The sequence below is a fragment of the Schistocerca serialis genome, chromosome 6, assembly GCF_023864345.2.
Source record: "Schistocerca serialis cubense isolate TAMUIC-IGC-003099 chromosome 6, iqSchSeri2.2, whole genome shotgun sequence".
NCBI classification, from domain to species: domain Eukaryota; kingdom Metazoa; phylum Arthropoda; class Insecta; order Orthoptera; family Acrididae; genus Schistocerca; species Schistocerca serialis.
The window spans coordinates 186,912,910-186,984,998 of NC_064643.1; the positions used below are offsets into that span (position 1 = coordinate 186,912,910).

At 43.5% G+C, this 72,089-nt stretch overlaps 1 protein-coding gene across 1 annotated transcript; it reads left to right on the plus strand.

Moving 5' to 3' along the window:
- Window positions 1-22,898: 22,898 nt before the first annotated feature.
- Window positions 22,899-58,564, plus strand: LOC126484733 (probable cytochrome P450 6a14). Its single transcript, XM_050108328.1, has 7 exons — window positions 22,899-23,118; window positions 28,921-29,159; window positions 35,711-35,973; window positions 46,745-46,932; window positions 52,933-53,154; window positions 56,041-56,292; window positions 58,392-58,564. The coding sequence occupies exons 1-7, from the start codon at window positions 22,899-22,901 to the stop codon at window positions 58,562-58,564; spliced, it is 1,557 nt and encodes a 518-aa protein (XP_049964285.1).
- Window positions 58,565-72,089: the final 13,525 nt, after the last annotated feature.

A 72,089-nucleotide genomic window follows, 5' to 3' on the forward strand; every position in this document is an offset into this window, starting at 1 on the left:
AAAGTGGGTTTATGGATAGTACGAATCCTCAGATTGCGACTGTAACACTATAAATAAGGACAAGGGGAAATGAATTAGGCGTCCTTCCTCTTCCGTAACATCAAATATATTTTAGTTATTCGGTCTTAAATGAAATGCGCAGAAAATCATTCACCAGAAGTGAATAACTTTTTAGCAACACTAGATGATATTAACAGCTTGCCGGCGCCGACGCGGGTTAGCCGTGCGTTCAACGGCGTCATATCGCGGACCACGCGGCTGCTTGGGTCGTAAGTTCGAATCCTTCCCTGGGCATGGATGTGAGCTAGGTTAGGTAGGTTTAAGTAGTTCTAGGTCTAGGGGACTGATGACCTAAGCAGTTTGGTCGCATAGTTATTAGAGCCATTTTTTGACCATTCGCGTAAATTTTCTTTACATAAACGGCTGTATCTTTAGATTGCGTTGACGTAGAAACACACTTTTCTACATCACCAAGGGACCGTATACCGCATGAAGTGCGATATATTTCCGCTTATTATGTCTACCCGCACTCCAGGTTAACGGGGTTTAAGAGTTGGGTAGACAGATAGACGGTCAAGAAAGTGAGACTAGTAGCGTTCCATTTTTACCGATTTGGGTGACGAAATCCTAACACCGAATATAGCTATCACAGTTAATGAAGATGAGGGCCACATAAATAATTCCCCCTACTCTTTATTCGAAATGTTTTAGTTGCAGTCGATACATCAGCATATTACTAGTAGCTACGCTTTAGATCCAAATCGCCGTCCTGTGTGGCCGTGCGGTTCTAGGCGCTACAGTCTGGAACCGCGTGACCGCCACGGTCGCAGGTTCGAATCCTGCCTCGGGCATGGATGTGCGTGATGTCCTTAGGTATAAGTAGTTCTAAGTTCTAGGGGACTGATGACCACAGATGTTAAGTCCCATAGTGCTCAGAACCAACCAGATACAAATCACGTTTACAGGAGAGCAAATAAAATCGATTTGCCTGTACACGTGGTAATTGAGATCCCAGCAACAATGCCACCGCGTTTTAGAAGTGCGAGCATTCCCACTGCTAGCTAGCTTAAGGAACACATCGGCTAATGAACGTTTTCTGGCTGTGGCGAGTCAAATGGAGAATCCGAAACATTGTAGAATACTTTTGGCAGTTATGTAACCGTTTATTTCCTGGGGTGGTGCAGAATTATCCTACTAATGTTACTCGCTAATAACAGTCTTTTGTTCTTTCAATAAACATATCGAATGATAGCCACATGAGCGGTGACATAAAGGTAGAAAATTCATGTTTTTTAGTTATTCCGTCTCCCTTACTCCACCTCTCACTTTTTTTACCACTGGAGTTAATTTTATTCGGCTTGTGGTTATGGGGTGGGAGAGGGAATAAACACATTTATCATAAATGTGGCACATCTGCTCTGGATAATCATGTAGGAAACATTCACTTGCTACTGTAACGTAATCAAGAAAGAAATAAAACTGTATCTGAACTCACTACCTTGCATCGTATTCAGAAAAGTCAGTAATGAAATTCAAATGATCGTCACAGCACTGAATGTAGGTTACGTTATGCAGTGGATTTTTGAATACTGTTAATTAGAATAGGCGCGTGGCTAGCCCGCGTTCTCTTAATCTCAGGGAAAAAATGTAAAACATTGCTTTAGTTTCACAGAGCAGACCTTGCCACAAAATGTGAAAATGATAAAGTCATAACACATTTATTCGTTATATTTTTTGCGGCCGCATGGAACATGTCGCACACCACCTTCCAAATCAAACTGAGAAATGCACTGAATAATATGATATAGTGTGCCGGCACTGCTGTAAGCTGTAAGAAAATGTTAAATATTATTATGTTACCTCGCTTTACCGGCGAGGTGACTGCGATGCCTGAAATAAATATTTTTTAAATGTGCCGCGTCTGCGGCCGTTGCCCGCGCAGATTGGTACAGCGGCTTCCGCTAAATTAAATGCTGAAAATGTCTAAATTAATTACGGGACGAATGGGTGGCAACTTTACAAATTATTTTAAATACATATCTGCTCAAACTCTATATATTCAAACAAAAATGCATTAATTTTACACACCTTTTTACAACAACTCGCCTAATGGCGGATCTCAAGCTTCGTGACCAAAAGACTCACGGCTAGCATATACACTTCTGGAAATGGAAAAAAGAACACATTGACACCGGTGTGTCAGACCCACTATACTTGCTCCGGACACTGCGAGAGGGCTGTACAAGCAATGATCACACGCACGGCACAGCGGACACACCAGGAACCGCGGTGTTGGCCGTCGAATGGCGCTAGCTGCGCAGCATTTGTGCACCGCCGCCGTCAGTGTCAGCCAGTTTGCCGTGGCACACGGAGCTCCATCGCACTCTTTAACACTGGTAGCATGCCGCGACAGCGTGGACGTGAACCGTATGTGCAGTTGACGGACTTTGAGCGAGGGCGTATAGTGGGCATGCGGGAGGCCGGGTGGACGTACCGCCGAATTGCTCAACACGTGGGGCGTGAGGTCTCCACAGTACATCGATGTTGTCGCCAGTGGTCGGCGGAAGGTGCACGTGCCCGTCGACCTGGGACCGGACCGCAGCGACGCACGGATGCACGCCAAGACCGTAGGATCCTACGCAGTGCCGTAGGGGACCGCACCGCCACTTCCCAGCAAATTAGGGACACTGTTGCTCCTGGGGTATCGGCGAGGACCATTCGCAACCGTCTCCATGAAGCTGGGCTACGGTCCCGCACACCGTTAGGCCGTCTTCTGCTCACGCCCCAACATCGTGCAGCCCGCTTCCAGTGGTGTCGCGACAGGCGTGAATGGAGGGACGAATGGAGACGTGTCGTCTTCAGCGATGAGAGTCGCTTCTGCCTTGGTGCCAATGATGGTCGTATGCGTGTTTGGCGCCGTGCAGGTGAGCGCCACAATCAGGACTGCATACGACCGAGGCACACAGGGCCAACACCCGGCATCATGGTGTGGCCGTACACCACTGGTGATCGTCGAGGGGACACTGAATAGTGCACGGTACATTCAAACCGTCATCGAACCCATCGTTCTACCATTCCTAGACCGGCAAGGGAACTTGCTGTTCCAACAGGACAATGCACGTCCGCATGTATCCCGTGCCACCCAACGTGCTCTAGAAGGTGTAAGTCAACTACCCTGGCCAGCAAGATCTCCGGATCTGTCCCCCATTGAGCATGTTTGGGACTGGATGAAGCGTCGTCTCACGCGGTCTGCACGTCCAGCACGAACGTTGGTCCAACTGAGGCGCCAGGTGGAAATGGCATGGCAAGCCGTTCCACAGGACTACATCCAGCATCTCTACGATCGTCTCCATGGGAGAATAGCAGCCTGCATTGCTGCGAAAGGTGGATATACACTGTACTAGTGCCGACATTGTGCATGCTCTGTTGCCTGTGTCTATGTGCCTGTGGTTCTGTCAGTGTGATCATGTGATGTATCTGACCCCAGGAATGTGTCAATAAAGTTTCCCCTTCCTGGGACAATGAATTCACGGTGTTCTTATTTCAATTTCCAGGAGTGTACATTTGCTTAACACGGGAGTGTTACTCGTAACGAACCCCAAAGAGAATAAAGAGATTGTTACAATGCTTTTTACTATTTATACATATACTGAATTGTTCTTTTTATCTGAGGCACAGATCATAATCACTAAATCATTTAACAAGATTTTCAAAGATAATAATATGTCATGGACTCAAAGTTAAAAAATGCATAAAACGTCAAATAATTATGAATGTTCTACATACATACATCGTACATTCGTGAAATGTTGACACAGTCTTGCTTTATTGCTTCACTTGGTCGTGTTTATTCATGTTTAAATTATTTCTCTTTCGCCGTGTGCGTGGCACTATATCGATACGTGTTAACTGGTCTTACACACACGGAAAAAATTCTATCACACGCTTTTTATGAGGACTGGCCAGGAGACGTTACATAGTCCAGAAAGCTGTATGCAACAGAAGCTGCAGATCATTTTGCCACTTTCATTGCGAAATTGCCGGCTTATTCATGTCTGGGGTAATAATAGAGGGCTGTTTGCCTGGGTTGTCTCCTAGCGCAGTGAAAGGTGTTAGCTACTGCAAGGGAGGTCTGGTTTGTTTTGGGTTCTAATCTCGATGCAGACTGATAGACTAGTAGTAAAGCAATTTTAAGAAATTCTCGCGCCCCCAATACGTTTTATTGCTACCTTTATTCTGTACCGGCGCCCTGTGGATGTAAATATGAAAATATTGTAGAATTTCATACTTGTTACTGCCTACTTTTTCCGCTTCTGTGAATAACTGAATTGACTTACGTGTGACTGCACAAGTACAACAAACAAATGATAACAATCCCTGCAATTTGGATGAGTTATTCAAGAGAAAGAGCTTCACAATTTGAGGAAGTCAATAACGCATTGGTCCACGTCCACCCTTATGCAAGCAGATATTCGGCTTGGCATTGATAGAGTTGTTGGATGTCCTGCTGGGGGATATCGTGCCAAATTCCGTGCAACTGGCGCGTTAGATCGTCAAAATCCTGAGATGGTAGGGGGCCCTGCCCAAGATGCTACGAACGTCTTCAGTTGGGGAGAGATTCGCCAACGTTGCTGGCCAAGGTAGGGCTTGGCATGCACGAAGACAAGCAGTAGAAACTCTCACCGTCTGCGAGGGGCGTTATGCTGCTGAAGTGTAACCGCAGGATGACTTACTACGAATGGCAACAAAACGGGGGGCAGAATATCGTCGACGTACTGCTGTAGTGTAAGCTTGCCACGGATGACAACCAAAGGAGTCAGCATGGAAAGTCATTGGCTGGTGTACAGCTGCCTTCAGTGATGAGTCCGCTTTGAGTTGCGGCTCAATGAAGGGTGAAACGGTGTCTGGAGACGCCTCGGGTAGCGTTGGGATACCATCCTGACTTGCCCGCCACATGGCTCGACAGGTAGGAGGTGCCATTTCATTTCACAGAAGGACCCCTGTGGTTGTCATCCGCCGCAACCTTACAGCACAGCGGTACATCGCCGATACTCTACATTTCAGCAACATAATGCCCACTCACACATGGCGAGAGTTTCCGCTGCTTGTCTTTGTGCCAGCCAAACCCTAACACGGCCAGCAAGGTAGCAGGATCGTACCCTACTGAGAAGGGTTGGAGCATTATAAGCAGTTTACATCGCCCATCTCGGTGTTTTTACGATCTAACGGGCCAATTGGACAGAATTTGCCGTGATATTTCTCAGGAGGTTATAAAACAACCCTATCCGTCAATGTCAAGCTAAATAACGGCTTACATAAGGGACAGGGTGGACTAACATGTTACTGACTTGCTCAATTTGTGAAGCTCTTTCTCTTGAATAAATCACCAATTTTTTCTGAAACTGTAATCATTGTTTGTCTGTGCACGTACACCACATCTACCGATTTCTGTCCCATTCAGATAATTCCTTCGTTGGGCATCCCTTTTGTAGTTTTAGAGTGTATTATGCATGGTCTACTCACAGTAATGTGCCTGTCACCTATGTTCGACGTCAACATGCAATAACCACTCACAGACGACAGGTGCAGCATTAGCAGTTGAGGGTATATGGAGCATGTCGGGAGGACGCGAAAAACAGCACAGTCATTGTCATAATGCGGAAACGGAACGATTTATTTGTCGTCCAAGAGAGCCTTCTAATTGGCTTTCAAGAAAAGGATGGAAGTATTTCCGAAAAAGCTAGGTTTGTAGACCGTTCGGGTGCCACCGTTGTTAATGCATACCTCTCATGCCAAAACAGCGCTATCCAAAACTGGCGCCAAGGCAACTGCGGTTCACAATGGGCCATAGTTAACAGCAGTGGATGACTGCTGTAGAGATGTATACGAGAGAATGGACGGGCAACTGTCGAGCAGCTGATCGCCCAGATGAACCATGGCGGATACCAATAGTATATCTTCAACGAACATCCAGTGAAAGTTGCTACGTATGGGCCTCTCCAGAAGGTCGCCTGGTTCATGCAGTCAATGCTGACTGCTGTCCACCGGTAACGAAGGCTGTAATTTGCTCGCCAATACCGCAGCTAGACGTTCACCGTGTCGCGGCAGGTAGTAGCTTCAGAGGACTCACGTTTTATACTCCATTGGACAGATGGCCGTTGGCGTGTACGGTGTGAAACGTCTGAAAGCAAACACCCTGAAACAATCGTCGGAAGGGTGCTGGCCAGGAGGGAGCGTTATGGTCTACGGAATGTTTTCGTCATTCTGCAAGTCACAATGGATAACATCAAGAATGCATCTATCATTTGGGACCATACGTCCCCTATATGCAGTTTGTTTTTCCTTGGGATGATGATCTCCACCAGCAGGAAAACGCAAGGTGTCACTCAGTTGCACTGTAAGTGCGTGGTTTGAAGAGCACGAGGATGAGTTTACAATACCTCCCCGGCCACCTTTGTCCCCAAATTTAAACCCAATCGAGAATCTATGGGAAAACCTCAATCAAGCTGTTTGCACCATGGATTCTCAACCGAGAAACCCAGCGTAGATGGCCATGGCACTGGAGCTGCCATGTGTCCACATCCCTCTCACTACGTTCCAGAACCTTACTGACTCTCGTCCTGCACATCTCGAAGCGTTCTGCCCTACAAAAGAGGGTATTCAGCCTTTTGACAGGTTGTCAGATTAATGTGACTGTACAGTGTAGGTGCCAACGGCCTTGTCGCAGTGGATAGAACGGTTCCCGTCAGATCACCGAAGTTAAGTGCTGTCGGGCGTGGCTGGAACTTGGATGGGTGATCATCCGGGCCGCCATGCGCTGTTGCCATTTTTCGGAGCAAACTCAGCCTAGTGATGCCAATTGCGGAGCTACTCGACCGAATAGTAGCGGCTCCGATCAAAGAAAACCATCGAAAAGACCGGGAGAGCGGTCTGCTGACCACACGCCCATCCTATCCGCATCCTCATCTGAGGATGACGCGGCGGTCAGATGGTCCTGATGGGCCGCTTGTGGCCTGAAGACGGAGTTAGACTAGACAGTGGGTAAAGTAACTCTGTTACGTTTTCACGACTAAATCACTGAACCCATCTCGATGAAATGTGGCGTGGAAGTAGCTTCAACGATTAAGAAGAACAAAGGCTACTTTAGGCAGTTACAGAAATGAACTCTTTCTTGTCTTCCCCCTGAGTCTCAGATATCAACTCTTGTGCCACACTCACAAGATATGTTTTTCACTTCATATCTTGTAGTGCACGATGACACTGTGTACGAGATCCACTAATCCCGGTTCTAGGCGTTTCAGTCCGGAACCGCGCTGCTGCTACCGTCGCGGGTTCGAATTCTGCCTCGGGCACGGATGTGTGTGATGTCCTTAGATTAGTTAGGTTTAAGTAGTTCTAATTCTAGGGGACTGATGACCTCAGATGTTCAGTCCCATAGTGCTTAGAGCCATTTGAACCATTTTTGAATCCACTAATCCTCTGTGATAAACTCCTTACCGTCTTGCAGGGACTTCACATAATGTCCATGCGAACTCTTTCTTTGGTTTCACAGATCCTCACTGTCGGTCGCCAGTTCCTTTACACATGTTGAACAGATCCTACACCCCTCCGTTTGTACAGATCTTGAATATTGCTAGTCGTGAGAAGTTGCCTACCAGGATACTTCACTTGAAAAATTTCTTTACATTCCTTGATGAATCCTTTCTTTAATACTCCACAATATCAATTTGCTATTCTAATGCAGGCTGCCCCGTTTCTGTAACAACTCAGCAAAAACGAGCTTCTCACAACTGATGCACGAACACAAAGCTGCTCTCAGCTTTCCGACAAAATGCATCCAACTTTCGAGGCAGTGTTGCTACACAATCAGCTAGAAATGATTAACTGGTATGTACACTATGTGATCAAAAGTATCCGGACACCTGGCTGAAAATGATTTACAAATTCGTGGTGCCCTCCATCGGTAATGCTGGAATACAATATGGTGTTGGCCCACCCTTAGCCTTGATGACAGCTTCCATTCTCGCAGGCGTATATTCAAACAGGTGCTGGAAGGTTTCTTGGGGAATGGCAGCCCATTTTCTACGGAGTGCTGCACTTCGGAGAGGTATCGATGTCGGTCGGTGAGGCCTCACACGAAGTCGGCGATCCAAAACATCCCTAAAGTGTTATATAGGATTCAGGTCAGGACTCTGTGGAGGCCACTTCATTATAGGGACGCTATTGTCTTGTAACCACTCCACCATAGGCTGTGCATTATGAACAGGTGCTCGATCCTGTTAAAAGATGCAATCGCCATCCCTGAATCGCTCTTCAACAGTGGGAAGCAAGAAGGTGCTTAAAACATCAATGTAGGCATGTGCCGTGATGGTGCCACACAAAACAACAAGGGGTGCAAGTCCCCTTCGTGGAAAACACGACCACACCATAACATCACCGTCTTCGAATTTTACTGTAGGCACTACACACGCTGGCAGATGACGTTCACCAAGTACACTCCTGGAAATGGAAAAAAGAACACATTTACACCGGTGTGTCAGACCCACCATACTTGCTCGGGACACTGCGAGAGGGCTGTACAAGCAATGATCACACGCACGGCACAGCGGACACACCAGGAACCGCGGTGTTGGCCGTCGAATGGCGCTAGCTGCGCAGCATTTGTGCACCGCCGCCGTCAGTGTCAGCCAGTTTGCCGTGGCATACGGAGCTCCATCGCAGTCTTTAACACTGGTAGCATGCCGCGACAGCGTGGACGTGAACCGTATGTGCAGTTGACGGACTTTGAGCGAGGGCGTATAGTGGGCATGCGGGAGGCCGGGTGGACGTACCGCCGAATTGCTCAACACGTGGGGCGTGAGGTCTCCACAGTACATCGATGTTGTCGCCAGTGGTCGGCGGAAGGTGCACGTGCCCGTCGACCTGGGACCGGACCGCAGCGACGCACGGATGCACGCCAAGACCGTAGGATCCTACGCAGTGCCGTAGGGGACCGCACCGCCACTTCCCAGCGAATTAGGGACACTGTTGCTCCTGGGGTATCGGCGAGGACCATTCGCAACCGTCTCCATGAAGCTGGGCTACGGTCCCGCACACCGTTAGGCCGTCTTCCGCTCACGCCCCAACATCGTGCAGCCCGCCTCCAGTGGTGTCGCGACAGGCGTGAATGGAGGGACGAATGGAGACGTGTCGTCTTCAGCGATGAGAGTCGCTTCTGCCTTGGTGCCAATGATGGTCGTATGCGTGTTTGGCGCCGTGCAGGTGAGCGCCACAATCAGGACTGCATACGACCGAGGCACACAGGGCCAACACCCGGCATCATGGTGTGGGGAGCGATCTCCTACACTGGCCGTACACCACTGGTGATCGTCGAGGGGACACTGAATAGTGCACGGTACATCCAAACCGTCATCGAACCCATCGTTCTACCATTCCTAGACCGGCAAGGGAACTTGCTGTTCCAACAGGACAATGCACGTCCGCATGTATCCCGTGCCACCCAACGTGCTCTAGAAGGTGTAAGTCAACTACCCTGGCCAGCAAGATCTCCTGATCTGTCCCCCATTGAGCATGTTTGGGACTGGATGAAGCGTCGTCTCACGCGGTCCGCACGTCCAGCACGAACGCTGGTCCAACTGAGGCGCCAGGTGGAAATGGCATGGCAAGCCGTTCCACAGGACTACATCCAGCATCTCTACGATCGTCTCCATGGGAGAATAGCAGCCTGCATTGCTGCGAAAGGTGGATATACACTGTACTAGTGCCGACATTGTGCATGCTCTGTTGCCTGTGTCTATGTGCCTGTGGTTCTGTCAGTGTGATCATGTGATGTATCTGACCCCAGGAATGTGTCAATAAAGTTTCCCCTTCCTGGGACAATGAATTCACGGTGTTATTATTTCAATTTCCAGGAGTGTATTTGCCATACCCATATCCTGCCATGGGATCGTCACATTGTGTTGCGTGATTCGTCACACCACACAACTTTTTCCACTATTCAGTCGTCCAATGTTTACGCTTCTGACACCAAGCGAGGCATCGTTTGGTATTTACCGGCGTGATGTGTGGCCGCTCGACCATGAAATCCAAGTTTTCTCACCTCCCGCCTAACTCTCATAGTACTTGCAGTATATCTTGATGCAGTTTGGAATTCCTGTGTGATGGTCTGGATAGATGTCTGCCTATTACACGTTACGACCCTCTTCAACTGTCGGCGGTCTCTGTCAGTCAATAGACGAGGTCGGCCTGTGCACTTTTTCATGCTGTACGTGTCCCTTTACGTTTCCACTTCACTATCACTTCGGAAACAGTGGACCTAGGGATGTTTAGGAGTGTGGAAATCTCTCGTATAGACATATGACACAAGTGACACCCAATGGCTTGACCACGTTGTAAGTCCGTGAGTTCCCCAGAGCGCCCCATTCTGCTGTCTCACGATGTCTAATGACTACTCTGGTCGCTGATACGGAGTACCTAGCAGTAGGTGGCAGCACAATGCACCTAATATGAAAAACGTATGTTTTTCGGGGTTTCCGGATACTTTTGATCACATAGTGGAAGGTGTTCTGGCTTTGCGTGGGACACTGTGTCCTTTTTCGTCTATTCGTTATTCTTTTCCCCTTGTAGGATGGGCTCTGCAGTACTCAAGATTTTGTAAATTGAATTTATTTAATTTTGTGGCTTGATGCCTCTTGTGTTAGCTCAGTAGTTAGCTGCCTAAGGCAGGGAAGACGTATGTGCCATCTATCTGAATTGTGTAAACTTTGTTCTGTGTATGATAACTTTTTAAATGTTTGTGAGACGGGAAGTTGGAACGAGCCCAGCATTTGCCTAAACGAGTGTGGGCAACATCCTAGGAACTACATTTGGGTTGGCCGGTGTATCAGCCAGAGTATTAATCAGGCTAACGTCCCTGTGTGACAAACTAGTGCGCTGCCCTTTGCGCTATACGAACAGGCACCTGCAATCTGATATGAAACAAGCACAGTTAGTGCTTTATAGGTGATGCAAGTGTTTTATCAATCCAAATGTACATACAACAACAGAAGAAACGCTAAACAGTGTTTTTGAAAGTATTATTGAGCGGTTTTCTGCAAATGGTTTCATTCCCAATGGCAAAGAGACGCGGCATATTCAGTTGTGTACGTTTAGAAGTACTCCACCACTAATAAAGGTAACACACGTTGAAGAAATAGTTACTAAGACGGATACTTCAAAACTATTATATGTCCGTAATAATGAGAATTTATTTTAAAAAACCTTTGTTGAAGCGAGTATTTCGTTCATAAAGTGTGGCATCAAGGGTGCTGAGATCTGTTGCTAACAAGGGAAACTCATCATCGCCCCCCCCCCCCCCTCCCCAAATTTAGTGGTAAGGCGGCCCAATACATAGTGCGTCAAAATCCCAACACAGATCAAGCATGAAAACAAGAAGAAGATGTATTGAATTGAAAAAAGAAGCAAGACAGGAACTGTGAGTAATCCAAGTTGAAGATGTACAATACCTAATACATTTGAATAGCAACGCCATCATGGTTTATGTGGACGCGGTGTTGGATTGCGAAGGAGGATGTCTGGGTTCAAATCTCTTTCGTGCCCCTTTTTCCACAAAATTACGAACTGTCTGTTCGCTGTATTCAAATATGTGTATGTGTCGCGGTGTAACGTACGTCTACAACATCGAGGTGTAAGGAAGGCACCTCCAGACGTACGTACACCCTGTACGTTCTACATATGTGTCACATATTTTGCCTCTTTTGTTTCGTTTTGGAAGTTTTGACTCTTGAATTTCTTTGTTGTAACATAATTCAGTCCCATTTGTTTGTTGTTTTCATTTCTGTAAGAGGTCCATGAGGCGTCACGCGTGCTCTGACTTTACATCACATCTACTTAGGACAGTAATATGTTCTTACCACGTGACTCATATTCTGTAAGACCGACACCTCGACCATACAAACACGACGCTGTGGCTCTAGCGATTCGCTCGATGTTGCATGTCTTGAACTTGGACCGTTCACTATTTCTATCCTTCTTCTTTTTCTTTTACCACAAAATCTGAGGGGCGTGCGATGGGGACTATCCGTAGTAAGTAAGAAAACTGTTTTATTTGTATTATTGAACTCCTAGAACAACTCAGTTGAGTGACATTTGCACTTCGAATCAAAGGAAGACTTAGAGAAAAACGAATCGGCAAGGTAACATTTTTGTTCATTACTGTCTTATAGAACAGTGTTCTGGGGAATTAATGTCAGAAAGAAAGTTTTCATTGGTCAGAAATGTACAGTGTGTGGTGCTCACCCACAATCATTTTGGAGACGTCTGTTAAGGAGTAACGCATTTCGACTTCTTCTTCACAGTACATGCATACCTCGACGAAAAATGTTGGAAATTAACCCACTGTAATTCTGAATGAACAATTATGTATGTAATTACAGCACTAGAAGGAAAAATGACGTTAATTATTTCACGTTAAGTCCAAAAAGGCATGCACAATTCTGCCACCAAAATTTTTGACCACCTACCCAATGATATATGTACAATATCTGACCTACAGAAAAGCTAAATTTGAGTACAGACTGGAGAAAATTCTCCTAGACAACCCTTTCTATTCCGTAGCACAATTTCTACTTATGTAATATGTAAAAGGTGTTGGACAGGGATCAATAATGTACATGTGATAAAAAGTATTAGGTAGGATCACTAATTTACATCTGGAAAAAGGTAAAAAAAAAGCCCAAAATGATCAGCACGCAGCTGTATTTACGTATGAATTTGTTCTTCTCGTTCTTTCTTCGAGTGTTAGGTTTGCCCTAACATCTTCTGTTCTTCAGTGCCGCTACTGTCTATCGTTATATCTCATTTGATCTCTGCACGTATTTCTTGGTCTACTTGTTTAATATCAATGTAAAATGGGTTTTTCTACATCATTACGTTTAATAGCACAAGTGCCGCGCGGGACTAGCCGAGCGGTCTCAGGCGCTGCAGTCATGGAATGTGCGGCTGGTCCCGGCGGACGTTCGAGTCCTCCCTCGGGCATGGGTATGTGTGTTTGTCTTTAGGATAATTTAGGTTAAGTAGGGTGTAAGCTTAGGGACTGATGACCTTAGCAGTTAAGTCCCATAAGATTCCACACACATTTGAACATTTTGAACAGCACAAGTGAGTCATAGAGTGTGACACTAACTATCTAACGAGTCATATAAAATAAGGATGATGTCACCGACAATGCGTCAATTGTGTAGTAGCTTCGATTTTGCCTTTGTCACTGTGACAGTGTACATTTTTCTGGTAATTACTGTTGACAACAAATGATTCAGCAATTAGCTGCCACAGCGTAATCTCGACAACAGATAATGTGCTCCGTTATCAGACTTCTTATATACAGATACCAAAGATAGATGCAACCAGTTGGAGACGAGGCAACCAGCGGGTGAGTGTGGCAGCGCTCTTCCTCTGTCTCGCTCTCTCTGTCTCCCCTCCCCTCCCTCCACCCCCCCTCTTCCCCTTCCTACCCGACTCACTATTAGAAACTAATACAGCCTAAGAACATACCGCTAGCGCTCGACCTTCATCCTCACTTCGCATGCGCTATTGGTACCGCCGTCTCACTCGTTTAGCTGTTTTGAATGTACTGCCATTTTCTTATTCAATGGCGGGTGTGCGAATCATATGTAAAGGGGATGAGCGAATTTTCAAAAATTGTCTTCGTTTATAACGCTATTCTCAAGTAAGAACAACATGCTTTAAAAACTTCAGCGGGGAGACCATAAACAAATAATTCGTAAACGTCGGATTAATTTTCTATATCTTGGTTACGACCTCAGTATTTTCGACTGAATAATGACTACCCTGAGTCTGTGGCCAGTAGTATCAGAGCATGGAGGGCTACTGCAGTGGTTCGCTCCGTGATGTGTGTGTTGTGTTTAGTTTAGATGTTTCACTGCTTCATTTTTATACTCATGACGATGTGATATGTTTCAATTGAACAAATATTATATAATGTTTAATTAAAATAGTTTTATATAGCTACATATATACCTTTCCACCTGTCTGCAGTTGGTTGGTGTGGTGTCACCGCCAGACACACACTTGCTAGGTGGTAGCTTTTAAATCGGTCGCGGTCCGGTAGTATACGACGGACCCGCATGTCGCCACTGTCAGTGATCGCAGACCGAGCGCCACCACACGGCAGGTCTCGAGAGACTTACTAGCACTCGCCCCAGTTGTACGGACGACTTAGCTAGCGATGCAACACTGACGAAGCCTCGTTTATTTGCAGAGAAGATAGTAAGAATAGCCTTCAGCTAAGTCAATGGCTACGACCTAGCAAGGCGCCATTTATCCTTTGCTATGTAACTAATGAAGCATGTACAGTAACAAGACCAATGTTCACCAATTGTGGATTAAAGTTAAGTATTCCAGCAGCCACGTACTTTTCTTTATAGCATTCATTACGTATCCTGTTTCAGACCTCACGCCAGTCTGCGTGAGTTTAAGCGCGTGCCTTTCGGCTACCCGTCACTGTGGACTGGCTGTCTTGTCAGTCCACAACAGTTGGTGTAAGACGAACCGCATTAATGTGTAATGGTTATAATGGCTCTCAGCACTATGGGACTTAACTTCTGAGGTCATCAGTCCCCTAGAGCTTAGAACTAAGTAAACCTAACTAACCTAAGGACATCACACACATCCATACCCGAGACAGGATTCGAACCTGCGACCGTAGCGGTTGCGCGGTTCCAGACTGTAGTGCCTAGAACCGCTCGGCCACGCCGGCCGGCATTAATGTGTAACTGAAATGCTGTTTCTTAGGCATGTTATTTGCAAGGGTAGATACTCCCCATTGTACTGACGTGATCACAGCTAGCCATATTGTTAATAATTGTGACATTTAAATCTCACTTGGTTTCTTTCTGAACTATAGCATCTACAGATGGTATCTTTAATGCTTTTAATCATTATTTAATATTTGTTGATGTATTTGCGCACGACGGGTTTATTATTTGAATTTAATTAGAACTTGCATGTTATTGGAAAGAGTGACGTTATTGCCAGCACTACTTGTATGTTTCGTATTTCACTGTCTACGTTGTGCTTTATCCCAGAAACAACCTATTAAAATAATGCGTCACATCACGTGTCCAGGAGTGAACTGCTTAACTCGTATTTTGGAGCGAGGGCGTCGAGTTTTCTGGCAGGCGAATGTGAATTAGAGCTCGGACCATGAAGTGGAGACAGCTCAGGGGCGAATGTGCTGTATATAAGTGCTTCTACACCACGAGGCGTGCACCCAGTCGCGTGCCAGTTGCTTGCTGCTATTTGTCCTGAGCGCGTCGTGCTGCATTCCCATCATTTACAATATTCGTTTATGACATAGCGTACGGTGATGGTCCAAGTGCTTCACAAACAAGGAAGATGAACCTTGTTCTTCTACAAATGAATTATTAGACATTTGCCTGTAGCGATACTCAGCTTTTACTCTAGCTATCTTGCGTTCTCTGTGGTGTCACCGCCAGACACCACACTTGCTAGGTGGTAGCTTAAATCGGCCGCGGTCCATTAGTACATGTCGGACCCGCGTGTCGCCACTGTGTGATCGCAGACCGAGCGCCACCACAAGGCAGGTCTCGAGATACGGACTAGCACTCGACCCCAGTTGTACGACGACTTTGCTAGCGACTACACTGACGAAGCCTTTCTCTCATTTGCCGAGAGACAGTTAGAATAGCCTTCAGCTAAGTCCATGGCTACGACCTAGCAAGGCGCCATTAGCCTTACATAGTTTGATTGTTATCGTATGAAATATCTCATCAAGAACGTTGTAAACCAATGACGGATTAAAAGTTAAGTATAACAGCAGCTACATACTTTTCTTTATAACATTAATAAGTATCCTGTTTCAGACCTCTATCTAGCCTACTTGAGATTACGCGTGCCTTTCGGCTACTTCAGTGTGGCGTAGCTGTCTTGTTATGCCACAACATTCTCCCTTCTATGTCGTATCATCTACATCTATAGTTTGCAAATCACCGTGAAGTGCGTGGCAGAGTGTACGTTTCACCGCATCAGCTATTAGGGTTTCTTCGCCTTCTATTCACGTACGGAGCGGGGAAGAATGATTGTTTAAATGCCTCTGTGCGAGCTGTAATTACTCTAATCTTGTCCTCAAGATCCCTAAGTGAGAGATACGTAGGGGGCTGTAGTATATTCCTAGACTCACCATTTAAAGTCGGTTCTTGAAACTTTATTAGTAGTCTTTCTCAGAATAGTTTACTTCTATCTTCAAGACTCTGCAAGTTCAGTTTCTACGGCATGTCCCATGAGTGATTTGTAATCAATATCCTTTGTAGACTGATTGAATTTCCCCAGTGTTCTACCAATAAATCGAAGTCAGTCAGCTGCTTTACCCACGATTGAGCCCATGTGATCGTTTCATTTCATATCCCTACAAAGTGTTACAGCTAGGTAGTTGGATGAGTTTGCCAATTCCAACTGAGACTCATTGAGATTATAGTCATAGAACTCTACGGTTTTTTCGATTTGTGAAGTGCACAGTTTTACGTTTCTGAACGATTAAGGCAAGTTACTAATCTTCGCACCACTTTGAAATTTTATCGAGATCTGAGTAAATATCTTTGCAGCTTCTTTCAGACTGTACATCTTTTTAGATAACTACGTCATCTGCAAAGGGTCTGAGGCGACTATTAATTTGTCCACAAGGTCATTAAACTACAACATGAAGATGACAAAATAGAGCCTGAAGATGAAGCACTGAAGCGTTGAAACTGGTAGCGACAAAATAAAACAAAATCACAAGGACGTCTGTAGGTGTTTTTATTTACTTGTCGTGAACAGCAAGAGTCCCAAAACACTACCCTGGGGCACATCCAAAGTTACTTCTGCAGCGTAATACTCTCAGTGATAATATTTGGATACACATTCTGTTAATGTGTACAGCGTTTCGATGTGTTTGTACAGATTTTATTTTGGAGAGTGTAGATGTCCAATTCCTTCCTAAAGTGATCATTCTTAAGTGTCTTATATTAAATTGCGGGCAACTGCAGCCGGATTTCCACATTTTGAATGAAGTGATCCGCAATGGTTGTAAAATACTTTTATTCAAAGTCACGACTGTTCTCGCATCAGTTGAAGGCGCATCATCAGGTAATTCGCACAAAAATCAATAAAGAAAAAAAATTTTAACAAAGAATTTTTTTATAATGTCTGAAGTGTAGTGCAGTATAACAATACTTGGAAAGTACACACACAGATTCTATTTAACAAATCGCAGCGGGAAGGTAAATGCCTTAGAGCCGCTCCTCTTCGTTCATGTCAAGTTATAAACACACAGCTCATTAAAAGTTGTACACAGTATTAAAAATGAAAAGGATAGCGTAGAACTTGTTGTATCCTGCCTAGTTGTCAAAGATGGGGTGTTAGGAAACCTGCTTCTCGGCTCGCTTGACAACAATTCAAGCAAATCGTGTTAAAGAGTTTTATCACGGAATGAATCAATGGCAATACTTAACTTTGAGAAATACATAGATGTGCCGCAAGCAAGGGCGACATGCAATATAATCAATGTCCTTGAATATAACGATGCCAATACATGTGAAGAAATACAGTGGATGCTTCTATCCAGGTCGCTGGTCTTGACGCTTCTGTAGAATTGGCAGAAATTGGCCACTGCCAGTCGGCGCAGCGCTTACGTTGTGTTCGTGTAGAGGCTGCTGCCGTCGCGTTCTCGTCCTAGAGAGGGGTCGGTCAGCGTACTATATGTTGAGGTCTTCTTCACAGCCTTCTATGCTCTAACGTTCCCGACTGGCGTGCCGGCGCTGATCCCGGCGGAGATTCGAGTCCTCCCTCGGGCATGGGCGTGTGTGTTTGTCCTTAGTATAATTTAGGTTAAGTAGTGTGTAAGATTAGGGACTGATGACCTTAGCAGTTAAGTCCCATAAGATTTCACACACATGTGAACATCATATGAAGAATGTTCACGAAATGTAGTCCATCCACAAATTACTTACCAAACACTCGTTCAACTAATACCTGAATGTTGCTCGTCAGTCTGGGATCCATATCAGGTAACACTGATAGAGGAAATAAAGAAGATTCGAGGAAGAGCAGCACGTTTCGCTACTGTTTCATTCAGTAAGCGCGAAAGCGTCACGGATATACTGAGCAAACTCCAGTGGAAGACGCTGCTAGAGAGGCTTTCGGCACCACAGTGTGGTCTCCTGTTAAAGTTCCAAGAATGTAAGTTCCTGGAAGAGCCAACAATTACACTAAGTCCTCCTGCATATATCTCTCTGAAGGACCATGATGATAAGATTACAGAGTTTAGAGCTCATACAAACGCTTACCAGCGGTCGTTCTTCCCATGAGCCATTCGCGACTGGAACAGGTAAAGGGTAAATGATAATGGCACACAAAATACCCTCCGCCACATATCGTGAAGTGGCTTGCGCAGTATAGAAGAAGATGTGGATTTAACGCTTCTACCCTTGGCAATGGCCCCCATTCGGCGAGTAGGAGTGTCCATACCTTTCTTTAGATATGCCATACACAGCTAAACTGACGCCTTCCTAGTGAAATCTGATAGAGGTACCAAATTAAGGGGATGCTGATTGCAACGTTGCACTCACTATCCAAAAAAGTCAGAGGCATTTCCTGCGGGATTAAGTTGGGGTGCTTTAGCGGGCCATTAACGCCTAACAGAGTGCATGAGTATTCATCAAGCTAGGAATATATACGTGCGGTCCTGTAAACAGGTCTGTTGTCATCTTGGAAGATGGTAATATACACAGCATACTCATGGAGAAGATATATACTGAGGTAACAACAGTCATAGGATAGCGATATGCAAATATACAGATGGCAGTAGTATTGCGCACACAAAGTACAAAAGGCCAGTGAATTGGCGGAGCTGTCATTTGTATTCAGGCGATTCGTGTAAAAAGGTTTCCGGCATGATAAGGGTTGCACGACGGAAATTAATATACGCTGAACGCGGAAGCCAGCCGGGGTGGCCGAGCGGTTCTAGGCGCTACGGTCTGGAACCGCGCGACCGCTACGGTCGCAGGTTCGAATCCTGCCTCGGGCATGGATGTGTGCGATGTCCTTAGGTTAGTTAGGTTTAAGTCGTTCTAAGTTCTAGGGGACTGATGACCTTAGAAGTTAAGTCCGATAGTGCCCAGAGCCATTTGAACCATTTTGAACGTGGAATGACAGTTGAAGCTAGCATGGGAGATTCCATTTGGGTAATCGTTAGGGAATTCACCACGGACAGCGAAGTGGCAGACGGCCGTTACTTAACGACCGAGCACAGCGGCGTTTTGCGTAGAGTTGCCAGTGCTAACAAACAAGCAAGACTGCGTGAAATAACGACACTTTTCAATCTGGGACGTACGACCAACGTATACTTTAGGACAGGGCGGCGAAATTCGGCGTTGATGGGCTATGGTAGTAGACGAAGGACACGAGTGCCTTCGCTACCGATACGACATCTCGTGGGCTCGTGACCGTATCGGTTGACCCTTCTCGAAGACAGTGACCTGCTCAGATGTGTCCTGATTCCAATTGATAAGAGCTGATGCTAGGGTCCGAGAGTGAGGCTGAGCCATGAATCCAGGTTGTCAACAAGACACAACGCAAGCTGGTGGTGTCTGCGTAATGGTGTGGGCTGTGTTTATTACATGGAATTGAGTGGGTCCTCTGGTCCAACTGAACTGTTCATTGACGGAAATAGTTCTGATCGGCTACTTGGAGACCATTTGCAGCAGATCATAGACTTCATGTTCCCAAACAACGATGGAAGTTTTGTGGATGACAATGCGCCATGTCACTGCTCCACAGAAGTTCAAGATTAGTTTGAAGAACATTTTGGACAGTTCGAGCGAATGATTTGGCCACTTAGATAGCCACTTAGATAGACAGAACATTTATGCAGCATAATCGAGAGGTCAGCGCCTGCACCGGCAACACTGCCGCTGTTACGGTCGGCTGTAGAGGCAGCATGGCTCAATGTACACTCCTGGAAATTGAAATAAGAACACCGTGAATTCATTGTCCCAGGAAGGGGAAACTTTATTGACACATTCCTGGGGTCAGATACATCACATGATCACACTGACAGAACCACAGGCACATAGACACAGGCAACAGAGCATGCACAATGTCGGCACTAGTACAGTGTATATCCACCTTTCGCAGCAATGCAGGCTGCTATTCTCCCATGGAGACGATCGTAGAGATGCTGGATGTAGTCCTGTGGAACGGCTTGCCATGCCATTTCCACCTGGCGCCTCAGCTGGACCAGCGTTCGTGCTGGACGTGCAGACCGCGTGAGACGACGCTTCATCCAGTCCCAAAACATGCTCAATGGGGGACAGATCCGGAGATCTTGCTGGCCAGGGTAGTTGACTTACACCTTCTAGAGCACGTTGGGTGGCACGGGATACATGCGGACGTGCATTGTCCTGTTGGAACAGCAAGTTCCCTTGCCGGTCTAGGAATGGTAGAACGATGGGTTCGATGACGGTTTGGATGTACCGTGCACTATTCAGTGTCCCCTCGACGATCACCAGTGGTGTACGGCCAGTGTAGGAGATCGCTCCCCACACCATGATGCCGGGTGTTGGCCCTGTGTGCCTCGGTCGTATGCAGTCTTGATTGTGGCGCTCACCTGCACGGCGCCAAACACGCATACGACCATCATTGGCACCAAGGCAGAAGCGACTCTCATCGCTGAAGACGACACGTCTCCATTCGTCCCTCCATTCACGCCTGTCGCGACACCACTGGAGGCGGGCTGCACGATGTTGGGGCGTGAGCGGAAGACGGCCTAACGGTGTGCGGGACCGTAGCCCAGCTTCATGGAGACGGTTGCGAATGGTCCTCGCCGATACCCCAGGAGCAACAGTGTCCCTAATTTGCTGGGAAGTGGCGGTGCGGTCCCCTACGGCACTGCGTAGGATCCTACGGTCTTGGCGTGCATCCGTGCGTCGCTGCGGTCCGGTCCCAGGTCGACGGGCACGTGCACCTTCCGCCGACCACTGGCGACAACATCGATGTACTGTGGAGACCTCACGCCCCACGTGTTGAACAATTCGGCGGTACGTCCACCCGGCCTCCTGCATGCCCACTATACGCCCTCGCTCAAAGTCCGTCAACTGCACATACGGTTCACGTCCACGCTGTCGCGGCATGCTACCAGTGTTAAAGACTGCGATGGAGCTCCGTATGCCACGGCAAACTGGCTGACACTGACGGCGGCGGTGCACAAATGCTGCGCAGCTAGCGCCATTCGACGGCCAACACCGCGGTTCCTGGTGTGTCCGCTGTGCCGTGCATGTGATCATTGCTTGTACAGCCCTCTCGCAGTGTCCCGAGCAAGTGTGGTGGGTCTGACACACCGGTGTCAATGTGTTCTTTTTTCCATTTCCAGGAGTGTATATGCAAGGGAGTTCCTACGACGCCATGTCGAGTTGCTACACTGCGCCGGGCAAAAGGAGGTCCGACATGATATTAGGAGGTATTACATGACTTTTGTCTCCTCAGTGTAGAAGAAAGGGTAACATTTGGTCCATGAGGACGTTGAAGTAAACATCCCATTTCGTGTTCATCGTAACTTGAATGAGTTTTGCCAAGCCCAAAAGATGAGAGAACAAACTCTGGCCTGAAATACACTCTCCACATACTTGGTGTTATAAGCCTCGTTGGGCCATTGAGGCACTCGTAGCTTTGCATCACTTGATAATGGGTAAAAGCCCGACTCGTCAGACCAAACTACACGTCTCCTGCTAGCTACCGCCCAATTTATGTGCTGATCGACTCGTTGACTTCAAGTGGCTTTATCTCCCGCCATGAACAATGGCCTTTTGCGAGGTACCTGACTCCAACTGTTCAAGACTCCAGTTTCTTCGCAATCTTCGCATGGAAGCTGATTGTGATGCACCTACCTTCAATGACAGGAGCAATCCCAGTTGTGTTAGAAACGATTGTCACTCACAGAGTGTAGCACTTATCTCTGGTCCGTGTCAGGAAGGCTCCAAACACTATATCACGTTTCTGCCATTCTGCCATGTCTCCACTTGGCCTATCTCATTACGTTGATTCCATACACTGACAGACATGTACGCCACTTCACTGCCATGATTTCTGTCACTGATGACGGGTCGTATGATCATCTGGTGCCAGTTGTAGACCGCCTACAGCGATCCGAAGAGACCAGTGTGTTCATTTAAGGGGGTGACACGTAGTTCGTCCAGTGAGCTTATTTTTCTACGAAGTTAGCAGGGGCAGGGGGACATGAAAAGATAACGTGCTATTTGGTAGAAAGATTCCAGAATGTGATTTTCACTCTGCAGCGGAGTGTGCGCTGATATGAAACTTCCTGGCAGATTAAAACTGTGTGCCAGACCGAGACTCGAACTCGGGACTTTTGGAAGGTAAGAGACGAGGTACTGGCGGAATTAAAGCTGTGAGGACGGGTCGTGAGTCGTGCTTGTGTAGCTCAGGTGGTAGAGCACTTGCCCGTGAAAGGCAAAGGTCCCGAGTTCGAGTCTCGGTCGGCACACAGTTTTAATCTGACAGGAAGTTTCATATCAGCGAACACTTCGCTGCAGAGTGAAAATCTCATTCTGGTAGAAAGATGTTGATGATGACGATTATTTCCTTTACAACTGCGGTAAAAGCTTCTTTCACACATGGGAGCAGTGGCCTTAATGGCTACGAACACCAATCCCATTTCTTTACTACACACGCTCATGAGGCATACGTCTGTTGTTCGACAGCGACTAATTGTTTTGCTTCATAGAAAAAGAAAGAGCGGTGCGATTAGACAGACAAGTAAGAAAACTCAAGTCAGCTACTTCTGGTTCTGTTTCAGAGTTTTCAGCATGGCCTTCTACGCTGAGTCGTGGCTCACCGAGCTGTTGGTAGGCGTGTCGCTGGTGGTGGTGGCAGTGTATGTGTGGTTCTCCCACTCGTACAAGTACTGGAAGAAGAAGGGCGCACCTTACCAGGAACCGCAGTTCCCTTTTGGCACTGCCAAAGATATTATTTTGGGCAAGCTGTCGTTCGCAATGGGCTCGTCTGACATATACCGGCAATTCAAAGGTAAGATGAAATGAAAACATTTCTTAAATCCATTGTGATCTCCATGATAAGTCATTGAGGTAATGTATTTCCTTTCAGTTAAACCCCACCACGGAATACGTATTCGTCATCCGTCTTTACTGGAAATGCTCTGCAACATAGTATCAACTGAGATGTATGCATTTTATCCAACAAGAGTGCAACTCTTCTTATTTCAGAAACCTCTCTATAACAGTCATTTATATCACATCCAGTCCACTTGACGGACGAAAATTTCTTAACCCCAAGCAGTATTTTAGGTTAGGAGAGGTGGAGGAGGGGTAAATGGTAACACTTCTTCCAGGTGTTGCAACTACGACGGGTGTTTGAGAAGCTATTTCTGCTTCACTTCACTATGATAACGGTTGTACTCGTATAAAGTTGATAGTGCTTCAGCATTTCATGGAATGAGGCCACTGGAGAGACGAAGCATGTGACCTTTGTAATGGATTGCATTTTAGAAATCGATATCTAGGTCATGTGTTAGTTGAAAAAACTTTACGGCTGATTTTGGCTTTGCAGCCTTCATTAGATTCAATGACACAATGGCATATAGCCACCACACGTTTTATGTTAATAAAGTGTTCTGTATTGACTATGCTTGTACTCAAATACATCACTGCTATACTCATTGGATGCGTTGATGGTTGCAAAGTTGAAACAAGTCTTGAATTTTAATACATTAATATGTGGCTAAGTCCTTGAGTCCTACAGGTTAGTGCTATGACATTTTGTAAACAACTGCTTGTGACCATTGTTTCGAGTGCAGCTTTGTATTCACGGTATTCATTGGCTTGCAGATCCGCCTAGTATCCTATAAAGATGCCAGTAGTCCTTCATATTATACTACACTATTTCTGAAAAGTTTTGAAAAGTTTTGCCTACAGTGTTTGATTATGGTCCGCAGCTACAGAGGTATGGAGGCTACGTGGGCCGAGATCAGAGCGGTCCCCACTCCAGTGTTGAGTTGTTATCTGTAGACGGTGGCACCTTTGGGTCTCAGTGACTGGCAGACACTGTGAGTACTAGAAACACCACGTCCACAGAAGAGAGGGCAGCTAAGCCTATGCTCTGGCACATGGTCGGAAGAACCCAGGCGCTCCTGCCATTGGCGGAGAACGTGGAGATGGCAACCGCCATGGCTGACCTCAGTGACCAGCATAAATATTAATAAAACAAATTTCAATGAAAACTGAACTAGCAAGTTATAGAAACTTAATAACATAGTTATAAAGAGGAAAACGAGTATGTAGGTGAAAACGCGTTTTCGACCTGAAAAGAGTTCTTAAGTTATTGAATTTCAGAGCGTTTGTAACTGTACTGAACTCTGAAAATTAGTATCTCGTCAACGCCTTGTGCGATTTTCACAAACTAAATGTGTACAGATAGGTCTTATTGAATACTATTGGAATGTAATTGTAGATTTTTAGTAAGCATTATATACTTAAAAATATTATAAATAATAATAATAATAATAAATAATAATAAAAAATATTAAAAAATATTAAAAATAATATGCATTCTCCAGATAAAAATGTGGATATATAGGTAAATAATTAATAAAATGCGAGGCATATCCGGAAAGCAAGTACTATTTTGGGAAAAAAACTCATAAAACCATTTTATCTAAATCAAAATTTATACATTATTTTACATGGCATTGTTTGGATCAGCTAGATATCAGTAAAGTAAATTTAGTTAAAAAAAAAACTCTGGATTGCACATTCGTGTGTTAAAACAGGGCTTCCCAACTTGTGGTCCGCCGGCTCTTTCTAGGCGGTCCGCGGCCACCTTCCACCAAATCGTGTAAAATAATGAGTAAATTTATTGAAAAAAGGTGTGAAAATCAAATTCATAACTTTTTTTTCGTGTGAAAAACGTGTACTTTTACTTCAGGTCGTATTCCCAAGCAGCCTTTGTGGTTCCTAAGTGAGAACGCATACACAATTTAGTGCCAGAGAATGCGGCTTCTGTGATAGACTGTTTTGCAACAATACAGGGGTCGTTTGTGCCCCGGCTCACGACGCTAGATGCGCTGAAACCTTTTACGCATGCGCGGAGCGAGCTTTGTCGACCAATCACAGCGCTCGCTGGCACGTATGCAGCCCCAGGCATCGTTAAATGTTAAACTTGCTTTGTCAGTGCACTACCTATTTCATAAGTCGATTTCTGACCAGTTTATTACTTCTAACACGGATCCGTAGCTGAAGTCGGGATCATTGAAGAAGGGTGCGGTTTCTCCATCGCCTTCACAACAAGGGAAGTTTCCAGTTGAAATGAATGAGGAGGGAGGACGACCAAAGGAAGAACGAGACTATTGATACTTAGGGGGGGGGGGGGTGCATTGGAAACATGGCACTTGCCTTAAGAAGCTTTCAATTCAGTTCCCATGGGTTTCGCTCTGAAATTTAAAGTCACTATGCTCTTGACTGACTAGGGGTCCGCCATGTATTTTCGACCGTAGAAGGGGTCCGCCAGCTGAAAAGGTTGGGAAGCGCTGTATTAAAATGTCACCGGTTTTGGCCTCTAGTAGTAGGCCATCCTCAGATAATGCACTATGCAGCTGATGATGCTTGGAACAGCTCTGCTGACTTTAGTCACAAAACTGCGTTGTGTGGAACATTAATTTAAAACTTACGCTGAATGAACTTTGATTTGTTTTCATTTTTACTAGAGGTTTACGCATTACTTAGCATGAGATACTGCTATTCTTTGCTTTGAGCTGTCACACCGTGGCACTTTGATTCCATAATAAACGATTACTAAGCTGACACAATGTTAAAGAAACAATGAACGAACTCAGTTTTGTTGACTCAGACAATACTGTGAGTTGTGAACACTATTTTTCACCGTGTATTCCTCACCAAGATCATCCATACAACAGTTTGTGGAGGGTGGGACAGGTAACCTGTGAGCGTGGGGCGTTTTTAACTTTTCTGGAGGTAAATGGTGACATGTAAGTATCCATAAGAAAGTTTCAGTTACGACCCAGTTAAAAAACTACATAATACCAGCTTTTTAATCATAGCTACACTATAATTTTTCCTTACCCTGAAGGGTAAGGGGTTCATGGCTTCCCTTGTTCCCAGATTTGGACTCCCTTATACCTCAGCTAATGCAGTTTCACCCATACTATGAAGTGAAGCTTGGGATGACATCTTATGGCACTAACGCCAGAAATGCCACAGTAGCCCCGACCAAAGACTGCCACAGCGGGTTTGATCATGCTGGTGACCCTGAGCAGAAGTGTCAGCTCCCGACAGCAGAGGTAGGCAGCGGGGAATTTGCCTGCACAGGTGATGGTGGATGAGCGACTGCACGCCTTGCAAAGGAACAGAGACCACCAGAGTGGAAGGCGGCAGAAGCTGGAGTATGACCCCCATGATGACTAAAGTGGCTGCATATGTGAGCCCTTAAGGTACCACACCAGATTCCCTACTTTTAGAAGGCGTCTAATTCCTCCACACCAGACTGAGCACGGGTGGTGGTGCTGCGTCCAAGGCCCCAGGGTGGAACTACCTGTTCCATAGAAGTGCGTAGACAGCAAGAGAGGCAGATGGGAGTCCGACATAGGTACCCCCTCCAGGCTGCTCGGCTGCACACTAAAATACCTCCACTGAAAAACGAGCAATATTTATACGAGAGTAGCTTGTTCTTGTTGTGCCGCCATACTAGTTTCTGCGCCCCAAGTCATAACACTGCTGCGGCCTGGATGTGGTGAAATTGGACCATCTTAGTCGTAGCTGTTCAATCTCTATGCTGCATTCGTGATTTCGCAGTTCAGGTTGCCCAGCTTGGCTATGGTGTGAGATAACTGGCTAGTGAACCGACTGTAATACTTGCATTTTCTTTGCTTCATTCGTCGCAAAGGAAAGTGTCTGAATTTTGACATGGCTGCAGCCAATATGTTAATTGGTGATCCAAGAGCTAAGAAGAATGATGAAAATGAGATGAGTGGATCATATAATAAATGATTATGAATCAAATTAGGGAGAAAACAGGTTTGCGACGCTGAAACGCGTACGTAATTATTTTAAAAGATGTACGGAGTTGTTTGTACGACGTTCCGTCTTTGTCAACGATACCATTCTGATAGAGAACAGATAAAACAGAAAATTGATCAGAATAACAACTACTCATCTCACGAATTATAAACAAATCAATTCTTAACCATATGACTGCGAGTTTTTAAAATATCCTGCAATGTCTCCTAACAACAGTTCTGCAGAGCTCTTACATGCAACAGACAACTTACCTCGCCCTGCCGCGGCAACTGTGTCATCAGAAACATGAAAAAGTATTTCAAATAGCAATACTGCGAGCCATGCAGGGTGCTATGCATGACTAATTTCAATAAATACTACCATACTTTCATACACGGAAACTGAATGATCAGGAGGGGTTTGGTCAACTAACGTTAAGCGATGTGAAGAAAAATGAAAGAAACCAATAAAAACTTTTAATTTTCCTATACTCAGATAATTCATGATTTAAATGCTGACAAACATTTCAAAGTCTTTTAATTACTGCACAATACTAAATACATTTCTGCCCACAGCAAATATACGAATATTAATTTCAGTGTATGCATGCATAAATCTGACAAAATCCCTCCAGTGTGCAAGCAAACAACAACTGCGAGCAGCGGAAAGGCAGATTACCAAAAATAAAAAAAAAAAACCTTCGATTAATACCAAACTCTCCTCCGGAGCTACTAGAACGATCACGGCAGGCTGCGACCTCGCAGCTTCACTCCACTGCACCCTGCGTCCGAACACTTCCGACTCCCCTCGACAACTGCTCGCTCGCTAATACTTGCTATAATAATTATCTCAGACTCATTAGAGTTTGTGTATGCACACACCAGAGTCATAGACATCCAACATTCAACACAGCTTGTCTAAAGGAAGAGAATGGTTGATAGACTTTATCCTGAGGCATCAAATTATCGTCACTTTTGTAATAGAAGCAAGGATATTTGTGTGTGTGTGTGGCGGGGGGTGCGACAAGGGAGTGTTACAAAGGACGATTCAGTAAATGTTTACAAGCTGACGTGGCACATTGGGTTTACAACAAGGATCAGTAACACATAGGAACCGGGACCACAAAGGCCAACTGCGGGCACTACATGGTGTTGAAGTTAAACTTCGGTTACACGATAAATCGGTCTAATCTAAAAAACGTAAATTCAACTAAATACCTAGGTATTACAATTACGAACAACTTAAATTGGAAGGAACACATAGAAAATGTTGTGAGGAAGGCTAATCAGAGACTGCGTTTTATTGGCAGGACACTTAGAAAATGTAAGAGACCTACTAAGGAGACTGCTTGTCCGTCCTCTTTTAGAATACTGCTGCTCTGTGTGGGACTCTTACCAGATAGGACTGACGGAGTACATCGAAAAAGTTCAAAAAAAAGGCAGCACGTTTTGTATTATCGCAAAATATGGGAGAGAGTGTCACAGAAATGATGCAGGATTTGGACTGGACATCATTAAAAGAAATGCGTTTTTCGTTACGACGGAATCTTCTCACGAAATTCCAATCACCAACTTTCTCCTCCGAATGTGAAAATATTTTGTTGACACCGACCTACATACGGAGGAACGATCACCACGATAAATAAGAGAAAACAGAGCTCGTACGGAAAGATATAGGTGTTCATTCTTTCCTCGCGTATACGAGATTGGAAGAATAGAGAATTGTGAAGGTGGTTCGATGAACCCTCTGCCAGGCACTTAAATGTGATTTGCACAGTATCCATGTGTTTTTTTTTTTCCAGGCAATCGTTTCGTCGGAACGTACTTCTTCCATCGACCAGGCCTGGTGCTAATGGACCCAGATTTGATCCGCAGCATCCTCGTCAAAGATTTCTGGACCTTCCAAGACAGAGCAGTGCCAATAAATGAAAATGAGCCCCTGAACCACCATCTTTTCGTGTTACGAGGGGACAAATGGCGGAGGCTACGAGTGAAGCTGACGCCCACATTTACATCTGGGAAAATGAAGATGATGTTCCAGGTGAGTCAGCTGGCAGTTTTCATATTCTGTGTTCAACAGTACAGAAGCGTTGACGCGAGGTGGCTTCCATGCTATTTGACTGCAAGTCCTAATCTTCCTCAGGAGGCATGTTAAGCAGCTGGCGTTGCACTCCTGTGTTTGTGCTACCAGAAGCTATTGTCCACAGTAACTGTTAGTAGGGCTATGAGAACTATAGTGTATTTCGTTTACATTTGTGAAGTCACGTGACATAGGTCTTTGATCTTGAGATGAGGTCATTGACTTTTGATGGCGTCACAAGCCACATCCCTTTTTCGATGAAGTCATACAGATGACATCACGAGCCACACGCCATTGATTAAGACATCATGAAGAGATCAATATGTGGTATTTGTTAAATGGGTAGGAAAATGAAGAGATGAATGTGTGGTATTTGTTAAATGGGTAGGAAAATAAAAAAATGAAAGATGGTGGTGGGTGGTAAATTGAAAAACATGCACACACACACACACACACACACACACACACACAGGAATTTTACGTTCAAAAGTGTGGAACAAGTATATTTCACAGCTCTCTGTTTATGTAGAATACTGTACTGCGTAACAATCAGAAAATCTTATTTCTGACTTTGTAGTATGTTACAGAAGAATGAAATGGTAAGTATAAAAATGACTCAACTCCTAATAATTAACGGTGCTCTTTTATTTTCATCAGAATATCTGTATTACAGGCTGTACAATTCAGTTTGATAGGAGGTAGACCATCAATCGGAAATCTCACATTCATGTTGTAAAGCTCATAACAGCATTGATATTAAGAGACAGAATCACTGGTCTGAGAGACTAAAGGTACCTGTGAAAGCTGTGTGTAATATATTGCATAAATATGGCGATAATTGTTCGGGAAACAGTTAGCACTCAATTGCATTCAAATTATGACAGCCTTCTCTAAATTTCTTATAATCTGCAAGAAGTAATTTACGTATATTTTTAATTTGATCCACTCGAAAAAGAAATATACAGCATTAGAATCTACAGCAGCTTCGGCCTTTCCATTAGCAATTTTGATTCCATAGTCCTTCAGCTGAGCTATTTTGTTAGAGAATTAGTTGCTGAATGTTGAAAACATTTTGGCAAAGCAACTTTAGTGAAAATACCAGCGTTTTACAGCCCACATTAGCTTTTAACAATAAGTGAATGGAAGAATTTAATGCTTTCAAAGACGCATCTGACTTCAGAGCTTGCAATATCACATAATATTTGTCAGAAGTAGCTGAAATTATTATAATTTTATTCGTTTTTCTCAGACAAGATAGAACCATCAATAACGTGCTCGTGGGTTAATATACATCCTCCTGCAGGTTATGTTTTTACCTGCAAGATTAAGAACAAAATTTCCAAAATACTCTGGTATTAGAAGATACATATAAAATTGGAACTATTGTCAGAAATATCTTTAATACTTACATGTTTAATGTGAAAATGCCCGTCTATGTCTGTAGCCAAAATCTCTCGATGACACACACACACACACACACACACACACACACACACACACACACACAAAGAACAGCAGCAGCGCCATGACCTACTTTCTGCTGGTAGTTGTCTCGTATTTATACCCTGTTTTTCTGCTGAGGCATCAATTGCCAACATGCTCCGACAGGAAAGAGTGTGCTGTCAGCAAGTCAGTACTTTCGTAATCTCTCTTGTATCACTGCCTCTGTAAAAAATGCATGTGTTCTTTTCTCAGACAAGTTTGCGAGTCACTGCATAAATTTCGTATTTCACTGACCTCAGAAATTTTAGACAAGTTGAAGGCTGCACATGATTTGTGAGTGAGTTTAGGCTTACTGCTGCCTCGTCAATACGCGTGTTTCCTATTACACAAAACCGAGAATCAAATGCAGTCTTACTAGAACATCCAATAAATAGTTCCCTAATACACGCAAATTTTTTTGGGACGTAGACTTTGAAGAGATTAATGCAAGGATAAGAAAAGAAAGACTTCGGAGTGTTTTACTGTACTTTATTGTATTTACAAGTATCCATGTGTGTAGATATTGCAGTTGTGACATTTCGCAATGGTTTTGTAGTACGCGAAACTGGAAATGATGCAATTTACTTCAGTGATGAAGTCTAGGGAGCTGCCAATTACTCATGAGGGAAAAATAATCGATCACTTACTTAGTGAGGTAGTATGAGTTTGCATGAGATGCACGAAGCGCAGTCTGCAATTGTTATAACTCACCAGACACCATGTGAGGTGCCAGCCTTTCAAAGGAAAGTAATCAGCAGACATATCAGGTAACACTCAGTGCAACAACACACATTGCACAGACAACCTGCTCTTGCAATAGTTAAGCCTCTTAACCCTTAGTGTCCTGAACTATCAAAAACACATATATTTTCTGTTTTTTATTGAACACAGCAGCAAGTAGTAATAAAATAACAGAGATTGATTTTCAAAATTTTTATCTATTATTTTACAAAGTACCAACTGGCTGTCCAGTGACTCACTGATCTACAATTCCCAGTACAGCACGTATTGTAACTAACAAAACAGTATGTGATAGTATACATAAAGGCTACAAATTTATGAATATTAGGAAGGTAGTAACACTGTTACTAAATGGAATTCAGCAAAACATTTTTTTCGGAATGGTCCACAGCTTCTGTGTAACAATTATTGTAGTACCTTAGTACAATTAGGCACTGAATGTTGGTTTTGGTGCCATACTTTTGATTTCTGGGCACGAATATTATTTCAATGTCATGGTAATTGCAAGCCAAACACACAGCTTTGTTGTCTTTACAGAAAAATACCCCAATTCCAGAGGTTGACACCTCGTAATCAAAGTCACCTCTTTTCATTTCCTTAGAAATCGAAAGGCCTGATGGGAAACCTTTTCTATTGATCCTCATCGTCCTATAAGCCGAAGTTTTCTCTAGATTTAGCATTTCAAGCAGCGCAATGGAAGTAAAATGTTATCAAAGTACTGTCTCCTGTTTTTTCTCCAAAACTTTTTTGATAATCCTGAAGCTACCTTTTCTCCTAATTCATAATTTTCAAATTCTCTCTCCAGAGCTGCATTTCTCCCTTGATAAATATCAAAGGCAAGAATTTAGTCTTTCTGGTCTGGAACACACCACAGTTTTAACTGCGTTCCACTGGCGTCAGTGGGTTGGAGTGTTTCGCCGAATTCTCCCTATGAAGAAAGTAATTGACTCATCTACACTCAATGCTTCTGTTCCGTCATACAATATTGCGGAACGATTATCTGTAAAACAAATCATAGGACTCACTTTACTAGCTTTGTCAGTGTTATTTGGTGGAATGCAAGGGAGATATCATTCCACTGTAAATTCGAGAGCACTGTATCGAGCTCGTCACAAGTCATTGTGTTTATTTACCAATTGAACAGCAAGGTCATCACTAGGCGACCAACAGTGTTTCCATTCGGGAAATTTATGGTAGCCCATGAAAAATTTACTTCTAATGAAAGATATCAGCTCTTTCTTCTTGAGGCTCAAAATTTTGTTCTTCTGAGTTGCATAGAGGTTACTCTGGTACACTACATCCCCTAAGACTAAAGCAGCACCAGCATCACATCTGTAGCTGTTTCACACACTCCCAGGTTTCCTGCATTGGGTCCAGAAAGAAAAATACATGAGCATTATTTCCAGAATTAACATCTACACAAACATCAACTGCCATAAAACTACTTACCATCAGGGCTACTGTAGACTTGGATGTTAGTATCAACTGATCGTTGTCTCTATCTCCTGTCAATTTCACGCTCAGATATCTTTTCACTTTTTCAGGAGTTTTCATGCAAGCAACCCTTGTGTTTCAGAATCCTCTACAATTTCAGGTAAACTGATTTCGAACACCACTGCTGCACAGTCTACCAAATCTTTCAAAAATCGCTCTAAAACCTAAAACATTTTCAGAAATCGCACCAGAACCTAAAACAGCCGAATTATTAAAGCCACTTGCATCAGTATAATAGTCTTCATCATCCTCTCTATCTGTAACATAATTATCTCCTGGCAAATCTTCGAGAAGAATTTAGTCATCTCTTATTATTTTCGGTTTTCGAAAAATGGCACGTCTCTGAAAAACATTACAAAAATTATAATCATGCGACCACTAAAAGTAGTCTGACCTTTACGCAAATACATCTACAAAACTAGTAAAATACAACGAAAAACGTAAAAGAAAGCAATAAGCTACGCTTGTGCACCAGTATGCGAAATATGGCCAGACGGTACTTCAAAGTACCACGTGATTTTTTGCTTACATCGTAGATAAAAAACTACAGATTTAACAAAAGAGGTGCACCAGAAGAATACAGAAGCCAATCTTCATCATACCTATACTGGTAAACATAAAAAGTTCATAGAACTGAACGACAGCATAAATAAGAAATACTCTCTCTCCAATGGCAGTCTGCTGTCTCCAAGGTCTACACAACTACACTTTTTGGACAGCAAATGAGATCTAGAAGGCAGTGAAGTTTTGCTGACTCAAGAAAAACATGAACTTAAACCTTACGTCACCAAAGGGTATGGGAAATACGTGTGCATTCGGGGAAAATAAGGACTGAAAGAGGTGGTATTTAGGACTACCAACAGGCAACGAAGAGTTAAGATGTGCTACCTATCGTATCTATTTTATGATGTAGTCCAGAACTATTTCAATCAAATAAGCAATAGTCTGAGTATTAAAGACATATCACTTCTCCTGTGAGATTTTAGATCGAATAAACAAATTAGACTCTCTGGAGACGGGAGAGAATCGCTGGCACTGGATTGTTGAGCTGATAATTTTGAAGTGAGACGTTACTAACCATATGTCGTATTGTTTGAAGCGTAAGTGGATAAATATCAGCGTAGAACTACTGCTGCATCAGATTTTTAAAATGTTCGCAGCTATACTAACTTCAGTTAGCAGAATTTCCTCAATGATGACGGAAATCTACCGATGCCGCCGATGCGAGCTTAGCTTTTAACATGGCGGAGCAGATACAGATTATCAGCAACAAAAAACCTACTAGATTAGAGAATAATCAGAATATGCTAGATTGTCAAACACAAAGTATGAATTTCGTGACTGTGCTATACAAGTAGGTAATTATTCGATAATTCTTAAGATATTTCAAGATCTATTTTCTTCATATTTATCGTTTGCAGTGGATTAACCAAGTTGTCGGTCTTTCCGATTTCAAAATAACAAGGATCTGCTGTAGTACTGAATGGAGACATCAGGGCAATGACTTAAAGAGATCAGTGTTGTTGTCAACAGTAGGTACTGTCAGCGAACAAGACACACAGTGTGTGTTGTGCGTACTGTAAGATGTTCGGTACACAGACCATCAGATTATTTGACTTGACGCTATAACGATGTAGGTGAGTGTCAGCTATAAGTCTCGTGGTCTTATCGTGGCGTGTTTATCTTCTACCGTTAGGTCAGACGATAGAGATGCCACTTGCACGCTTAGAGTAGCAGATTGACAGTGACCAACTTTAAACAGAACTTGATTAATTTTACACACATTTATTAAAATAATAAAAAGCATAGACATTACGTAACTTGATTCTGGATGCTGTTTACAATTGACAATCTGAAGTTCCTTTGGTCTTGGTATGTTAATCTTATTCTCACATATCTCTGATACTTGACAAAGTGTCTATACATTTATCTTCATGACTCTGTACAGGAATGTGGTAATCTTATTAGGGGCAGACTGAAACTTCACTATAGACTGGTACAGATAAATGCAGACTGGTGCAGATAAATGCAGACTGGTGCAGATAAATGCAAACTGATGCAGATAAATGCATACTGACTGATCGGAGGTCTGTACACTCGTTATAATACCTCGTGCGTTCAGGTATCACTGCGCGAGTGTGATCCGTGATGAGAAAAGGTTCTACGTTACATATTAATACGCGGATCGGCGGAAGCAGAATTCGGTCCGTCTCTAAGGCAGCACCATCTCGTACCTCGTACTGCGAAGATGGACAAGCGCTGCGCCTGCGCTGTTGTGCTTAGCGGGGCGCGCTCTAGTGGGAAAGTTGTGTACGCGCTGACTATGCAGAACTATGTACACAACACAGTGCATACCCTCGACATTTGCACTGTTGTGCGTTATTTTCCATGCAACATGTCTTCAAAGTAATCCGGACAAGAAACCAAGCGAAATGCAGTAACCCTGTAACAACCCACTGGAGACGATGGTTCCTTACACCAAAATACTCAGAAGGTATCCCTGAATAAGGGTTGGTGGAGTTCTTGTTGACCCTGTGTAGGCCTCCTGGTGAAACAGGCTTTGCGGAAAAAAGTAACCTACCTTCAAAAATATATTGAACTGATGACCGACAACAGTTTAGTATACAGTACGTTTTGTGTACATTTCGTCAAATTTAGTGACTGGAGCACAGTTCAACTTCAAATGCAGCGATTCAGTGGTATGAAAAATGGCAACTTTTCTTAGAGAAATTTCTGCCGACGGCCAGAGGCACATAAGTCGATGTCAGCTAAGATGTACACCTATGTCTGCGCAGACGATAGCGGACTGCGGCCGCGAGATGGCGGAGGTGCTGGAGGGTGCGGCGACGCGCGGGGAGGCGCTGGAGATGCGGGAGCTGAGCGCCCGCTACACCACCGACGTCATCGCCTCCGTCGCCTTCGGCGTACAAGTCAACTGCCAGCGGGACCCGGAGAACGAGTTCCGCCAGTGGGGGCGGCGTATCTTCTCGCAGGGTGTGCTGGACATCCTCACCATAATCATCTCCTCCATACATCCTAAACTGCCGACTTTACTAAGGTAATCACCAGAACGGCTGCGACCCGTACCGGTTCCAATCACTATGCACTGACTGAACAGGTAAGTGCTCTCTGTTCGATATTTGTCAAACTCATCGCATGAAGAGTATTAAATGATTAAACGTCCATTTCATTCAGAACTGCTGCCCATCGTCAGAATCAGTGTGAGGCGTGACCCTCATGGGGATGAATGCACTCAAGTATCAAGCTGTTTCATCTCCCAGCACGTACTGCAGCCTACATCCTTCTGAATCTCCTTAGTGTATTCATCTCTTGGTCTCCCTCTACGATTTTTACCCTCCACGCTGCCCTCCAGTACTAAACTGGTGATCCCTTGATGCGTCAGAATGTGTCCTACCAACCGATCCCTTCTTCTAGTCAAGTTGTGCCACAAACTCCTCTTCTCCCCAATTATATTCAATACCTCCTCATTAGTTACATGATCTACCCATCTAATCATCAGCATTTTTCTGTAGCACCACATTTCGAAAGGTTCTATTCTCTTCTTGTCCAAACTACTTATCGTCCATGTTTCACTTCCATACATGGCTACACTCCATACAAATACTTTCAGAAACGACTTCCTGACACTTAAATCTATACTCGATGTTAACAAATTTCTCTTCTTCAGAAACGCTTTCCTTGCCATTGCCAGTCTACATTTGATACCCTCTCTTCTTCGACCATCATCAGTTATTTTGCTCCCCAAATAGCAAAACTCCTTTACTACTTGAAGTGTCTCATTTCCTAATCTAATTCCCTCAGCATCACCCGACTTAACTCGACTACATTCCATTATCCTCGTTTTGCTTTTGTTGATGTTGGAACATGTGAGGCAATACTGACCATACGGCTTATCTTAGAAGCTAGATTAAGAAAAGCTTAACCTCCGTTTCTAGCATTTGTAGACTCAGAGAAAGCTTTTGACAATGTTGACTGGAATACCCTATTTCAAATTGTGAAGGTGGCAGGGGTAAAATACAGGGAGCAAAAGGCTATTTACAATTTGTACAGAAACCAGATGGCAGTTATAAGAGTCGAGGGACATGGAAGAGAAGCAGTGGTTGGGAAGGGAGTGAGACAGGGTTGTAGCCTCTCCCCGATGTTATTCAATCTGTATATTGAGCAAGCAGTAAAGGAAACAAAAGAAAAATTCGGAGTAGGTATTAAAATCCGTGGAGAAGAAATTAAAAATTTAAGGTTCGCCAATGACATTGTCATTCTGTCAGAGAGAGCAAAGGACTTGGAAGAGCAGTTGAATGGAAGACCAGACATGCAGTATGAGTGACGAATTAGGGGACCAGGTAGGTCAGTCAAGGATCCATGGCCAGTTCTAGACCATTTTTCCACACAAGCGACTTATCATTTGGCAACCCCCCTTCCTCCCTTTTCCCTCGTACGCTTTCTCCCATATCAATCTTCGCTTCTAATTGTGATATGCACTCTATGCAAATCTTGAACTTGTGCGCCCATCTCAGCTTGGCACCTCAAGTGGGCACTATTAAATTGTGACACATTCTGCGTACCAATCTTGTAATTGTGATACCTCTGCCTTTCCTACCAGCGTAGCGCCCCGACCGGCGGCTTGGTTTGCTTGGCCCTTAAACCAGATTTTGGGTTTTGAACTGCAGAGTGGTATCTGGCCTTAACTACCACAGTATGTCGTTTGGTACTGTGGGGGTCATCCACTCCCAGACTCGAAACCGCTACTGTTTTGTCAGGATGAAGTCTGAGGAACCTGCGTGGTCTCAATAGACGCAAAAAAAAAATATTATTAGAAACTTGCTAGTAGATTAAAACTGTGTGCCAGAACGAGACTCGAATTCAGGATCTTTGCCTTTCGAGGGCAAGTGCTCTACCATCTGAGCTATCCAAGCACCTTACGACCTGCCCTCACAGCTTCGATTCCGTCAGTACCTCGTTCCCCCCCTTCCAAAATTCATAGAAGCTCTTCTGCAGACGTTGCAGAACTAGCAGTACTGGAAGAAAGGATATTGCCGACAATGTACTAATCATTACGAAGTTATACAATCTGTACTAGATATTTCTGTTATGCGTCAAACACTTCAGTCTGTGTTAGAATGCAATCCTAATCTGATCTCTGTCAACACCATGCTCTAAATTTTCAGTGACTTCTTGAGATAAACCATATCAAAGTGTTTAACTGCGAAATGGATTCTGCGTTCGTCAATAAATGCACTGCAAGGGCATTCTGGAATAGATTAGCCACACACGTGGAGTATGTGCATCTCTAAACGAATTCAATACGCTATGAGAACTGCCTCAAGACAATTCATGGAGAGAACAACACAAAACAGATAGGGGAAAGTCCTGCGGCAATTCACTAATTGGACCAAGAAAGAATTAAACATACTTTTGCAGTCTTGAGTGGTACTGTACGTCGCCTATACTGCTTTCTACAGACTCGTAGCTGGACATTTACGGATGTTTAGTACCATGGGAAGATCCAGCAACATCCACCATGTATGGAAGAAGAGTAGGCACACGTCTTTCCAGGAGAAGCAAACGAAGAGTAGAACTTTTAAACTGATTCTGACGAATAGCCGAATGACAACAGCTGAAAATCGGACAGAAATTGCTGAGAGAGCGCCACACCATTAACTGTCAGGTTGCGTTCGATGCGGCCTCACAACAGAGTCCTTCTGATCGGACATCAAGGGGATGACGTGAAAGGGACAGAATACTTCCAGAACGGTGTGTGAGATGCAACACACACGGGTCGTGGCCACTGCCATCTCTACACAGAGTGTGTGGTGGCGCGCGTCTTCCACACCTGCTTTCTAGAAGTCACCAGCTTGAGCACGTGACTGATGCAGCGTACTACGGCAGCCTGAGCCAGCCCTTGGGTTCAGAAGATACTTCAGGAGCTTACTAAGCCACCTGCTGACACCAAAGATATAGCAACAAGTTTATACAGAGAAATAAATGAAGTTATATTTACAGAATGAAATTTTCACTCTTCAGTGAAGTGTGTGCTGATATGAAACTTCATCATAGTTATGGTGATATTTCAAAATTACTTAAGCTACTGCAAGAAAGTGGAATAGTTCACAATGAAAACTAGAAGTCGCTATGAATTTGTGTTTGGTGTTTATTAGGTCATCTGCTGCTGCATACGAAATGTAGTTAACATATTAAACTATTATTTAAACTTGGGATGTGATATATAATTCACTCCGTTCTCGAGAAAATGGATTGTATATAGAACAGTCCATTCTGCTCGCGTTCCCAGATGACAAAGCGAGAATGAAATATTCAGAACGCCTTTGTACCTCATAAATAGTTTGAAATATCGAAATAAAAATTTGGCAAATGATGGAAATGATGGCACACAAATAGGAGAGTCATAGTTACTGTGTGTAATTTTCTTATCTAGTGCGATAAAATAAAGCAACTACAGATTTTGTCAATGGAATAATATATTTTTAAGGGTCTTCAATAGCTGGTGAAACGAAAATTTTTCGTTCACAATAGGATTCACAATCATTGTAATAATTGTGTAGTTCACTACCAGAGTGTTGTGGACTTGCCACGTGGCGGTGCTTCCTTTAAATAATTTTCTAAATACTGTAGATAATTTATATGATATACAGAACTTTTCAAATGCAGTCAGTGATGTTGACAGAAAACACATTTGTCTAAAATGCTCAGAAAAATTTGGTACAATATTCTATAGTTATAAACATATTCATACAAAACTTCCTGGCAGATTAAAACTGTGTGCCCGACCGAGACTCGAACTCGGGACCCTTGCCTTTCGCGGGCAAGTGCTCTACCATCTTTTTTTTTTTTTTTTTTTGATCGTTGTGTTTGGTCGTTGCGGACGTCACATGACATCCGGTCAAGTTCGTTTGTTGATCCTTACACTCAGTTTTTTATTACAGAGGCCAACCAGCTCTCTGACCGAACACGCTGAGCTACCGTGCCGGCGCCATCTGAGCTACCGAAGCACGACTCACGCCCGGTACTCACAGCTTTAATTCTGCCAGTACCTCGTATCCTACCTTCCAAACTTTACAGAAGCTCTCCTGCGAACCTTGCAGAACTAGCACTCCTGAAAGAAAGGATATGAGGAGACATGGCTTAGCCACAGCCTGGGGGTTGTTTCCAGAATGAGATTTTCACTCTGCAGCGGAGTGTGCGCTGATATGAAACTTCCTGGCAGATTAAAACTGTGAGTACCGTGCGTGAGTCGTGCTTCGGTAGCTCAGTTGGTAGAGCACTTGCCCGCGAAAGGCAAAGGTCTCGAGTTCGAATCTCGGTCGGGCACACAGTTTTAATCTGCCAGGAAGTTTCATATCAGCGCACACTCCGCTGCAGAGTGAAAATCTCATTCTGGTATATTAATACAATCTTACCACAAGCAGGTGCAGATCATCACGGGAAATTCATTGGAATCAGTGTTTGGGCATACCGGAAGGAAAGCAAAAGTGGTAGATTTCATTCTTCTAGTATACTCGTAAATCGCTTGATGCAAGAAGTGAGCTTAATATACTGCCAGACTCACCACTATGAGAAACATCAGTTGTTGGCCTTTTGTTTTCATCGGAGATTAGGCAGTTTCTGTCAAGGCATTTTATCAAATATTATCCACGGAAAGAATATTTCAACAACCACTTTTCCATACCATGGCGATTAACTGAATTTGCTTTTCAAATATCGAGTTCTAAGTGAGGTATATTTTGGAAGCCAACAGAAACTTCACCAGAATTTGCTGATGGTACTGTGAAATGTATTAGTTCTCCACAACACTATCATCGACCTAGAAAGATCCCTGAGTGTCGATAAGTACAATACAGTAGAAATTAAGCGTTCTATGCATGGCAATTATCACACAGGATGAAACTTAAATAGAGCTTCAGATGAAGCTGTCAAAATAAGACTGTTTTGAAGACTTTTTCTCACACAATCAAAAATGATTTCGAGTGTTTATCAGCTGTGCTACTGCAAATTTATTATCGCATGTCGTTTTAAGACAACGAAAGAAATAAGAAATTACGGAAATGTGTGTGCTTGTAATTTGTAATTCTGCTGGCACTTCATCAGGAAACTTGTTCAAAATGAATCAGTTGTGGTGATAGCTGTTTCACTGGTCCCATAAAGAATAAGGAATGAAAACAGCTGCTAATAAGGCTTCTGGTGATACCACTTTCTCAACAATACAACAAAAGAAACGCAAGTGCAGGCAACAGCACTGACTGCTACTTGCAACAACAGCTTACTGCTGCCCAGCGAGGGCTATTCCGATAAAAGTATTGCTGGCTGCGCTCGCATTACGTCACCCGGCAAAAAGCCGAACCTGCGTCAGACAGCGCGCATTACAAAAGCAGTGTTGTCGTTTTGTAAATGAATTACCAACTTTTCAGGCACGTTAGAGACACATATACATACACATACACTCAAAACTAAACCTAAAAAAATACTAACTAACATAGTTCGGCATAGGAGGTAATAAAGAACGCGTAAAACAAACTTACAACCATTCCGTAATTTTCAAGTGCATTGATCAGCTGTAGTGGCTCTTCATTTCTTACATGGGTTAGATGCCGTCCACATGGGATTCTTCCTTGTGCCACTCTTCTTTCTTGCTTCTACTAGTCTTTCTTTATTTAAATGCCTGAAACGTATAAAAGTTCGCGTTCTATCATACAAACTAATCATGTTTTCGTGTACATGAGGAAACTTTGTTTTGATAATCGAAGTTAAACTTTTTGTTACGTTGTTACATTTCGAAATTTTCACTAAAAATAACTCATTTGAGAAGATAAAACTTAACGAATTAGTACCTTAATCTAATTGATCAGTATAACACAGCAGCTTGCTTACCTCATTGTCAGGTTCAGTGCAGTTTTCAGCAGTACATAAATCTCCGTGCCGGTTGGGTAAATGTTGAGATGGAACTACATCTGCTTTAAGTTTCTTCTTTTGCGGCAACTCCGGGAGTTCGTTCTTTAAATACCTCTCGTAATCCTCAGGAAGAAAATGAATGGAGCAGATACGGACATTAATAACATTAATTTCGTCAGTTCAAATGGTTCAAATGGCTCTGAGCACTATGGGACAACTGCTGTGGTCATCAGTCCCCTAGAACTTAGAACTACTTAAACCTAACTAACCTAAGGACATCACACACATCCATGCCTGAGGCAGGATTCGAGCCTGCGACCATAGCGGTCGCGCGGTTCCAGACTGTAGCGCCTAGAACCGCTCGGCCACACTGGCTGGCGCTTCGTCAGTTCGCTTGCACCGAGATATCCATTCTCTTTGTAGGGAATTCTTGGGAAAACGATGATACACTATACCACTAGTCATAGTTCCATAATTTTTACAGTTTGCATCTGCACAGTTACTCTTATTTCTATTCATAATTCGGTCCTCTCGCAACACGCGCCAGTAATAAACCAAGCCCCTATCACGCCGTAGCGGAGAAGCGAGGCAACTTTCCCCCAATTGAAGCAGCTGATCGCCGCCATTTGCAGGGATGAATCCTAGTACTGGGGTTGTGATTTGAAGTATATGAGACGCAACAAGAGCAAATTGAAGCACAAATTAAACACATGTTTGTTTAAATAATACCGAGTATTCGAGTCTATTTTAAAAGTATACTTAAACGAATGAAGTTTCCTAATTTCCGAAATACGTCTGCATAGAGACGCGAAATTTAAGAATGTAAGGCTCTTTCCTGACAAGGTGGTGCGAGTTTACATCGAGTTATTTGCATTAGATAATTACATGAAACTTTTAAAGAAGCAGACAGTACGATTATATTTGCCCCTAAGTCCTTTGCCATTGCAATATTAGTGGAAAGACCATCACAAGTAACAGCTAACACACTGACATTTACACATACAACATTGTAATGGCCATCTCCAATAACATGTCACTGTGAGTAGCGTTAATGAGCGAGATTACTGTATCGTTTACTAAGTTTGTGGCTTTTAGTTCTTCTAAAATATTTGCTAATTTGCAAATCTTCTGCGTCTGTCTTTTGCGCTTTTTGTTCACTGTATTTAACTTAGTCTTATATTGCACAACTTTTGCTTCCTTCCTTTTTTCAATTTTTTCGAACTTTTCCTTCAGCTTACTTGGACTTGATGGAAATGAATAATTGTGGTCTCCAGTGTAACCAGAAACGTGCACATCGACACACACGTTTTCTGCTGTGTCAACATTTCTTGGCTTTGGCTTTGGAGGTTGCCTTGCCTTGGTAACCAGGAAAAGGAACGTTCAAAATTATACACACTGGCAGTATTTCCACACTATTTAACCTGGGCCTACATTGCACGATTTCCAGGACACTATGGATTGCGATGAAGGGCAACAAAACGGGGCGTAGAATATCGTCGACGTACCGCTGTGCTGTACGGATGCCGCGGATGACAACAAAACGGGTCCTGCTATGAAAAGAAATGGCACTTCAGACCATTTACAAATGATTTGGAAATCCAGATACTGTCGGTATAGCATCGTCCTTCAGTTGACGTCTATTTACATAATTTTCCATGTAACAATTCTCTTCAAAATGATTTCCTGTCGGTTGGAAGTTCTCTCTCCGAGTAGCAACTATCCATTTCCGATTTAGAAAATCATTTGTAAGAGGAAACTTAAACAAAAACAAACGCTCATGATGTATTATTTCTCCATGAAAATACTATATACAAGTAATAGACAGTAACAAACAACCAGAAATGACTGTCCTGTGAAATGTAACATTGTTTCCGTCTTCGTCTTTGCTTCCATTCTTACTGTTACAATTAAAACTAGCACACGAACGAACCATGTTTACGCACTGTTTCCCTGCAAATGGCGGCTTCTAACACGTTCAATGTGGGGACGCGGCACTAGCGCCAATGCGCGGTCTAGTTTTTATTTAGTAAGTCTATGTAATAAACACACTGCTGCTGTACTCAGTGCTCTCTGCCCAGTGACGTCACAGCGCGAAGGGTACTGTGGGTAAATTGTTAGCGGACACTGCCGGAATGGCCTACCTTATATGTCTAGCTACCTTGACTGCTGCCTTTGTTGCCACTAACGGCGCCGGAGTCACTCGAATGCCCTGATGGCAAGTGTCAGAAACAAGCATGTCTAACTTGCTCAGCGCCGCTCTGCCTGCAGCGCCACTATAATCACGAGCACTGAACAGCACTGGTTTGTGTCGCCAGCGCTGCTCGGCTCGCCACATGGCGCTGTTCTGTTCCTGCCACGCTGCTCCACTACAGATGCGGCCCTGGCCATCCTCAAGAGCGAACATGTACTCACGCCGTTCTTCGTCTATAGGAACTGCTTTTTTGTACTGAAAATAAGCTCACACACGGATGAAATTTTAATCAACTTATTCCACAGTTAGTGAACGGCTGGATTATCATTTTGGTAGCTTTATAGCCAGGGTATTGATGGTGTAACGTACTCCGATTCCGTCAGTGCAGGTACATGACGCGTTGCGAGATGCAACTGTACTATAGCCTAGTGTCGGGTGAGATGTCACCTCCAACAAGAATCATAATCCCCAGCAACCACAGTAGTTAGTTGTGCCTACATCACTGACGCGTCTTTATAAACCGAAGCCAGCAGTCGCTGTCGGAGGAGAATAGATACCATTAACACGAAAGTCATTGTGTAGGCTTGGTATAGCTGTATTCTACAGAAATTATAATTAACCTTTGTATGATGCTCGATTTATTACCACATAGCGCGGCCGCAGCAGTTCCAAGAACAAAACACACAGAAAAAAATAAACTAGTACAATCCACAATAGCCGTTAACTATGGGCGAGACTACAAAGTGAACTAAGCTCTCGCTATACCAAAACAGTGAATATGTTGCAATGTTAGATTGTCCATCAGGCTTGGTCATCTTCGCCTAGAGCGCACATGTTCCACTGGTTCAATTCCAAAACGCTACTAGCAAACTGTACATCGAAACATGAATCGTTCTCTTTAGAGCCGCAGAATGTTTACTCACGGGTTTCTTTAGTAACCACGAGAGCATTACAGAGATGCTCTTCAAACTCCATTGGTAGGCGCTACAGAACAGTCATTGTGCATCACTGAGAGGTCTGCTGAGCTGCAGGCTCGTTTCATGCAGCTCTCTGTGCCTTCACGTCTTCAGGGAAAGCAACGGTTGTAGTTTTCCACTGCTTTCAGACGGCAATTATTACTATACTTCGATTTTTCTTAAGAAGGGTGGTTCCTCATAACCTCATTTGCGCCGTTCAGATGTCGAACTGCACACAGTGCAGCTCTCGCAGAACATGTAAATTTACCACTGGCTTGTAAAGCAAGAACGACCACTCGTGACGGGCGAGACTCAGCTCGGGAATAAAACGCATGGGGGCGCTGCTGTAGACTCAACTTCCAGGAGTAATAGATCGAGAACTGAAAGTCGCCCGCGGAAATGGATCTTAACACCAGTGCAGACTGGCAGTCCAAGCAAACAAGTGATCAGGCCAAAGTCTGACAGCCCATCGTGGCCCTCTCCCCATGCCCTCTCACCACACTTCTTGCGTCGCTGTGCATGTCGTGAGTTTTTTTTTTTGTTGATATTTGGTTTGTGGGGCGCTCAACTGCTTGGTTATCAGCACCCATACAAATTCCCAATCTTTCCACTGTCCAGTCCCGCCACTTTCCCGAATGATGATGAAATGATGAGGACAACGGTAGCACCAAGTCCCAGGGCGGACAGAATCCCCTACCAGGCCAGGAATCTAACTCTAATCCAGTCGGGGTAGTGTGTCAGCCGGCCGGTGTGGCCGTGCGGTTCTAGGCGCTTCAGTCTGGAACCGTGTGACCGCTACGGTCGCAGGTTCGACTCCTGCCTCGTTCATGGATGTGTGTGATGTCCTTAGGTTAGTTAGGTTTAAGTAGTTCTAAGTTCTAGGGGACTGATGACCACAGAAGTTAAGTCTCACAGTGCTCAGAGCCATTTTTTGATAATGTGTCTTCAAAACTGTCTGGCAGATTGAGTCTGTGTGCTGAACATGCGTTCAAACTTGGAATTTCACTTCTGAGAGTACTGGTCCAGCAAGCCGTGCTGGAGAGCGTCTGTGAATTAGAGAATATTGCCGGAAGTGAAGTCATTGGGGCGGCCCGTGAGTAGTATGTAGCTCAGGCGGTAAAAGCATTGCCTGTGAAGACGATGTTCAGTGTTGAAGTCCTGGTCTTGCACACAGTTTTAATCTGCCAGGACGTTTCGCAAAAGCACGCAGTGCGCTGGAAAGTGAAAGATTCTTGCTGGAGTAATGGAGTTTGTCTCTGAAAGAGTATAGTGACTAGTGTACCTCACGCTGCAGGTTGCCACAGTTTGAACAGATCCGTGCATCTCCCTGTATTAACCTCTGGTAACCAATGAGACGTAGCAGCTCTTGGGACACGTTGCCATGACAGCGCTGTATGGCGGTAAATGTTTTCCCCGAGTGCAAGGCGGCCGTGCATTAGTGGCGCCGCACTTTTGTCCATCGTTGTCTACGTCAAACGCTTGCAAGACGTGGCAACAATGAACGTTTTTGTCCGACCATTGCCACTATGCGGAAGCAAACAACCTCGCCATTCTACCCTATTGCTCTTTCTCTGTCGCTCTTGCTGTTCTCAGACGAGCCTTCACGCGTGACTCACACCACAGAAATATACAGTCAGAGGCATGTGGACTATTTGCTGTTCATATGTTGTAATCTCATAGTCACTCTAGGAAACCTGATCAGTTATTTAGTGATGACGAGTAGGTCCTTAACTGGAACTCGTTTACTATTTCCGCAGGATGAAAAGTAGTTCTTCATTCGTCTCGGAGTACTTCCGCAGCATGGTGAGAGAGACAGTGAAGTACAGGGAGGAGAACAACATAACGAGGAACGACTTCATGCAACTGATGATCCAACTGAAGAACAAGGGAAGCGTCGACGGCAGCAAGGGTGGAGAGCTGAAGGATGCGGAAGCAGATGTCTGGAGTAAGTAACGACTTCTGTTTGTTCATTTATTCAGTCCATTGTACCTCTATGTGCTGCAATGCAAACAAATGTTGGAGCATTGGGTTGACATTGACGAAGAAGAAATATTTTTGCTTTGACCTGGGAAGTTTGTCCAGTTCTCACACTTTCTTTTATACAACATTTCCGTCATTCTACTTTGGTAACTACTCAGTGCAAAGCACAACCGAGCGGAAGAAATATATACAAATGGGCGTTGGCAGAAATTTTTCCAGCGGAGTCAGGGCTCTAAAATTGCCATTTTCTTATATAAAACATTTGGTCAGTTTCGAGACATGGCATGAACAGGGACTGAATTCTGTACTCCAGATTTCAGGGAGGAGAAAACTAGGGGGGGAGGGGTGGTTACATGCCCCCTGTTGCCTGTTGCCTCCCCTCCCCCCTCTTGCGGACGTCTACGTACATACATGGAAAATTTGATACCCCAAAGAAGCAACATGTCTGACTGCATCCTGTACAGATTGAGCTGAGGAATGTCATTGAGAAACATACTTCCTAGAATAGCTTCCCGTGATGGATCGTGGTCATAGCCTCCCATAAACTAGTCAGGAATATTCCGTAGTATGCTCCTGTGACAATGTGTCGTTATGAGCGTAGCCTGTTAGCACCACGTCATGGCAGTCCCAGACAATCAGCATGACCTTGCCTATTGAGGGTTAGCTTTCCGCCTTCTTCTGCGATGATAAATCCACACGTTTCCACTGCATTCTTTGCTCTTTTGTATTGGAGTCACAGTGATACACACAGCACCTGTTCATGGTGATTAGGTGAGACGAGGCCTCTACTTTTCTACTGCTGCTGTTTGGAGGATTTTTTATTTCTATTTATTTTTTAATGAGTGTGAACTTCTCAGCCACCACTGCAGCCATCTTCTGCTCTCGCACGCCTATAGAGTAGAAAGCATGGTTCGCATTTGCACGTGAGCGCAAAGTCTTTTACTTCGCATCAGGGTTTTTTTGTGCTGAACTAATTTTCACAGACAGCTAGCTTCACTTACCACGCGCTTTGGCGAGAGAATTGGTGTTCGTTCATACTTTTCCAGGATCACTCTTTAACTCTTTAATTTTTTCGCAGTCATTGGAAATTTTCATGGTGCAGTTTTATATTGTTTCTTTCATGTATCCATCCACCTGTGCCGAGGCTATAATACATATTTTTAATCGCTTGTTCACTTAATAATTGGGTGTATTCCTGATTCGGTGGGTGATACATTTTTGATGTCTTTTAGTACTAGGTTTGACTATTACAGTGACTATTGGTTTCCTTTTATAATCTGATGGCTCTTGTTATCAATATGTCAGTGTGAAGTGCGGTACCCATACTTTCATGCTTAACTGGACCACTCCTGGTAATTTTCATTAAGTAAGCGACTTTGTTTTCTTTTTATTCGCGTGAACTTGTGGTGAGCTTCTATCACTCTAGTAACTTAGCTACACTGAAGAGCCAAAGAAACTGGTACATTTGCCTAATATCGTGTAGGGCCCCCGCGAGCACGCAGAAGTGCCACAACACGATTTGGCATGGACTCAACTAACGTCTGAAATAGTGCTGGAGGGAACTGACACCATGAATCCTACAGAGTGGTTCATAAATCAGTGAGACTACGTGGAGGTGGAGATCTCTTCTGAAGAGCACATTGCAAGGTATCCCAGATATGCTCAATAATGTTCATGCCCGGGGAGTTTGATGGGCAGCGGAAGTGTTTAAACTCAGAAGAGTGTTCCTGTAGCCACTCTGTAGCCATTCTGGAAGTATGGCGTGTCGCATTGCCCTGCTGGAATAGCCCAAGTCCGTCGGAATGCACAATGGACACGAATGGATGCAGATGATCAGACAAGATACTTACATACGTGTCACCTGTCAGAGTGGTATCTAGACGTATCAGAGGTCACATATCACTCCAACTGCACACGCCCCACGCAATTACAGCTCGAATAGTTCCCTGTCGACATGCAGAGACCATGGATTCATGAGGTCGTCTCCGTACCCGTACGCGTCCATCTGCTTGGTACAATTTGCAACGAGACTCGTCCGACCGGGCAACACGTTTGCAGTCATCAGCAGCCCCATGTCGGTGTTGACGGGCGCAGATAAGGTGTAAAGCTTTGTCTCGTGCAGTCATCAAGGGTACGCGAGTAGGCCTTCGACTTCGAAAGCCCATATCGACGATTTTTCGTTGAATGGTTCGCACGCTGACACTTGTTTATGGCCCAGCACTGAAATCTGGTGCACTTTGCAGAAGGGTTCTACGTTGTCACGTTGAACGATTCTCTTCAGTCGTCCTTGGTCCCGTTCTTGCAAAATCTTTTTCCAGCCGCAGCGAAGCCGGAGATTTGGTGTTTCACCGGATTGCTCAAATTCACGGTACACTCCTGAAACGGTGCTACGGAAAATCCCCACTTCATCGCTGCCTCGGAGTTGCTGTGTCCCATCGCTCGTGCACCAACTATAAAACCACGCTCAGACACACATAAATCTTAATAGCCTGCCGTTGTAGCAGCAGTAACTGAAGTAACAACCGCACCAGACACTTGTTGTCTTATATAGGCGTTGTCGACCGCAGCGCCGTATTCTTCCTGTTTACATATCTCTGTATTTGAATACGCATACCTATAGCAGTTTCTTTGGCGCTTCGGTGTATAATTCACTGCCGCTGTGATTGCAGACAGTTCAGGTCGCCCTTTACAAGATAAGCATAAATCACTTTTCTATTGGCGGCACAATTTGCAGATGCTCACCCACATGACATTACGATAATTGCTACATAAGTAAACATTGCGAAGCCCAGAAATGTGTTTGTCATAAGGAATGCTCCATTCCCAACGTAAAGCACAATAAATTACACGTCAACATAACTAATCCTGAGATAGCAAAATAAAAAGAACTATAAAAATAAGACGATCGAAACTTATTCACTTTCACTATCAGTCTGTTATTGCCCATTTTGCTTTTCAAGGGAATTACCCAGAAGTTAAATGAGGCCTTTACTTACTACTTTTGCTACATTGTTGCAAGTCCGACCTATATAACTGTATTCGATCGTTATTGCACGATTATAAGGACTAAAAAGTCTACCTATTACGCCTCCAAGACATTACTCTAACTGGTCAAGTTACCCATCTAACTAAACGACTCGTAACTGTCGTGTTCATATTTTCACTTAAACACACAATAAGAGGCGAGGAAAAATCTTACATATAAACACAGAAATTTTAAAAAGATAGGTATGCTACACAGTAGCTTATCATATTACATATGTTACATAAGAAACATAATCCGCCCACGGTAGCTGAGTGGTCAGCGCAACAGACTGTCAATCCTAACAGCCCAGGTTCGATTCCCAGCTGGGTCGGAGATTTTCTCCGCTCAGGGACTGGGTGTTGTGTTGTCCTAATCATCATCATTTCATCCCCATCAACGCGCTAGTCGCCGAAGTGGCGTCAAATCGAAAGACTACCAGACGAGAGGCCCTGGTCACACGCCATTATTATAAGAAATATATATTCAGTTACGCTACACAATAGCTTATAAAACTGCGAAATTGATGAGGTTACCCCGCATTACTCCATTGTAGCCAAACACCTGTTGCAACGGTGCAAGGCCACACCAGTAGTGAACATCATTAATGATACAAAACTCACCAAGTGGTAAAAAATAAATTGCATAACCAGACGAGTACTCGATTGCACAAATACAACTTCAGTCAGTCAGCAATGAAGTTTTGAACTCAAAGTCCCACAGTAGGATGTACATTAAATCGAAAGTAATATTGCATACACTCAGTTGAATAAATGAAATTTGCAGTCGGAACATCAGCAGAGACCCCGACACCCCTCTGTCACATGTAAATGGTCCTCCAAACGACATGTAAAAATTTGTTTAACAGCAAACTTCGTAATTATATCTATTCATATGTGTATGTAACACAAGAAACAGTTCCAATCATTAATGTCAAAGATTTCAGAAAGATAGAATTAAAATAAAAGTTTCTCATTAGTATATCTTTATTGTTTACTAATTATCTATAATTAATATGAAATTTGATCAGTATTAACAAACTTAACAGACATAGCTTCTATTTCCCTCTAATGCGTCACAAGAAAAAATGTTAACTACTACTCTCGTGTTACTAAAACATCCGAAGTTCGCTACTTCATATCCAGAGAAAAAGGAAGTCACCTGTGAAACACAGTCATCTTGTAAAAGAATTATGAGAAGTAAGCATGTATGATGTGGACGCGAGGCAGTTCATCCATTAATCAACAGATATGACATAATCGATCCCGTCTTACGTGCCTGAAGGTGAAGTCTTGTGGTTTCTAAATCGATTGCAATTAAAGTGGATAAAACAGCTACAGATGTTCGGACATGGAAATACACTCCTGGAAATTGAAATAAGAACACCGTGAATTCATTGTCCCAGGAAGGGGAAACTTTATTGACACATTCCTGGGGTCAGATACATCACATGATCACACTGACAGAATCACAGGCACATAGACACAGGCAACAGAGCATGCACAATGTCGGCCTAGTACAGTGTATATCCACCTTTCGCAGCAATGCAGGCTGCTATTCTCCCATGGAGACGATCGTAGAGATGCTGGATGTAGTCCTGTGGAACGGCTTGCCATGCCATTTCCACCTGGCGCCTCAGTTGGACCAGCGTTCGTGCTGGACGTGCAGACCGCGTGAGACGACGCTTCATCCAGTCCCAAACATGCTCAATGGGGGACAGATCCGGAGATCTTGCTGGCCAGGGTAGTTGACTTACACCTTCTAGAGCACGTTGGGTGGCACGGGATACATGCGGACGTGCATTGTCCCATTGGAACAGCAAGTTCCCTTGCCGGTCTAGGAATGGTAGAACGATGGGTTCGATGACGGTTTGGATGTACCGTGCACTATTCAGTGTCCCCTCGACGATCACCAGTGGTGTACGGCCAGTGTAGGAGATCGCTCCCCACACCATGATGCCGGGTGTTGGCCCTGTGTGCCTCGGTCGTATGCAGTCCTGATTGTGGCGCTCACCTGCACGGCGCCAAACACGCATACGACCATCATTGGCACCAAGGCAGAAGTGACTCTCATCGCTGAAGACGACACGTCCCCATTCGTCCCTCCATTGACGCCTGTCGCGACACCACTGGAGGTGGGCTGCAAGATGTTGGGGCGTGAGCGGAAGACGGCCTAACGGTGTGCGGGACCGTAGCCCAGCTTCATGGAGACAGTTGCGAATGGTCCTCGCCGATACCCCAGGAGCAACAGAGTCCCTAATTTACTGGGAAGTGGCGGTGCGGTCCCCTACGGCACTGCGTAGGATCCTACGGTCTTGGCGTGCATCCGTGCGTCGCTGCGGTCCGGTTCCAGGTCGACGGGCACGTGCACCTTCCGCCGACCACTAGCGACAACATCGATGTACTGTGGAGACCTCACGCCCCACGTGTTGAGCAATTCGGCGGTACGTCCACCCGGCCTCCCGCATGCCCACTATACGCCCTCGCTCAAAGTCCGTCAACTGCACATACGGTTCACGTCCACGCTGTCGCGGCATGCTACCAGTGTTAAAGACTGCGATGGAGCTCCGTATGCCACGGCAAACTGGCTGACACTGACGGCGGCGGTGCACAAATGCTGCGCAGCTAGCGCCATTCGACGGCCAACACCGCGGTTCCTGGTGTGTCCGCTGTGCCGTGCGTGTGATCATTGCTTGTACAGCCCTCTCGCAGTGTCCGGAGCAAGTATGGTGGGTCTGACACACCGGTGTCAATGTGTTCTTTTTTCCATTTCCAGGAGTGTATAAAAGGGAGTGCACAGTGGTTCCTTTCTGATGTGAACAGTTCAGCAGCAGAGCAGACGTCCACACATGTTACAAGAGTTCATAAATACTACACTCATACTTTGGTTCTGGAAACGTTTACAATTAGGGGGACAAACGTAAAACTTGCCATTCTCTTTCAGAGTTATCGATCGACGACGTCGCAGCCCAGGCGTTCGTGTTCTTCATCGCGGGTTTCGAGACCTCGTCAACCACCATGAGCTTCGCCCTTCACGAGCTGGCTCACCACCCAGACATCCAAGCGCGTCTGCAGGACGAGATTGACTCAGTCCTTAAGCAGCACGATGGCCAAGTCACCTACGAAGCAATCAACAGTATGTCCTACCTCGACAAAGTAGTCGCAGGTATGTATGAGCGTTTATGTTCTCTCAAAAGTTCGTCATAATTTAAATGTGCTGCAGAGCTGTGAATAATTCCACATTTTATGTCATCATAAACTAAAGGCTATGCATTGTCGATTTAGCCACGTTCCTCTCTCCATTGTCTTCCCCCTCAATTCTTCATACGATTTTATCCCAATATCTTATTTGATGTTATTAAAATACGTTGCTCTTTGCCTGCCTCTTGGTTTTTTCCCTAAAACTTTTCCTTCAAATACATTCTTTAGGAACTGGTTGTGTCTCATTATGTGCCCTACCAAGTACTTAGCTTAACCACATACATAGAAGCTGGGTTCCAACAAACATTTATAACAGCAGTGACTTTTATTGATCTTACAGCTGCCTATGACACAGTATGGAAGAAATTTCTCGCAAGTGCTGTAATTGCCGAACCTTAATGTATCTCACAAACAACGTGTTATCTGAGAGACACTTCCAAGTAGCGCTCGCCAGTCGATTAAGCAGACAGAAGAATCTCAATAATAGTTTTCCTCATGGTACTGTTTTGGCACCAGTTCTGTTGGACTCAGGAATATCTGATCTCTCTGGAACGGAGTTGAGGAAGTTTATTCATGCTTACGTTCAGGCTTTGACCACTCAATAGAGAAGTCTTGAAGCTTGTGTGAAGAGATACTCTCTGCACACCTAATTACAGTGCAAGAATATTTCAAACAGTGGAGATTAACATCATATAGAACGAAGACGGGAGTTAGCTTTTTTCTTTCTTAACAAAGATCAATGTAAAGCTAAATGTCACCTTTAACGGTCGAATCCTCCACCACCAACTTCCCAAAATATTTCTGAGCAACTCTTGAGGGAACCTCGTACTACAAGAACGACATAGAAAACACCGAAGGAGAGCTGAGATTGTGCAATAGCCTCGTGCAGGCACTGAGTGGTACCTCATGGGACGATAGAACATTACTATGTTATCTCTTAGAACTTGTCTAGTCTACTGCTGTATACTGTGTTCCATTGTGGGTTAATAATTCACATGTGAAAAATAAATCGACGAATTCAGTAATGAGGGCAGTAGTAGGTTTTATCAGATCTAGTCCTCTTCACTAATTACCAACTCTAAGCCACAGTGCACCACCAAATATTCGCTGTCAGATTGCTCTTTTCAAGGATATTAAGCATTTCGATGGGAGCAGGAAACTATTGTTCCTCTATCTTACTATACTTAGTTTCTAACCAGACATTAACACTGCTAACCACAATCTAGTGTACAATTAATTTGCAAGTAAATTTCGAACATGTATATCAACCGTTAGAAAACATTTACACCTAAATGAAATGTAGAATCGTTTATTACAGCGCCATCTAAAGCGAATGAAAAAAAATGCATTGATAAAATCGTTCGTATTTTTGGGCGTACAATCCGAACATGCAGTAAAAATGGGGGACACCAACTTGAAAGTACTGTTACAAAGTTGACCCCGCCTACGCAGAAGGGGTGGTCAGGAGGTGGCCAGTTGTAGTACAGAAGATGTTCCCCCTTTAGCAACATTCACTTTTCATCTACAACATTTTTTTCTACGATACGACGTTTCCGAGATAGTTGTCTCAAGCTAAAACAAACACACTGTAAGCTAATGGTATCCAAGATGCCTACAGCACACATATCGAAGAAGAGGACGAGATGTGACTGTTCTAAAATTGCAGAAGAACTCGAAGGTTCAAATGGGCACGAGAGAAACGTGATACGTTCACTAGGATATGTAACATGTTAACGACAGGGCCATGTACATCCCATTGAGACCTCCAACAATTAAGCTTTCCTCATGTGTGGTATTAAAGTCGTTATTTTCTTATCAGTGTTATACACGATAGTTACAGGAATGTTGACTGATTGCTTGATAATTTGGTAAAATGGCAGTATCTTGCCTCAGCGATCCAGGGATGTAACCTCAAGTTGCAGAGTTTCATTTCTTCGTGTCGCTAATGTCTGAAACTTTAGCTCATAATTTACAGCAATCTGTTTTAGGCTATTTTTGAAATTTATTTGCAACTGCGGAATCTTTCTGACATCAGCTGCATTAGGTACGAAGATATTACCGTACGATGACACACGAAAATTTCTGCCTGACCGGAACTCGAACCCAGATTTCCTTCGACTCGTGAGTAATCACTATCTAAGCACGCTTCCAGGCTCTATCTTCCATATCTCATACTGTCTACGATTTCATCGGTCGCAACTTTACTTGGATTCCCGCCACAGTGTTTCAAGGAGACAAACGCATTCAACATTAGTATCATGGTCGAAATTTTGGCCACCGAGGCTTGTATACCTACCTTTAACAGTGTCTGAAGAAACAGAGACTGCTGACGGTCTTGTAGCTGTACTAAATTATTAAATTTATTTGAAATTTTAAAATTTTTGGTGCAGTTGCAAGATCGTCAACAACGTCTGTTTCGTCAGACATTGCTAAAAATTAGTATTAGAAGCTTTGTTAGGCAAAATTACATTCGTGATATTAACGTTGAATGCCTTTATCTCCTTAAAACCCTGTGGCCGGAATCCTAGTAAAGTTAACAGCGAGCGATGGGCTCGTAGACAGCATGAGATATGGAAGTTTGGGACGATCGTGGAAGCGTGCTTGGACAGGAAAAGTCTTTAAGGCGACCGCTCGCGACAAACGGGAAATCCGGGTTCGAGTCCCGAGCCCAAAAATTTTTCAAGTCTCACAAATGAGATGTCTTCGTACCTAAAGCAGATAATGTCAACAACATTCCTCAATCGCGAACGAATGTTATGAACTTACCACAGCTGCAATATCACCACCAGTTTCAGTTTCTTGAGACACTGATAAAAATAAGTGCTAATTTACAGTGTTGTTTCTGTTACAGAGACCCTGAGATTATATCCGCCAATTGGAGGGCTGACCAGGGAATGTAATGCTGAGTACAAGATCCCTGACAGCGAGGTAGTCCTGGACAAAGGAATCTCTGTCACGATACCTGTGTACGACCTGCACCACGACCCCGAGTTTTACCCGGACCCTGAGCGCTTCGACCCCGAGAGGTTCTCTGAGGAGCAAAAGGCCCAGAGACACCCCTACGTCTACCTGCCGTTCGGAGAGGGGCCACGGAACTGCATAGGTGGGTCCCGTAACAGGCTGCACTCAGCAACCTGACGGCAGTTCACTGAATCCTAACTCCGTAACGCCATCCAAAAATTAGAGATACACGACACACAAACGATTCCGTTGTCATATTGCGTCACAATATGTGCCAGAGGGAGAAAGACGTCTTACACCGAAACGAACGACATTTGGAATTTTCCTTGCCCTGTCATGTCCACTTGATCTGTAGACGAGAAAATATCCTTGGAAAGGGTAGACGGAATACGTTTAAGAAATCAGAGGAAATTTACAACTGTGGGGGCCACGCGTTATACGAACATGTCACCAGTGGGGAATCTGAATCCATGCGTCTACTTTAGTCGCAACACCAGCTGGCGGCACTTCTACGCTGTGGCAGCGAAACTCCCATACCTCACGTCACGGTTCTCGCTGTTACCTACTGGTGGGTCCTGCAGTTACAAGTCAGTCTCACCCAGTACTACTGTACTGCGTTTCCCTGGTCGATGACCACTTTTTTTACTGGTTCGGAATAGTCTGTCTGAGATAGACCCAACCACCTCTCACTCTGGTCCAGTTTTGTAATCAATATTTAATTTGAGGACCCATTTGTAGAAAGACATGTATTTAAGCTGCCCTTCGTCTCTTTCACGTGTTGATCTGTGTTTGGAATACTAAAGAAGCTTTCAAAGGACGCTTTTATCTTCGCACAAAATTTTCCATTCAATATTTTTTGTTAACTCCAGATTACTGCCATGATCCTCGCTACATGTGCATACGATTCCATAGCAGATCTGGTTATTCACTCCGAAGCTTAATTTGTTACACCGTAAGTCCGAATAAATTCTATTATTTCCGATTGTATCATACAGCATGACTGTTCCTGAAACAGATTTTCACTCTGCAGCGGAGTGTGCGCTGATATGAAACTTCCTGGCAGATTAAAACTGTGTGCCGGACCGAGACTCAAAATCGGGACCTTTGCCTTTCGCGGGCAAGTGCTCTACCAACTGAGGTACCGAAGCACGACTCACGCCCCGTCATCACAGCTTTACTTCTGCCAGTACCTCGTCTCCTACCTTCCAAACTTTCGCAGGGCAGCTTCTGTAAAGTTTGGAAGGTAGGAGACGAGGTACTTGCAGAAGTAAAGCTGTGAGGACGGGGCGTGAGTCGTGCTTGGGTAGCTCAGTTCGTAGAGCACTTGCCCGCGAAAGCCAAAGGTCCCGATTTCGAGTCCCGGTTCGGCACACAGTTTTAATCTGCCAGGAAGTTTCATGACTGTTCCTGTTTCGTATTTCTTAAAGGTTTAACCGTTTTTCTCCATTATTCTTTCTCTCGTCTCGACCCGCCCAGAGAGCGGCGCGCCTTAGTACGCCGATGCAGGGAATCAAGGAGACGCGTCGCTCAAGAATCAAACCGCCCGGTGAATTAACGACGAAGGCCGGTGTGTCGGCCAGCCAGCCTGTGGTTTTTAGGCACTTCCCCACGACCGACTAGCTGAATACTGGGCTGCCTTAATGTAAAAGGCGAAACGCACCTGAACCATAAATAAACGCAAATTGCAGCTAGGAAAAGGCATTACAGTTTATAAAAAACAAAGTGAAGACAGTATTTCTATATTGGATTTCCTCTGACTAGCCTAATAATTTCTTCAGGAAATCGAATATTTCACCGTTTCAAAAATATATTTCACCACTTTCAGCCACTTGTGCAATGCAGCGAAAACAGGCTTACGATATAATTGATACTCGATTTAGCACAGAGACACATTTGAATCGATTCTTTTCTATCTTTAAAAATACATACGAGTACATAGAAGCATACGTATACAGGGTGGTCCATTGATAGTGACTGGGCCAAATATCTAACGAAATAAGCATCAAACGAAAAAACTACAAAGAACGAAACTCGTCTAGCTTGAAGGGGGAAACCAGATGGCGCTATGGTTGGCCCGCTAGATGGCGCTGCCATAGGTCAAACGGATATCAAATGCGTTTTTTTTTAAAATAGGAACTCCCATTTTTATTGCATACTCGTGTAGTACGTAAAGAAATATGAATGTTTTAGTTGGACCACTTTTTCGCTTTGTGATAGATTAATATTTTCTAATTGTTCCAGGTATGCGATTTGGATTATTACAAACGAAGGTCGGCCTTACGAACATACTCTCAAACTATAAGGCAGAACCATGTGAGAAGACCGTTCGCCATTTGTCCTTTGAACCCAGATCTATCATCCTCACACCGGAAAGTGGTATACAGCTGAGACTGAGCAAGAGAAACAAAGTATAGTGCTTGTTACGTATTATTGGATGCTTTATAAAAGACAATGCCTTAAAATTATTAGAATTGTAGCTGAAGTAATAAAGATATTGTACCTGGTTCATTGTTTGTGCTGAAGATATCCACCTGCTGGTGATAGTTCCCATATTTTCCACAACTCAATGGGCAGAAGCCATTTACAGTGAGTGTCGTCGCTTAATGTGCCTGTATAGCACTGGCAGTAAGTGTTCTATATATAAAACATGGCATGTAGAAATTCAACGGCCTTTTCCTTCACAATCCGTACAACGGACAGTGAATATAGGTGCGACTATTTGTAATTATACCTAAGCTTAATTAGAATAAAACACTGTTGCATGATATTTGTGTATGGTATCATAATTGTTAAGACCATACGTCTAAGGAAGTATTCTCCTTCAAGCGTGTTTTACTTTTCCTTATTCAGACATTAACTAGCTTTTGGTTAGACAATGTACCTCGTAAAAGTAAGGACATTTTGCACATGACATATTGGTAACACACATTACACTATTACCTTGCAAATTACGTAGTGTCGCAACGTGGAATATATTCACCTACCGACTACAACAAAACATCGATCTGATCAGTGACACCAAAGCAGCACTATTGTCGTGTTATTTGGAACGTTACTGAATCGAACACCATTCCTACATGGCTGCGTAGGCTCTCTAGCTAATAGGTAGAGTTGTGTGTAGAAAAAGCATGCTGACGTCAGCAACCGACATTTTGTGCCCATCGTGCTGCTGGTCATACATTGACCACTGTGGTATATTTAGCCGCTTCAATAAGCGAGCTCAACAGAATCACTTATTGCTAAGGTACAGTACTATCTTGAAACAGAACGTCTTGAATCCTAAACCACAAAAATGTAACCAAATATGTCGACTGTCTTTTATGACGAGCATAAATCCCCGGATTTCGTGCTGCTCTCACTCATTAACAGTTTCAGGGATAGATCTCTCAATTCCTGTTACTGCACAGAGCTCAAATAAGTAGTGCTGTAAAGAGTAGTTTTAAACTGATCATCTCAAGTCATCAGTACCAGAAAAGAAAAACTAACATTTGGACGCAAACAAGGTTTTTACGAGGAAAAATCATATGTCGGACAGACAGCTAAACACTGGAGTGGTTTTCGTTAACTTAATGTAAAATAAATTAACTAAAACAAGCCATCTACCTGTACACAAACCATGCTCCTCCAGCAGCATCCATTTCATGACAAAATTAATGAAAATTTCTTGTATTTCTGTTTTAGGAATAGATACTGAGACAGGCCACGATTTTAAATTTCGATTGCTGTTTGTAGTTTTATGATGCTAAGGGCCCGAGTTCGATTCCCGGCTGGGTCGGAGATTTTCTCCGCTCAGGGACTGGGTGTTGTGTTGTCCTAATCATCATCATTTCATCCCCATCGACGCGCAAGTCGCCGAAGTGGCGTCAAATCGAAAGACTTGCACCCGGCGAACGGTCTACCTGACGGGAGGCCCTAGTCGCACGACATTTATATTTACATTTTAGTTTTATAATTCTTTGAAATGGGACATGAGGAGGAATAAACTGTTCCCTAAACTTATTCCTCCTCGAGTCCAGTGGGACATATGTTCCACTTAATATAATTTTTGTACTAGGGCTTAGGATATGAAAAAAGAAGAGAGTAAGCACCATTATGTCAAAAAATGTATTTATTTACATTTTTATGAAGATATGGCTGAATAACTGGTGGTACTACGCAATAGCTACATATGACATTAGTCCTGATCTCTTGCTTCCACGTGCTGCATTGCCTGCGTCGTCTCTCTGAGTTCCTTGCTGGAAAATGTTTTCCAACTGCGTAGAAGCGTATATCCTCACCATACAAGACGGTATGTATTTGTAGTAAAATAGCAATATAATAAGCCAGTTACAGTTTTGTTAGCTGCTCAGCATCTGAAAGATATAAGATCCGTCACAAGTAAAAATAGGGATTGTGCAACATCAATTATATCGTGCCCTGCATCCGTAGCAGAGTACACAGCTGTAATGGGACATGCAGAGCGGTTCAACCAGAGGAGAGAAAGATATGATACTGGCAGAAGGTCACTCAAATGGTGGCTTCGCCTTTTTCATTTTCCTTTGGACATTGCAATGCTAAGACAGTTTCATCATGTATACCTGTAATAATGGAGGAAAATGTGGTCAACTTTCATTTCATCTTGTTCTTGTAAGGCAACTTTCAGCTGGGTGAAATATAAAGAGAAGGAAAACAAACCAGGAGTTTTCGGAGTATGCCGTTTCATATGAAATCAGGGGAAATAAAATATGATTACATCACCGAATAAAATCTATAAATGTAAAAAATTATGTATAAATGTGAACAAAAGGCACAACTAAAAATTCTCTACACACACTGACCATAAGACGAAACTATTAAACGAATTTAAAAGTGTTTTATAAATAAATACGTTCACAAAACAATATACCGGTATTTCAAGCAAATAATGTGAAAAGACAATAATGCGCTTATATATTGCAGACAGGAAAAAAATTACACATAACCGCCAAAACGTGAGTCACTCAACGCACAACTGAAACAATGAAGCGGTATCTCACGCATTAGGTACCAAAAAATAAGTCTGTTTGCTCAAAACAGTTGATAAATTCAACGTTAGATCGTAGCACCTCACGGACGTGGGACTTTCATATCCCTGTGAACTCAGGGAAATAAATTGTTGAGTGGGACACATGATCACTGACGGACCCGCCTTGTGTGGGCATCTCAAAAAAGGTGTTGAAGCTGTTAAAATTCTAGCTACTTAGTTGTCCGCCTCTATTTCCGTAGGAATGTATTAGTATTTATCTAGAGTCGTCTGGCAACAGTATGACAGTTAAGCACCATCACAAGATGCACCTAAGGGGTACACCTTTGCTGCAACGTGTAAGGTGCACACGTTTGGGACCGGAGACTAGTTATTATAGACCTGTATCCATTACAAAATCTGCTGTCTCTGATATAATTACAATGTCATCGGCGAACCTCAAAGTTTTTATTTCTTCTCCATCGATTTTAATTCCTATTCCGAATTTTTATTTTGTTTCCTTTACTGCTTGCTCAATATACAGATTGAATAACATCGGGTATAGGCTACAACCCTGTCTCACTTCCTTCCCAACCACTACTTCCCTTTCATGCCCCTCGATTCTTATAACTGCCATCTGGTTTCTGTACAAATTGTAAATAGTTTTTCGCTCCCTGTATTTTACCCCTGCCACCTTCAGAATTTGAAAGAGAGTGTTCCAGTCAACATTGTCAAAAGCTCTCTGTAAATCTGCAAATGCTAGAAACATATGTTTGCCTTTCCTTAATCTATCTTCTAAGATAAGTCGTAGGGTCAGTATTACCCCACGTGTTCCAACATTTCTACGAAATCCAAACTGATCTTCCCGAGGTCGGCTTCTACCAGTTTTTCCATTCGTCTGTAAAGAATTCACGTTAGTACACTACTGGCCATAAACTGCTACACCATGAAGGAATGCAGATGATAAACGGGTATTCATTGGACAAATGCATTATACTAGAACTGAGATGTTATCACTTTTTCACGCAATTTGGGTGCATAGATTCTGAGAAACCAGTAACCAGAACAACCAGCTCTGCCCGTAATAACGGCCCTGGTACGCCTGGGGATTGAGTCAAACAGAGCTTGCATGGCGTGTACAGGTACAGCTGCCCATGCAGCTTCAACACGATACCACAGTTCATCAAGAGTAGCGACTGGCGTATTGTGACGAGCCAGTTGCTCGGCCACCATTGACTAGACGTTTTCAATTGGTAAGAGATCCGGAGAAGGTGCTGGCCAGGGCAGCAATCGAGCATTTTCTGCATCCAGAAAAGCCCGTACAGGACCTGCAACATGCGGTGGTGCATTCTCCTACAGGACCTGCAACATGCGGTGGTGCATTCTCCTGCTGAAATTTAGGGTTTCGGAGGGATCGAATGAAGGGTAGAGCCACGGGTCGTAACGCATCTGAAATGTAACGTCCACTGTTCAAAGTGCCGTCAATGCGAAAAAAAGGTGACCGAGACGTGTAACCAATGGCAACTCATACCATCACGCCGAGTGATTCGCCAGTATGGCGATGACGAATACACGCTTCCAATGTGCGTTCACCGCGATGTCGCCAAATACGGGTGCGACCATCATGATGCTGTAAACAGAACCTGGATTCATCCGAAAAAATGACGTTTTGGCAGTCGTGCACCCAGGTTCGTCGTTGAGTACACCGTCGCAGGCGCTCCTGTCTGTGATGCAGCGTCAAGGGTAACAGCAGCCATGGTCTCCGAGCTGATAGTCCATGCTGCTGCAAACGTCGTCGTCGAACTGTTCGTGCAAATGGTTGTTGTCTTGCAAACTTCCCCATCTGTTGACTCAGGGATCGACGTGTGGCTGCACGATCCGTTACAGCCATGCGAATAAGATGCCTGTCATCTCGACTGCTAGTGATACGAGGCCATTGGGATCCAGCGCGGCGTTCCGTATTATCCTCCTGAACCCACCGATTTCATATTCTGGTTACAGTCATTGGATCTCGACCAACGCGAGTAGCAATGTCGCGATACGGTAAACCGCAATCGCGATAGGCTTTAATCCGACCTTTATCAAAGTCGGAAACGTGATGGTACGCATTTCTCCTCCTTACACGAGGCATCACAACAACGTTTCACCAGGCAACGCCGGTCAACTGCTGTTTGTGTATGAGAAATCGGTTGGGAGCTAACCTAATGTCAGCACGTTGTAGGTGTCGCCACCGGCACCAACCTTGTGTGAATGCTCTGAAAAGCTAATCATTTGCATAGCACAGCGTCTCCTTTCTGTCGGTTAAATTTCGCGTCTGTAGCACGTCATCTTCGTGGTGTAGCAATTTTAATGCCCAGAAGTGTATTTTGCAGCCGTGGTTTATTAAGGGGCTCCGGAACGCCCTATACTTGCAATGTTAAAATAACGCTTATAAATTACATCTTTCCTCACAAAGTATTTGAGGTAGGAAGCTGAACTTTTTACATATTATTTATTGGAATATGGGCTACAACTTAACACAGCGATTTTACAAAATTTTAGTTCAGTTATTAAAGATGATTTTTTTTTCAATTGTAATGAAAATTCACAACATTTTTTTGCAATTTTTTATTTATATATTCAAAAGTATGCAGTTTTTTTGGAAAAAGGCTGTGTTAAATTATGCAGAAGGTACTGTGCAACATTTACTGAAAGTTTGAAACAAATATGTTTGGAAGATCCTTAGAAAACATGAATTTAGTATGAGAAAATAAAAGTTTTGGGAATCGAGCGACAAAGATTGGATTAACTTTTTAGTGCATTCTAGGTCCATAGGATGGATTATCTTCATCCTCTGCATACTCCTCCTCCAGCTTCCTCTTGTTCCTCCTCCTGTTTACTCTTGCTTGTATTTCTAGACTCTTTACAGCCCTGTCTGCTACCCAAAGGCGTTCCTTGTCTAAAGCAAGCATCGCTCGTTGTTGTGTTCGTAGATTTTGCTACCATTTTCTTCAGTTGCAGTTACTGCAACACTGTTCCAAAAGGTGGTCATGTATGAACACTTATCACATTTCAGTTGTATTTCACTAGCAAGTCCTACGTGCTTTATTATGGAGAGTTCCAGACCAACTTCACTACAATGAATACATCTCACACAGTTTGAAAAAATTCCTTTGAGAACCGACATATCAAATATTTCATTCACATTCGATTCGCCCATAAAACATTCATAGTTTTCACTCATTGAACCAAGCTTCTTCTGTGAAGTATTTTCTTTCCCACTTTGACTGCTATGGGCAGGTGTACTTGAGAGGTTAGGTTCACTCACTTGGTTATCGTCTTTATTGTTTACAGTAATAACACATACCTTTGGCTTTCCAACATTTCTCCTTTTCTTAAAAGCCTTCAGAGGATTTCTAATAACTTTACTTTTACTTATTATTATACTTCAACAAAACAGAGACTCAAGAAACAGAATTAATTACGAATATTTTCGAGATAACGACAGAGTAAATAAACATGAAACAATCGACAATCACACCAGCGATATATATTGAACCATCACAGGTTAGCCACAACACATACTTTATCTCACATCACTAAAATGTACCTGATGAACACGGACGTTAATAATAACACCATTTGACAGCAGTTTAACAGCGCCACAGTGGGTCACGCCCATGTAGAACACATTTCAAAAAAAATTTAAAAATAGTTGTAGTCTTCGGAATTGAATAAATTATATATCTATTAAAAGGTAATAGTCTGCAGATTCAGAAAACGCAAAAAAGTAAAAATTGAACTTTTCATGATTTTGAGCCTTTCCGGAGCCCCTTAAACTGATAGTTCGGTAATTTTCACATCTGTCAACACGTGCTTTCGTGGGATTGAAATTATTATATTCTACTTGAAATATGAGGGTATTTCGCCCGTCTCATACATCTTGCTCACCAGATGGTAGAGTTTTGTCAGGGCTGGCTCTCCCAAGACTGTTAGTAGTTTTAAAGGAATGTTGTCTACTCCCGGGGCCTTGTTTCGACTTTTCAGTTCTCTGTCAAACTCTTCACACAGTATCATATCTCCTATTTCATCTGCATCTACATCTTCTTCCATTTCCAAAATATTTTCCTCAAGCACATCGCCCTTGTATAGACCCTCTATATACTCCACCCACCTTTCTGCTTTCTCTTCTTTGCTTAGAACTTTGGTTTCCATCTGAGCTCTTGATATTCATACAAGGTCTCTTCAATTTTCCTTTAGGCAGTATCTATCCTACCCCTAGTGAGATGTGCCTCTACATCCTTATATTTGTCCTCTAGCCATCCCCACTTAGCCATTTTGCACTTCCTGTCGATCTCATTTTTGAGACGTTTGTATTCCTTTGTGCCTGTTTCATTTATTGCATTTTTATATTTTCTTCTTTCATCAATTAAATTCAATATTTCTTCTGTTACCCAAGAATTTCTACTAGCCCTCGTCTTTTTACCTACTTGATCCTCTGCTGCCTTCACTATTTCATCCCTCAGAGCTACCCATTCTTCTTCTACTGTATTTCTTTCCCCCATTCCTGTCAATTGTTCCCTTATGGTCTCCCTGAAACTCTGTACAACACCTGGTTCTTTTAGTTTATCCATGACCCATCTCCTTAAATTCCCACCTTTTTGCAGTTTCTTCAGTTTTAATGTACAGTTCATAACCAATAGATTGTGGTCAAAGTTCACATCTTGGAAATGTCTTACAATTTAAAACCTGGTTCCTAAATCTCTGTCTTACCGTTAGATAATCTATCTGAAACCTTGTAGCATATCCAGATCTCTTCCATGTATACAACCTTCTTTCATGATTCTTGAAGCAAGTGTTGGCTATGATTAAGTTACGCTCTGTGCAAAATTCTATCAGGTGGCTTCCTCATTCATTTCTTACCCCCATTCTATATTCACCTACTACGTTTCCTTCTCTTCCTTTTCCTACTATCGAATTCCAGTCACCCATGACTATTAAATTTTCGTTTTCCTTCACTATTTGAATAATTTCTTTTACCTCATCGTACGTTTCATCAATTTCTTCGTCAGCCGCCGAGCTAGTTGGCATATAAACTTGTACTATTGTGGTAGGCGTGGGCCGCGTGTCTATATTTGCCGCAATAATGCGTTGCATGGGGGCTTAATTAAATACAATGCAAATATTTTTTGTTTTAGTATGTCCGGCTACGAAGTCTCGTAACCGGTCGGCCATGACTAGTACTAGTACGCAATCTGACTGCATAGAACAACTACAAAGAATGAAAGGAAACTTCCGTTAACACTCTTAATTAATGAAGTCCCCAGCAACTATGAAAACTACGAAACAACAAGGCACAAGTGTAGCTGTTCTGTGTGTGGAAGTGTGATTCAACGTACACATCTGGCACGGTTCTTCCTCAATACGACAAGATGCTTTAAACGCCATTTATACTAAAGTAATTAAAAAAAAAAACAGAAATACTATAATTGCACATAGAAACCAGAAGTACACTCTAATACATGCACACAAGCTAGATGCTTCGTTGACTGAACCTGTGACCAAGAGACATTGTTAGTTAGGAAATTTAAAAAAAAATAAAAAAAATGTTTTTTACCTTCATATATTGACGAAAAATACACTCTGATCATTACAACATCCCCATTCGAACAACATCTGCTGTCTAGTCCATCAAAACAACTGCACACGACATGGCCTCAAATAGTACAGCTATCAACATCCTCTCAGCAAGCACAGCCCACGGGAACTTTTCAACAAGCACTAACTACGGCAACTTCTCAACAAGCACTGCCAGTGGAGGCGGCGGAATAAAACTCTTTGGCGCAATCTCTGGCGCTGTGACTCAGTGTAGCCACCTTTCATATGCCCCTCCTCCACAGGCTAGAATTTGATGGTATTTTTGCCAGCATTGGTGGTGAAAGTACCACCAAATTCGTCCACAAAAAAAATACAGACAAAAATAAAAGATAATATTAGTAAGTAAATATCACATCACTAAATAAATTTTGGCTTTGCACTGACCCTTCAATAACCTAATATATAAAATACAGTATGGAATACAAATGCTTGCATACATGTGATTTTACATAATAGTTTACACAAGTATCATGTGGTTAAACAATTCAATCAATAGCGTTAGCAATGACGAATAGGTGCAGGTAAGAGTCTCATATTATTTCATAAACAGTAAATTCACAAAAAATCAGTTTATACAAATATTCACCTAAAATCCTTTCAATAGTTCAATAACCAAATAGCACTCCTCAGAGAAGTTGACAGTTCCAACAGTAGCACCCAGCAATGGTCAACAGGTGCAAATAGCAGTCTCATAACATTTCATCAGCAGTAATTAAACAGCTCCAACAGTGGCACCCAGAAATGGCGAGCAGGTGCAGACACCAACAAGTGACATTATCTCAGTAGCAGCAGTTCCATCAGTGGCACCCAGTAATATTGACAGGTGCAGACACCAACACGTGACATTATGCCAGTAGAAGCAGTTCCATCAGTGGCACCCAGCAATGTTGAGCAGGTGCAGACACCAACAAGTGACATTATGTCAGTAGAAGCAGTTCCATCAGTGGCACCCAGCAATGTTGAACAGGTGCAGACAGCAACAAGTGACATTATGTCAGTAGAAGCAGTTCCAACAGTGGCACCCAGCAATGTTGAACAGGTGCAGACACTAACAAGTGACATTATTTCAGTAGAAGCAGTTCCATCAGTGGCACCCAGTAATGTTGACAGGTGCAGACATCAACAAGTGACATTATGTCAGTAGAAACAGTTCCATTAGTGGCACCCAGCAATGTTGAACAGGTGCAGACAGCAACAAGTGACATTATTTCAGTAGAAGCAGTTCCATCAGTGGCACCCAGCAATGTTGAACAGTGCGGGCAACAGTCCATAATATTCACTATCGATAATTAGACAGTTCATCAGAGTTCATCAGCAGTAATTAACCATTTCCAAGTGGCATCCATCAATGTTGAACAAGTGCAGGTAACAGTCCATAATGTTCACTATCACTAATTAAACAGTTCATCAGAGTTCATCAGCAGAAATTAAACATTTCCAAGTGGCACCCACCAATGTTAATACGTGTAAGCACGAACAACAGTTTGAATGCACACACAATTGCTTTTACAAAATTATTATCAATGCTCTTACACTAAACATACAAATTATAATAAACACACAAATGATATCAGATAATTGTCATATTAACTATTACAAATACACAAAAATCAGTAAACCTATAATATTTATGGGTGTCAGTGCAAGCCACAACAAACAAGTAAAATAATATTTAGGACATAGGTCGATACCAATTATTTGGGATTAGGAAAGGAAAACACACAAAACACACTCACTCATCTTTCATCCACATTAAGTACTACTGTGTAACTGAATAGTGTTAACTGTGTAAATGCAATTCTGTCAAAATTAGATGTTCAACATGTTTATCAAGTAGTAGTGGCAACAGTGTAAAACAGTCAAAAATAGTTAGTCAACATCATAGTCATCATGTCAAGACCAATGTTTGCCAAGCCAAATCAAAAGTATGGTTGCTGAACAACTGTCAGTGTGCCAAGAGATGCAAATACTTCCTCTCTCCAAAAAAAGTATATACTGCTTATTGATTTAACAAAGTGTGTGTGTAGACAATCTTCCTTCTACTTGAGTGTTCTAGTCTGCCATCTTCATCCTCCTTGTTCCATATAAACCAACAAAAAAAATATGCTCCTCACTTACTTTACCTCTTACCTACCAAAACTCCAATAATCATCAGCATCACATAATGTTAATACTTCAATAATACCTCTTACGTTGATACTTATAAACCTTATCAATATCATTTACCTTACCTCTTGTCCATCAAAACTCCAATAATCATCAACTTCACACAATCTCAATATCTCAGTAATACCTCTTCAATACGTCGATACATATTAACCCTATCGCCAATACCATTTCACTTCCATAACAACTCTTTCCTCTAGTCAGTCTCCTTGAACAAGTACAGATAAAATCCTAGTGCAAACTTCATCATCCCATACAATCCGAAGACAATTGTCCACACACAACCTCTGTGTAATCCATCTGATCCAAATCTTCTACTCATTATGAGTCATAAAATACATTTTGGTTACCTTGTCCATCATTAAATAAAAGAAATGCATACATGACCTCTAACAGCCTTTAGTTTGAATAACTCTCAGTAAGTAAGTACGAGTACGGAGTGTTAATGATCGTAATAATTCACAGTGTGTACACCACTACAAGAACCATGGCAAAACAGAAGCAAACATGTGGAGTATTTCTTGTGTCAAGTGTCACTTGCTATTTCAATTGCTCACGAAGAATGCAGTGTAATAACTGTCAATGGTCTAAACCTAGTGTTGGTATGTCATGTCGTTAGCTTCCTTCCTATTAGCATAAATTTATACAGCTTCCATAAAACCTCCAGCTCATGTGACTTCAATGAAGTTTCTTGTACCAATGTCGTTCGTAGAATTATAGCAGTTCATTGTCTTATCTTAAAATATAAAGCACTGAGCGTAAGCAAAACATGCAATAGCGAGTATACCAGTAGAGAACAGAATGTCAACAAATGGATGTAGCACAATCCCTACAACGAGGCTCTGCCAAGCAAACAATTTATAATTAATAATCCATACGCAAAGCAGCAAATATATATCTTGCATAATAAACAGGACATTAGCGTCATATCAGCATAAGCAAATAAATGTTCATATGTAATCTTAATAAGTAAACGTGAAGGCGCAAGCAGATAAATCACAAAGTATAACTTACATACATAACCATATCAGCACAACTAATCAGGTGACAATGATAATTTAAATAAATAAACACAGCAGGCACATAATAAAAAAAAGTGACATCAGTGAAAAAGCAGTTCAGCCAAGCGATGCATAATATACATAAGTAACAACCCTGTTCATTAATCAATCATTGTCAAAATCAGTTAATGTACGCAAGCACGTCGCTTCACAAGTAAATTCATAGAACATGAAATTTAGCACAAAGTATGAATCACGTAATCGCGAGCAGCAAATTACGTCTATAGTACGTACCTAAGTGGAAATATGTTACCTGAAAAATAAACTCAATTAATACTTACCTTTTTAGTTTATTACTTTCTTCTTCGAAATGACATTCTTCCTGAAAATTTCTCGATAGCAAGTCCTCTTAACGTCGGACACACACAGAATTTACCTGAAGTTCTTAAATATTTTATGCAAATGTATCCTGAAAAAGACTGAACGTTAATAACATAATTATACTGAATTTATTCGGAGAAATTAGACTGTATATTTGTTTACGGCTGTCAGTGCATTCGCACTGAGCGCTCGATCAGCTGTAGGTACGCGTGACGTAGGAAGTAATTGTTTGCGGTCAACGACTGCCTTGTGCGGCGCGCAGACTTGACTGTTGCTTTGAGTATGTGCCGCCGCCAGAACACGGCGCGGTATCCTTGCATTCTCCGCATGTTTACGTATAACTGTTAGTTTCTCAAAAGTATGTCATTCCATAAAAATTTTAACGTTCGATATATGATGTATTCCCTCAGAGCGTCGAGATTTAAGAGTTTCTACTTCAACAGTGTTATCATGAATAATTTTGCAAACTCTATATGGACCGTTATAAAGCAGAAAAAATTTGCGACACAAGCCCTTTCCTTTGTGAGACAAACGATGAGACTTAATTAACACCTTTTGACCAACTGACAAGGTTTTTAATCGACCAGGACGTTTAGCTGATTTCTCTCTTCTAGCAGCCGCAGATGCAATATTTTGTAGAGCCAGGTTGAAAACTTCAGAATGCCGCAGTTTCCGTGAAGACGGAAAAAGAACGATTTCAGAAATGCGATTTGTCGGTGCTTTATTTTTTAATATCAATATACACTCCTGGAAATGGAAAAAAGAACACATTGACACCGGTGTGTCAGACCCACCATACTTGCTCCGGACACTGCGAGAGGGCTGTACAAGCAATGATCACACGCACGGCACAGCGGACACACCAGGAACCGCGGTGTTGGCCGTCGAATGGCGCTAGCTGCGCAGCATTTGTGCACCGCCGCCGTCAGTGTCAGCCAGTTTGCCGTGGCATACGGAGCTCCATTGCAGTCTTTAACACTGGTAGCATGCCGCGACAGCGTGGACGTGAACCGTATGTGCAGTTGACGGACTTTGAGCGAGGGCGTATAGTGGGCATGCGGGAGGCCGGGTGGACGTACCGCCGAATTGCTCAACACGTGAGGCGTGAGGTCTCCACAGTACATCGATGTTGTCGCCAGTGGTCGGCGGAAGGTGCACGTGCCCGTCGACCTGGGACCGGACCGCAGCGACGCACGGATGCACGCCAAGACCGTAGGATCCTACGCAGTGCCGTAGGGGACCGCACCGCCACTTCCCAGCAAATTAGGGACACTGTTGCTCCTGGGGTATCGGCGAGGACCATTCGCAACCGTCTCCATGAAGCTGGGCTACGGTCCCGCACACCGTTAGGCCGTCTTCCGCTCACGCCCCAACATCGTGCAGCCCGCCTCCAGTGGTGTCGCGACAGGCGTGAATGGAGGGACGAATGGAGACGTGTCGTCTGCAGCGATGAGAGTCGCTTCTGCCTTGGTGCCAATTATGGTCGTATGCGTGTTTGGCGCCGTGCAGGTGAGCGCCACAATCAGGACTGCATACGACCGAGGCACACAGGGCCAACACCTTGCATCATGGTGTGGGGAGCGATCTCCTACACTGGCCGTACACCACTGGTGATCGTCGAGGGGACACTGAATAGTGCACGGTACATCCAAACCGTCATCGAACCCATCGTTCTACCATTCCTAGACCGGCAAGGGAACTTGCTGTTCCAACAGGACAATGCACGTCCGCATGTATCCCGTGCCACCCAACGTGCTCTAGAAGGTGTAAGTC

What these genes read in the sequence shown, in the direction of transcription:
- LOC126484733 (XM_050108328.1), top strand. Translation starts at nt 22,899, where the DNA reads ATGGCCTTCTACGCTGAGTCGTGGCTCACCGAGCTGTTGGTAGGCGTG. An exon ending in TGCGGAAGCAGATGTCTGGA is followed by an intron (nt 46,933 to 52,932) that starts GTAAGTAACGAC and finishes ATTCTCTTTCAG; the next exon opens with AGTTATCGATCGACGACGTC. An exon ending in GGGGCCACGGAACTGCATAG is followed by an intron (nt 56,293 to 58,391) that starts GTGGGTCCCGTA and finishes TAATTGTTCCAG; the next exon opens with GTATGCGATTTGGATTATTA.